The sequence below is a fragment of the Notamacropus eugenii genome, chromosome 1, assembly GCF_028372415.1.
Source record: "Notamacropus eugenii isolate mMacEug1 chromosome 1, mMacEug1.pri_v2, whole genome shotgun sequence".
Taxonomy (NCBI): domain Eukaryota; kingdom Metazoa; phylum Chordata; class Mammalia; order Diprotodontia; family Macropodidae; genus Notamacropus; species Notamacropus eugenii.
Genome location: NC_092872.1, coordinates 14,835,680 through 14,907,768, shown reverse-complemented (window position 1 = coordinate 14,907,768; position 72,089 = coordinate 14,835,680).

The window sequence follows — 72,089 nt, the reverse complement described above, 5'->3', positions numbered from 1 at the left end:
ATGGCCCGGTTAAACTTCCTATGTGAACATCGATCTACTTCCTAAAGAGGCAGTTTAGCATAATGGATACAGAATTGGTCTCAGAGTCAGGAAAACCTTGATTAAATTTTTGCCTCTGACACATATCGGCTGTGTGACCCTATGCAAGTTATTTTATCATGGTGTTCATTGCTCAGCTACTCTAGGCAAGTCTCCAAGTCTATAATTAGAAGAGAAGATGAAGATCTGCATCATCATCCGGGATATCTTTGTAGCAATGAAATCATAAGTTCAATCCCTATCCCCTCTACTCTCATTTTTAGATATCATAAACTTGTTTAAGTAGGTGATCCAAGGACTCTACTATTATGCTGATGGGAAGACTAGAAGTCCAAAATAGTCTAGACCCTTTGAATTTTCCAATATCCTCCCTTGGCCAAAGGGTCAGGGAAAGAAAGTCTGCATCAAGGCTAAAGTCAAGACCTTTCCCCCCAGCCTCCCTGAAGTTCATTCTTAAAGGTTGCAGCTAGAACCATATGGTAACTCAAATTTCTGTGATCTAATCCCAAAATCCAATGTGTAGACAATTCTTAGGTAGGGCCAAGTTTCCCCAGCCTATCCAAACATAATTCTTGTGCAAGTCAATGACATTTCAGCACTTAGTCTACAATCCGTAACTGATTGATTGAAATATGTTCTCACCTGCTTAAAGTACCAAGGTCAAAATGGGATCAGTGCCTTAACCCTACCTTATATACTCAAAACTTGTAACCACTAAGATCACAGTCTCTCATTTGAGAAAGTAGAAATGGCAATAAAGAAAACAGTGGCTTCAGTCTAATGTCATTCATCTTCACAGACACCGTTCCTTCTAAACTATAAAACTTTTGTTTCGTTTGTTAACCCTGAAACACGTTTCAAAGTTCTTTAACGTTATTCCCTATGCCTACCTGTGCACTGTAGTGAAGTATACATATATATGTAGCAATTTAATTTGGAAGGTGATAGCAAATTCTTCACAAAATTGCTCTATCTCCTCATCCTCCACTTCAGATATTGGCCCATAAGTTGCAACTCCTACCACGATGATCGTTTTGCAAATGTTCAGTGTGATCATAAGAAAAGATCAAGTATCCTATGAAATCATGTCTCTTGATGTCTTTGGAAGCATGATAAAGCCAACTCTACATGTTCCATTACTTGTCTCTAAGGATAGGAGTTTGTTGCAGGTTTGTTAATCATTGAGGAATGAGTTCTTCATTATAAATTATCAACATCTCTAGGGCTTTGGCCACAGAATGGAATCCCCTCAAGCCCTTAGGTTGCTCAAACAAGTTGAGGGAGCAAAAGAAATGATGGTGCTCCCCTTCCCTCAATCCAGGAGACAAGATAAAAGATGGTAGACTGACATTTCTCCTCTTTACTGGAAAGGGGAAATCCTTTGTTACATGGAATGGTGTTTCTTCTCTTCCTTCAGAAGGTAGAAGACCTAGCGTGATGCTTGTCCCAAAAGCAGGAGACTAGAAGTGATAGCATGGTGTTTCTCCTCTCACCATAGAAGGCAACAGACCAAGCAAGAACTAACATCCTAGTGAGGAGTACAACATGAAACTAACAAAAAAGAGAATGACGACAACAACCACAAGAAGATGACGACGAGGAGGAGGATATAATGCTTTCAATTTTGCAAAGTACTTCATATTTCTTGGTCTTTGGACAAAAATATCACATGTAGAGTATTAACAGTTACGATGGTATTATAGACTGTCTAAAAACTGTGATCCTTAGTGCTCTTTCCTCTCTTTTCTATCACTTTGCCAGCATCACTGTACAAATGGAAGAGACTGAAGACCATTTTTATATTTTTTCTCTGCTTCATAGGTTCCCAAAGCCAAAAGTTATATGCCCTAATAAACAACTTTCTGGTGATGTGCCTCTCTATATTTAGCCAGTCTATTCCTATCCCAGGCTTACCCTAAGAGTGAAAATGCCTTTTCTAGCATGTCAGGACCAGATGAGACTTGTGCTCCTTCATTATGACCAGGTAGAATTTATGCCAGGAATGTAGGGCTGGTTCAATATTAGGAACACTATCAGCATAATGAATATATCAATAATAGAACAACAGAAATCATATGGTTATCTCAACAGATGCAGAAATATAACACCCTTTCCTATTTTAAAAAAGCACACTAAGAAAACATAGGAATAAATGGAGTTTTCCTCAAAATGAGTATTATCTGTCTAAAACTATCAATAAATATTATCTGTAGTGGGGATAATTTATAAAAGTATTCCCAATAAGAAGCAAGGATGACCATTGTCACCACTATTACGCAATATTATATATATAAATATATGTGTTACATATCATATATATGTTATATATACTAATATTATACTTAAATGCTAGCTATGGCGATAAGAGAAGAAAAATAAATTGAAGGAATTAAAATAGGCAACGCAAAAACCAAATTATCCCTCTTTGTAGATGATATGATGGTATACCTAGAGAATCCTAGGAAATTAACTAAAAACTAATTGAAATAATTAACAGCTTTAGCAAAGTTACAGGATATAAAATAAACCCACAAAAAACATCAGTTTTTCTTTATATTACCAACAAAGTCCAGCAGCAAGAGGCAGAAAGAAAAATCTCATTTAAAATAACTGTAGACAAAATGTTTCTGGCACCTAGCTTGTCACAACTGGGTTTCCCTATTTGAAAATTCTCATCTCACAAGGAATCAGGGAAGGGACTCTTCACAATGACTTGGCCACATTGGAACACTTTTTTGCCTTCCATACCTGAGGAAATGTCTACCACCTCACTAATTGGCAAGTCAGAGTCTCTCTTACGTGACCTTGCTAAAAAACAACTCAGACTTGGACCTTCTTCCTAAGGACAGCATGGTTTATGCTAAGAATGTAAGGATTTTTGTAAGTCATTTGTACATATGGAAATACCAATGCATAAAATTCAAACAAGAAGCGAAGCTAATACCTGAGGCATTTTATAAACACATCACTCTTTGAAATACACAGTGCAAGGTGAAAATTGAAAGGTCTCTACTGATGTAACAGAACGCCTTGCTGAATTTATATTTCCCTCCATTTCTTAATCTTATCAAGCTTGTGTTTTGTGTGAAATATATTGTCATATATAAATATTAAACAAAAATAAAATGACTGTAGACAATATAAAATACTTGGGAGTCTACCTGCCAAGACAAACCCAGGAACTATATGAACAAAATTAGAAAACGCTTTTCACACAAATAAAGTCAGGTTTAAACAATTGAAAACATATTAATTGCTCATGGATAGGGTGAGCCAATTAATAAAAAAGACAATTCTATCTAAATTAACCTACTTATTCAATGCCGTGTCAATCAAACTACCAAGAAATTAATTTATAAAACTAGAAAAAATAATAACAAAATTCACCTGGAAGGACAAAAGGTCAAGACTCTCAAGGGAATCAATGAAAAAACAAAATGTGAAGAAAAGTAGCCTAGCCAAACCAAATCTCAAACTATATTATTAAGGAGTAATCATCACAACAATCTGGTACTAAGAAATATTGTGGTGAATCAGAGAAATAGATTAGTTACACAACTTATTGTGTATGACCATAGTAATTTAATGTTTGATAAACCCAGAGATCTAAGCTTTTGGTGCAAGAACTCACTATTTTACAAAAACTACTGGGAAAACTGGAAAACAACATGGCAGAAGCTAGCTATTAGACCAACATCTCATACTCTATACCAAGATAATGTCAAAATGAGTACAAGATTTAGAAATAAAGGGTGATAACATAAGCAAATTGGGAGAGCATAGAATAGTTTGTCTACCAGATCTATAGCTAAGAGAAAAATATAAGAACAAACAAAAGACAGAGAGCATTATAAGAGGTAAAATGGATAATTTTGATTATATTACATTAAAAATGGTTTGCACAAACAAAACCAATGCATCCAAAATTAAAAAGTGAGCAGAAAACTGGGGGGAAATTTTATAGCCAGTATCTCTAATAAAGGCCTTATTTCTCAAATATATAGAAAATTGATTCAAATTTATAGGAATACCTATCTGTCCTCCTCCCCCATGTTTCTATTCCTTGAAATCTAGCACTATATTAACTCATTTGCCCCAAAAGACAAGATTTCAAGGAAGAAACTTGGCCACTTCATTTACAACATGGTCCCCTAAGCAAGGAGTATATGGGACCAGTGATATGTATTCCAGATGCAGAAGGTCTATGTCCCTAAGCAGCATTTAAAGTGAAAGTGCCCTATTGTGGGGGCAAATAGTGGTACTCTCAAGGGAGGAAAAACTATCATTAAAAGTAGGATGCAGGGAATAGACGGAACACCAGTATAATAAACAGAGTTGTCTGCCTAGCAGTATAACCCAACTTGACCAGAGGGGACTTGGAGAATGCTAAGGTATAGAGGGATGCTCATGAAATTAACAGAAGGCTTTTCCACCAGCCATTAATGGTAGCTCAATAAAACTGTGCTAAGACAGAAGACTATCCAAACCTTGACATTTCAGTTTGTGGGCCTTAAAAGAAAGCAAGTTAATGATTTCTCTCCCACCTCTAAATATAGCTGGATGGGGAGTAGGTTAATGCACTCAAAGGTATCAAACACACAGCCCTACGTACTCATACAACCCAAATCAGATTAAAATGTAGTGCCTAGAGTTAATAGATTCATTTTTAAAAAGAAATGTGTGTTTCTAAGTCAATATGCAGCTCATGGGGATCCCTCTATGTGGTTTAATGGTCCTCATTTCTATTTTAATTTGACACCACTGTGTTAGATGATAAAATTCAGCCCAGGAAAAGTTAGTTGAATTACATCTTGGCTTATACAAAATCTCAGTGATCTTCCTCAAAGAAAATGAGCATTTTAAAAGTTTATTAGGTGTGAGGTTGATGTGTTTGTACTGTCTGAATGTTTATACTTGAGTTAATTTTGTTGCAGAAAGGTACTGTGTCTTCTTCCTGGCAAAATGAATATACACAGTACATTATGCATATATGCATATAAACATATATGCATATATGCATAAGAGTTTTATGAACCTCAAGTTACTATTTACAAATATCACTTCCTTACTTCCATTATCGTTATTGCATGTCTAATAATTTTAATTGTCTACTGATGACTGACATTACTATGAATGTGAAGTTTTTAATTCATAAAATGGGAGACAGAAGGTAGGAGGCAGCAGTGAGGTTATGAGAGTTCCACCTACCTAGATTCTGGCCTCTAGCACCACCAGGACTACAGAATTATTTACCTCGAATCTCAAATGCACCCAAGAGCTTCAATTGTCAACCACTGATAGGCAAATTCAGAGAATAAGTTACAAAATGAATCCCTATACTTTTCCCTTTTTTTATATTGTCAGTGAAGTGTTTAATTATGCAATTATTAACATATAGTAATCACAATAGAATTACATGTAAATACACCAACAAATGAATGAATGAATGGATTAAGGGGGCAAAATCATTTATTAAGTGATTAATAGATGCTAGAGACTATATTAAATGCTAAGAATACAAAAACAAGCAACCAGACAGTCTCTGTCCTGGAGGAGCTTACAGCCTAATGAGAGAAGACAACACATAAAGAGGAACTAGGGTTTAAGTAGTGAGATAGGGCAGAGGGGTACAAGCTTCCAAGCAGCACAGTTTAGGATGTCCTATAAGTAATGAACTCAATGTAAAAATTCATGAATTAGATCCAGGGCCCCAAAGTTGACGATCTGAATCCCAGTGAGAGGAGAACTGCAAGGAAAAGGCAATATGGCTTGGAAAAATCCAGCAATGGTATTCAGACTAAGGCTGGGCTAGAGAGGGAATACAAAGGAGTGATGGGGAGGGACTAGGGGAGGGAAGGATTGCTGGGCTGAACCTATAACTTCACCCAAATGAGCAAACACCTTTCATCTATGCTAAATTGGCAACTCTTCTCCAAATTGTAGCCTAAGAGAGTTGTCTGCCATGATGAGTTTAAGCTATTTTTACTCAGGGTCACTCAATCAAGCAACAGGGATCTATTAAGTGCCTACTATATCAAAGCACTGTGCTAAGCACTGGGGTTACAAATATAAAAGCTACAGCCCCCGTCCTCAAGGAACTCACATTCTCTAGGCAGACAGTATACACAGATATAAGGATAAACAGAATATATATCTTTATGTGCTCTGGCCTCACTTTCTTAAGACAGGCTTGTTATTTCTCCTCTCTCTCTCTCTCTCTCTCTCTCTCTCTCTCTCTCTCTCTCTCTCTCTCTCTCTCTCTCTCTCGGGGTTTTCCAGGTTATCCCAACATCTGCTCAAATCCCATCAAATGGGTTCCCCCCAATTTTGAGGGTCTTTCATTATCACCTCAGTTTCATTTAACCACTGAATGACAGATACCTCTGCCAAAGTGATATTTACTTCAGAGATAAAGCAATAATAAATTATAAACATTTCCTCCATATCTAGGATACATAATCCACACTTCATCACCTTAATCTCTGGGGGAGAAGATTAGGTTCACAATTAGCTCAGTTCCTACCCAGCATTGATCCCACCAAGCTAATATCCAAAACCAGCAATGCTGCCAATTTCTTCTGGGCTAAAGTCCCAGACCTTTGCTCCTCAGGGCATAGATTCTGAGCTAGCCACAACACCTGGCCTGGATTCTTAGACTCAGATTGAAGATTTGGTTCCCTGCACTTAGAACAGAAAGTGCAAAGACCAAACCTGTTTCTCAGGGTCCATGTGTACTTAGTGGGGGAGTCCCCTGTCCCTTCCCCTTATAGTGTGGTTCTCTCACTGGAAGCCACTAATGAAGGAGTCACCTTGCTCCCTCACATGAATGCAGTAAAGTCATGTCCAGTATTAATTTAAAGATACAACAGAACTAGCTACACAGTCAACGGGAAAAGATTCCTCCAAAACATGTGGCAGGCAAAATGGAACTAGCTACAGAATGTCCATGTATGCTCATGATTCTCCCAGAAGCAGATCCTTAATGCTGTCCACAAGGCTTATGCCACTTTAGCAAACTGATGGGGTCTGCACATGTGCTATATTCCCATTACATACACATAAATACTGGGTGATTTGGGGAGGGAAGGAACTAGTAACTAGGGAGACAAAGAAAGGCTCCCTCTTTCCCTTCCCCCTCATGTCACATCATTCAGGTACCTTCCACCACTTCCACCACTCTTTCATCTCATCTCCTTCACCTCAGGAGAGGTTACCCTTCTCCTTGACAAAGCAAATTCATCTGTGTTTACAAATATTGTAACCTTTTCCATTCTCTGGACAACTTAACCCTGTTTGCCTCAGTTTCCTCATTTGTAAAATGAGCTGGAGAAAGAGACAGCAAACCATTACAGTATCCTTGCCAAGAAAACTCCAAATGCCATCACAAAGAGTCAAACAAGACTGAAACAACTGAAATTGTTGTTATTTTGAATTTGAAAGTCAAATTTGAACTGAATGTTAAAGGAAATCACAGATTCTCAGAGAAGAATGTACATTACAGGCATGGGGCAGCAACCAATGCAAAGGCTCAGTGATAGAGATGGAATATCATGGAGTATATATAACAAATGCATGGGTAAGGTCATACTGGGCCTTAAAGGGCATGGAAGGGAAGCATAGGAAGAGTTTTAAATGGCAAATAGAGGAGTTGATGTTTGATCCCGGGGTAATATGGAGCCAATACCAGATGGCATGAGATGGAAACAGAATTTGAAGCTCAGTTTTCCCAACCCCAAGGCAGATTCTCTCTTTACTATTCCACGTGGCCTCTCTGAATGGCTGTGTTAGCATTATTGCACAACACCCACTGATTATACTACATTGACAAATGTGTCCAATGATGTCATACAAATTTACTGCAAGGGAGAGACACTTCCATCTTTGCCCCGGTGATTTTCTGTGGCCCTATCCTTCATGCCATGACAAGAAAATGTCATGAAGCCACCCTTCTCACTGCAGTCTCTCTATACTTCTACCTTGATACTTTAATGTGTCTATGGTCTCATCAATGTGGAAACTCCACCGACAGTTCAGATCATAACCCATCCACCCTTACTTATGCTGTATGATTTTTGCCTTAAGCTTTTCCATTAAATCCTCCAGAGTGGGCATCTACCTAAAGTGCTTTGGGGCCATCCTTTATAGCTTTTGATACTATGTAGGTACCAATAGAGCACACACTGTTCATCGGTTGCTCCTGACTCTCACTACATGACCAGCCTGCATGACCTCCTTTTTCCATCATGCATCTCTCATGATGTCTGCTTCACTGCTTTTGCTGCACAAGTCTTTGGTAAATGCTATGGACGATTCACTCCCACTATGTATCTTTCCACTGTCCTTTACTTGAGCTATAACTTCAATTCTTTAAGGACTGTGGTACTTTTTGATTCAGATCCATAAGCATCCCAAGAATACTGGTGTTAAGATGGCATTCCTTCTCAGGATAAGCTGAGGATCATTAAAAGCACAGTTGGAGTTTTCCAAATGCAATTCAACCAGCTTTCCTCCTTCAGCTTAGTTCAGGGTCCATCTGTGGAATCTGTCCAAGATATACGTACTGATGAACCAGTTTTACTGGCTGTCCATTCAACCATGTATCATAGGTATAGGCAAGTCTGCAATGATTAAAAATCAAAAAGTCCTATTAGCATTACTCAACTGTCCCTTGAGAAGCTTAATCACCAGCCTGGGTCTTTTGAGTTCAGAAGCAGACCCCAAGCTTTTTATCAAACTCATTCACTTGACAATCCATCAAACAACTCTTTCTCAGAGCCAGGAGATGTTCATTTATGTTGTTTTGTTTTTCCTAAGTTTGAGCAAAATAATTCAAAGAAATTTCCAAAAGATACATTTTTTGGTTCAAACTCACTTGCATTGTCTGCCTTTCACCTTTGGTTAATGTATTTATTCATAAAACAACACCAATACCGAGACTAAATAATCACGTCATAAATCTATGCCATCTTGCCCAAAATACTTCCTCCTCTCTGGTCATCAGGTTTTTCAATCTGCAAAATGAGTTTGTTGGACTAAATTGTCTCTAAGATCCCTCTAAGGGCAACTGGGTGGTGCAGTGGATAAATCACTGGAATAATTCAGAAAGACCTAAGTTCAAATACAGCCTCAGATAATTACTAGCTATATGACCTTGGGCAAATCACTTTACCACTATTTGCCTCAGTTTCTTCATCTGTAAAATGACCTAGAGAAGGAAATGCAAACTACTTCAGTATTTTTGCCCAAGAAAGAGGTGAGGGAGAGGTCACAAAGTCAAACACAACTGAAAAAAGCTAAACAGCAAAAACTTTATCAGTGACTTTGGAATAATAATATCATCTGCCTCACAAAGTTATTGTGATGATCAAATAAGATAATATTTGTAAAGAGCTTAGCACAGTGACTGACATGTCATAAGTGCAATATAAAGGTTAGCTATTAATATTATTCCAGCCCTAATAACTCATGATTTCTCTTAATCCTTCTGAGAGATTATAGGGGGAAATTTTTAAGGGCAAGACTTAATTTGGGATTATTTTTGTGAAGTTTAGATTCAGTCAAAGGGCTGCACTTGAGGACCTACAGGGCCACACATGGTCTCGAGGCTGCAGGTTCCCCATCCCTGTCCTAGTCAATCACCCACGCTTTGGCCTCACTTCACTCTTTAGTCTTGATCCTACAATTAACCAGATCTACCCTTCACTATCCTTCACCTTTCACTCCCAACAATTCTTGTCTTTCCCCAATTCAAATCCTACCAATCCCCAACCCTGGATCAGCAACACCATCAGCCAACCTCCCAAGTTACTGAAAGGCACTGGAGAAAGACACACCCTGGAGCCATCTATTACAAATTTATGTTATCTAACCTCAACTTGCCCCTCATTAATGCATTGAATTGATGAATTATTTAACTGAATTTTTGAATTTCATTATTTTGAATTTCTAATCATCATTCTATCAACTAGCATAGAATGTCAGAGCTGGAAAGATCTCTAAATCATCTAGTCCAGTGGTCTAGGAGTCAAACTCAAATAAACAGAGGCCACTAAACTATACATAAGGATCCCTGCCAGTGGTACATTGACTTAGAAAACCACATATAAGCATTATCTCTGTTCTATTGTATATTTATTTTGTTAAATATTTCCCAATTATATTTTAATCGGGTCAAGACCATACCTGGGATTGTTCCAGGTTGTATGTGGCTATAGGCAGTGTATTTAACACTTCGGACCTAGTTCAACATTTTCATATTATTTGCAAAGCAACTGAAGTTCATAAAAGTGAAGTGACTTCCCAAGGTCACAGCAAGTTAATGGGAGGGGTACAATTAGAAGCCAGGTCTCTAGAGTTCTAGTAGGGGTATCTTTCTACTAAAACATGGGGAATCAGGGTTAATTGAAAAAAATCTGGTTTGAAAGCAGCATGATATAACACGAAAACCATAGCATTGTATTTGAAGTCAGAAGATAATCTCAGCTATCTTGCTTACTAGTTGATTTGTGGACATGTAGGAAGGGGAGCAGTAATTACTAAGAGCCAGAATGGTTCCACTAAGAAAAGAGCATGCTGTAGCAATAAAGGTAATGGCGTACCATTGCACCATATGAAAAGATGAATGTGACCAATTTTAAGAATGGGAAGACTTGCATGAACTGATGCAGAATGAAATAAGCAGAATTTGGAGAATGATATAGACAATAATTATAGTAATATAAACAAAAACACTAAAAGACAAATGAAAATTGACTGACTATGGTGACTTCCCCATGATCTTACTCCTACTTAAAGGCAGGACTCTCACTGGCTGAGAGCTAGCTCAAGTCCTCGTTCCACTTCAAGCAAGTCACTTTGGTGCTGTGGTCCTCAGTTTCCCCAATCTGTAAAATGAAAAGGTTAGACTGGATGGTCTCCAAGATCTCTTTCCACTCTGACAACCTACAAATGTAAAATGAAGGTCCTACCCTCAAAGAGCTTACAAAATGTTGGGGGAGATAAAGCATAAAAACATAAAAAGTTAACCAACCACATGCGTTAAATGACTCTAAATACAAAGTGCTAAAAAGCCTCACTGCTCAATTTAGGTTAAGATTTTTCAAATAGTGTGCTATAAAATATTAGGGTTTTATAAAACTCACTTGATTTTGCAAAATAAGTTTTCATGAAAATAATTTTATGAAATTATTCATTTCAAAAATATTTTAAATATTCCCTACAAAGCTTAGGACCTCATACACTTCCACAGTATATTGGAGCAGAAAGATCTTTGGGATCTGGTCTGTCTAGTGCTCTCATTCATTCTGTGAAGGAGGGTACTGAGCAGTGAGATAACTTGCCCCAGGTCACACAGCTGGGCAGTGGTAGAGCCAGATTAACTTCAGCCCTTTGGGCTCTAATAAGTCCAGCACTTTTTGCTTTCTACTAACGTGAGTTTATTTCAGTCATTCTACTATTTGGCCTTATAGAGCTGCCTTCCTGTCCCTTTTCTATCCAGACTGTAAAGGAGGCAAAGTGCCCTACTGCTTTCCTTTCTCCCTCTATCTCCCACTTTCCCTAGCCCCACAGTCACCAAATGCTCCCATGCTGCCTTCTCACTCACCAACTTTGCTACTTTGTCATTTCTTCTATAGTACCAGATGGTTCAAAATTACCTAACCACCCTCCCCACCTTCCATCCTCACCTCTACTTCTACCCACCCACCGCCAACTGTAAATCTTACCTGATGTTAAAGAAGAAAGAAATCTGATTAAACTAAATTGTTCCAAAGTAGGAAAGATTGATAGTTCCCCTCAACATATTAAGCTTCTCAGGGACATTTGCATTTCTTAAAAGGATAATTATTCATTCAAAGGGGAAAAAAATCCCCTAATGGTAGAATTTCAGGTAATATGACAAATTGGAGGTAAGCAGCTCTTCCTAGGCTCCTAGAATAAGCTCCAATTGATTGGTGAGTTTCTCCACTAGATTACAAACAACTTAAAGGCAGATACCATGTCTCACATGTCTTTGTCTCTTTTGTAGTATAACCTACCACAGTGACATGAACATAATAAACAATAAATGTCTTCTGGTTACATGGATGGATGGATGGATGGATGGATGAGCTTCCATCAATCAACAAACATTTATTAAGTTCCTTCCATATGCCAAAAATTGTTCTAAATGTTGGCTGAATAATGAAAAATGAAACAGTTCCTCACCCTCAAGTAACTTATATTCAGTTGGAGGATACAAGAAATACATATATGTAAGTAAACACAATATGAAAGAAAGGAATTTGGGGAACAGAGAAGCACCAGTAGCAATAGAGATCAGGAAAGAGTTCATATGGAAAGAAGTACTTGGGCTGTCTTGAAAAAAACTAGGCATTTAAGAGGGTAAGATGAGGAAAGAATGAAATCTATGTATGGAGAACAGTCAATGCAAAGATATAGAGAGCAGAAGGAGTGGTATGTGTAAGGAGCAGGAAGATGGTCGGTTTGGCTGGACTATGGACTACATGAAGAGTGTTACACATATTAAACCTGGAAAGTTAGTTAGATGACCAAAAATGTTTACATTTGTTCCTAGACATAATAGGGAGACACGGTAGGGTGATATCGTTGGACTTACCATTTAGGAAAATTAGTTATTCAGTTGTGTAGAGGATACAAAGGAGAGCAGTGGGACTTAAGGCAAGAAGACCAATTTAGATGCTACTACAATAGTCTAGTTGAGAGGTGATATGGTCTTGATCTAGAAAAATGGCTATGTGAATAGAAGAAGTGAAATGGATTCAAGAGATGCCAAATAGCCACTATCTTTATCTACAGACATTAGCCCTCGATGGATTTTTTTAAAAATATCACAAGCAACTTTGAAAGACTTAAGATTGTGTGATCAACACAACTACCCAGCACAATTCCAAAGAACACGAGATAAAACATGCTTCCCACCACCTGATAGTGAGGTGATGAACTTAGAGTATAGAATACAGATTGAGACATAGCTTTTTTTATGTTAATGGTCCAATGCCGAAATTTGTTTTGTTTGACTATGTTTGTAAGAGGGTTTTTGTTTTTCTTGCTTTCTCAATTCAGGGGTAAGGCTCCCGGAGTTGGAGAGATGGGAGGAGATGGGAGGAAGAGAAAATGAATCTCGAATTAAACTTAATTTGACTAATGTGGAAATACGTTTAATATCATTGTACATGTATAGCCTATATCAGATTGCATGACATCTTGAGGAGGGGGGGGAGAAAAAATGTAGATCTCAAAACCTTATAAAAGCGAATTTTGAAAGCTATCTTTGCATGTAATTAGAAAAAATAAAATACTATTGAGTGGGAAAAAAACAATTTGAAAAGTAAGAAAATAAAAACTAAGTACTCCACAGAAGACAAAGACAGAAATGTCTCATATATACCAAAGCAGCAACAGTTATCATAGTAGCCAAAAAATGAAGGTCAAATAAATTTGTATCAACTGAGGAGTGGTTAAATTGATAACAATAATAACAATAGATCAGATTTGTATAGAGCGTACTACATTCCAGACACTGTGCTAAATGCTTTACAGTTGTTATCTCATTTGATCCTCACAACAATCTTGGGAGGTGGATACTATTGGTATCCCCATTTTACAACTGAAGAAACTGAGGCAGGCAGAGGTTAAATGACTTGTCCAGGGTTACACAGTTAATACACATCTGAGGCTGGGTTTAAATTCAGGTGTTTCTCAGTATGGGCTTTGCACTATCCACCAAGCCAGTTAGCTGCCAATTATTGTGATAAACCAATGTATTGGAATATTACTCTATTGTGAAGCATTATTAATATAAAAAGTTTAGAAAAACTTGGGAAAATTTATTGGAATTGATGAAAAGTGAAGTAGAACCATGAAAGTTATATAAATGGTAACTATCAAAAAACAAAAATAAAATAAACCTGAAACCAAGCTATATCAGTATAATGACCAAACTTAGCCCCAAAGAAGAGGTAAGAAAATGAACAACTCTAAGCATAGAACATGGAATATACTATCAGACTTGGCTGATGAGTTTAGTTTTACAGTCCTGGTTTTTCCCTTTCTTTTCAATTCTTTGTAATAAGGATGATTTTCTGGATGGGAGAAAGAATATATTCAGCAATGATGTAAAACCAGAAAAATAGACAGACAGACAGATAGACAGATAGATAGATAAATAATGAATGACTAACCATGTCACAAAAACAAGTATAAGAGAAGTATAGTAGAAAGTACATTGGATTTGGAGTCCGGTGACCTTGTTTCAAAACACAGTTCTGCTACACTTATAGGGTGTGTGATGATAGGAAAGTTCTATTATCTCTAGACTTCTGTTTCTTCACCTGTAACATGACAGAGTTAAACTAAATGTTCTCTAAGTTAACCTTCCAGCTCTAAATCCCATGGTCTTAAGAACTATTTGTGGATAATTGCCTGGAAGTTTGCATATAGATTATATAAGCTTCTTTGATATCAGAAACTGGTACCTCTTTGGCTACCTCCCTAGCTTTAAGGGCAACTGAGTCTATTTTTAAAATCAAGAAAACATATCTATTGACAACCCTGACAAAATAAAAATATCAAACATATAGTTATTTTTTTCCTTAATAAGCTACATGCACATCTGGAAATAAAATTATATATGTATGTATTTATTCATATACATATAATGTGTGTATAATTTATATTATATTCTTCCAGATGAATCAGAATGGATCTTCTTGTTTAAGTGAATTGTTCTAAACATGACATCATTAGTTTTATACAACAATACTTGTGATTGAGACTGAAAAACAATCCACTGGAAAAGGACAAAAAAGAAATTTTTAAAAAGTTCAAATTGTGTTTGCTTCAGTGGCAGAGATCAATTTTGTGTATTTTGTTATTGGAAAAAATGTATAATATTGTTCATCACTGGTGTGCTGTAATCAGGTTTCTCTGAATAGCAATGTTCCAAGGGAGGGGGTTGATGTTCATCTCTAATATGTCTGAAAATAATACAGCTGTTCTTGACGTTCAAAAGAAAACTTCTTATATCAAGATAGAATAACTCCTTTCAGGTTTATGAAATAGGAAAGGTGAATTTTAAACCCAACAGATGTAGGAGAATCTTCTTCTAAGTAGGTTCAGATTTCGGTCTGGGTTCAAATGTTTCAAAAGATCTATGGATAAAGCACTAAAGTTGAAAACTGTCTCAAATACATACTAAGTACATGATCCTTGTCAAGTTACTTAACCTCTCAGTCTCAGTTTTCTCATCTGTAAAAGGATAATAATAGCAACCATCTTTTAAAGTTGTTATGACAATCAAATGAGAAAATATATGTAAAGCACGTTGCAAACCTTTGAGTCCTATGTAAATGTTAGTATTTTTATCCTGGCAACAGTATTAAGGATGGACTAAATGGGAGAGAAAGTGGAGATTATAAGATATATGGACACATTATTACAATGTTTAGTCACCCACTACCTCTAGGCTTGGTTCTGGCCAAGATGTGCCACCTCCCTGGCCAACTCCTTGACAATTGCTAAGATATCCCATTCAGGGGGCGAAGTCAAGATGGTGGAGTAGAAGCATGGACCTGCTCAAGCTCTCCCTCAAAGCCCTTAAAATACCTGTAAAAATGACACAGTGACAAAATGACAGAGTGAAACATTTCCAGTCTAAGACAACCTGTAAGGCTGACAGGAAGGGTCTGTTGTACCAGGCCCAGAGTACGAGAGCATGAGCTGCAGGGCACAGACCTTACTAGAGCAGGCTTCAGGGTGCTGAATAATGGACAGTTGCTGTGGGTTTCCAGATTTCTCAACCCACAAATGCCAAAGACAGCTTCAAAGGTCAGTGAGAAAGCTCTCTCACCTGAGTGAGAGGGGAACTTGGTCCAATTCCAACCCCAGGGTGGTGGCAACCACTGCCACAGCAGCAACAGCTGTTTTTGGAGCTCTCAGCCTACAGACTACGGGGGAATCAAGCAGCTGATCTGGGTCTTAGTCCTGAGTGGTGGTTCTGGGGTGAAGAGGAGTCCTGGTGTGGCAGAGTTGAGGGCAGTTGTGGAGAGAGAATCCTACTCGCTGTTCCAGGGCAGAAAAGAGTGCTTGTGGCTGCCCACAGACCAGAGCACAGGGCAGGAGAGGAATAAACACCTCCCTTGATGATGCCACTTTGGAGGAACTGAAAACTTATAGGTCCCTAGAGATATCTCAAAGAACAGCTACACAAAACCTCTGAAGCCTGGGGTAGTGTACCCTCCACTTGACAAAGGGCTCAAAAGTCAAGTAACTGACCAGCAAAATTCCCTAAAAGGGGGAAAAATAAGACTATTGAAGGTTACTTTCTTGGTGAAAAGTATTTTCTTCCATCCTTTTGGATAGGAAGATCAAAGCATACAACTGTAGGAAGATAACAAGGTCAAGGTTCCTACATCCAAAGCCTCCAAAAAAAAATATGGAATGGTCTCAGGCTATGGAAGAGCTCAGAAAGGACTTTGAAAATCAAGTAAGAGAGGTGAAGGAAAAATTGGGAAGAAAAATGAGAACAATGCAAGAAAATCATGAAAAGTAAGTCAACAGCTTGCTAAAGGAGACACAAAAAAATGCTGAAGAAAATATCACCTTTAAAAAATAGACTAACCCAAATGACAAAAGAAATCCAAAAAGCCAATGAGGAGAAGAATGCCTTAAAAAGCAGAATTAGCCAAATGGAAAGGAGATCCAAAAGCTCACTGAAGAAAACAGTTCTTTAAAAATTAGAATGGAGTAGATAGAAGCTAATGGCTTTATGAGAAATCAAGAAATTACAAAATAAAACCAAAAGATTGAAAAAATAGAAGACAATGATATCCCATTCATTCCTTCCACTATGTTACTCTATCCCAAATCTTTTCCAGTTGTAGGATCATTATCACATCAGCTTTGTCATTGCTCCCCAAAATATCAAGTTACTCCCTTATGTTTCCACTCACCATAATCTCAAGCCAAAATATCACCCCTGGCTACCACATTCCTTTGTGTGTTGACTCTCTTCTTAGAATATAAGGTTCTTGAGGATAAGAACCATCTTTTCTTTTATATCTGTATCCCCATTGCTTAGAGCAAAATAAGTCCTTGATAAACATGTTTCTTCATTCATTCACTTATTCATTCAAGGACCAAGTGGCAGGTAATGATGGCCAGTGCTAGAATGGCAATGGTGGAATTGAAGAAGTAGAGACAAATTCAAGACAGAATTAACATGAACTTGTAACTGATGAAATGTGAGAAGTAAGAAAAAGAGAAGAGAATAGCCCAATGCATCGCAGTCACAAATCAACATAGAGATTAGAAAAAGGAGTCTACGTTTATCTTAGAATACTAAGCTTTTTGTTGTATTTGTTTCACTTTGGGATTGACAGTTAACAACAGGGTTAAGAGACTTTTCCAGGGTCACACTTGCAGTGTCTAAGCCCAAATCTGAACTAACATCTTCCTGACTCCAGGCTCAGCACTCTATCCACTGAGCCACCTAACTGCCTAACTACTAATTACTGACATAGCACTTGCTAAAATTTCAGAACTGAACAAAATTTCATAGACGTAAAATGCAAACCATAGATACAATCTGATTTCCAGTTGACTACTGATTTGTGCCTGTTTGCTCCAGTTCTCTAAGGAATCTAGTCTCATCAGCATGGGTACGCATTGTGGTGGGCAGTTCAGGGGAAATAGTTGATCTTGGAGTCAGGAAGACACAGGCTGAAACTCAGCTTTAGACGTTTACTAGCTTTGTGACCTTGGGAATGTCTGCCTCTATCTTCCTCAGTTTCCTCAACTTTAAAATGAGGATAATAGTAATACCTTCCTCACAACGGTAATTGTAAAGATTGAATGATATATTTGTTAAGTACTTATCACAGTACTTGGCCCATAGTTGTTGGGCTTGTCCCTTGTTTTTGAAGAAGACCATGACATCAGGGAAATGATGACATGGCTTGCAGTTAACTTTGATTTGAGTGAGGGAGGGCTGTGCAAGGTCATCAGCCTCACTACTTGGCACATAGTAGGTGCTTAATAAATGCTTATTTTCCTTTCCTTCAATATTGCAGATTGCAATCCAGCCAAACCTATATTTCCTGTATGACTCTTGTCTATACCCCTGTCTATAAATTCACTCTATATTAAGGACTACCTCCAATTCTCCTGGTCTTATATAGATACCAATTGTTCTTGCTACATGACTGACCTATCTTTTTTCCTCTCATACATTTATCTTATGACACTGGTTTTCCTACATAATTTCTGGTTCATAATGTCCCACAGTCTGCTCAAATCCACCATGTGCCTCTCCACTACCAACTTGAATCCTTTGGAGTATTCACAGCCATGCAGCCTTACAACTTATCCTGGAAGGAATTTGATAGTAAGTGAAAGCTCAAGAAAGGTATTCTGAAACAGGTTCAAGGAAATAAATAAGTAGGCCTGAGCTTGGTAAGATATGCATTCTTCTTCCCTTCACCTTGGTTTTAGCCTCAAGGTCAAAACACATGATGAACTGTCAGTCCTGCAATTTTTTATGTTTGCTGGTATTCCCTAGGGTAACATGTAAGGGCTAGGAGGATAAAGCCATGAAAATAGCTCAGTTTTCTTCTCATCCCTTCACCCTGTTTCTAAGTAACTGGCCTCCTGGAAATGTTTTGGAATAAATAGATTTCACCCTTGAAAAAGCCTCAACCTGCCCCCAATGTCTGGAACAACATCACTTTGTTGAACTTAACTCACTGACATCCTCTCCTGACATCCTCTCCCTCTAGCTTTCCCTACTAATTAGTACATACTTAAGGCTTTCTTTCTGTAAAGGCATTATATGCCCCATGTGTCAATGACAAGCCTTCTCTCCCTCGCTCAGAGCCTAATAGAATTTAAGAGTATTTTACCAAAATCCTAGAAAGCCTGAAGAGTTACAAGAAAACAGCAAAAATTTAAGAAGAGAAAATCAATTAGAGACAACCATGCGAGGATGAGTTAATCACTTGAAGGAGTAAGTGGGTAAGCAAGAAGACACTTGACTCAAGCCCATTAGCCAAGGCCTGCTCTCTTAAGGAGGGTCAGACACATTAAAAACACGATCATGTCATGACTTTCAACGACTCTCCTTTTAAATATATCAGGAAAACAACAAGAAAACATTGCCTCTAATTAAGTGATAACTTGTACACTCGTTTTTCCTCTGACGTCCCTTTTTTTCATTTTGTTAGGTGCCAAAGGGTTGGTTGTTCTCAGAGGTTTTCTAAGGATGAGGACTGATTTTAGTATAAATTATGAAATCTCACAGAGAGAAAGAGAGCCATTATTAATCATACTGGTGCCTGGAGCAAGAAATTGAGTAGCAGAAAGGGAAAACACAGAAGCAAGCAGCAATGCCCCATCAGGAGAAATAGGCCTCAATACACATCAGGCACATAGGTTGGATGTAATGAGGATTCTGCAGGAGGAGAAGAGATCTCATCTGGGTACAGGCACTGGTTAAAGGAAGCAGTATCTGGTAACTACCTATTTTAACAAAGTAGTTTTATTAAGTAGGAGCTGATATCTACAAAAAGGAGTACAAATGCTATTGGCCCCCTCTAAATTGTAACACCCAAGGACAAAAACTTGGTGGTATAGCCCTAGTAATAGCTTTGTGCACGCACTCATACATGTACATATGTGTAGCAATGTATCAAAGAGGCATCCTGCATTATCAGTCAACACCACATATTTTAAGGAAAAAAAGAAAACAAAACACAAAATTTCTATGGTGGCCAAGAAGGTGAATTTGTTAAGGGCTAGGTTAAGTAGGTTTTTTCAAGAACTGGCTTGAATGCAAAACTATAAAGTGTGATAATGTACCTAATGGTCTAAATGAAGTTGTGAGGATAATTCTTCTTTTTCTTCCCAATCCATCGCTTGTAGGAAATGTAACAAAACTCCAAGGTTATTTGGGACTAAAGCAGAAAGATCTGAAAAAGGGAGGTATATACCCTGGACAAATCCAGGAGAAAGGACCTCCAATATCCTATGATACATTGGGTGACAGCAAATGCCCAATTTAGCTAAAACCTGTGTATCTGGAAAAGATAAAGCAATGAGGATTTATTGCTTATATGCCTCATTAAGTTCAATAAATATGTTTTTGGAAAGTTGTATAAATTAACAGTTTGTGAACCAAAGCACGCATGCATTTATTGAATAATAAGTATTAAATTCCTACTATATGCTGATATCATATGGATCTCTTGGTAAAGGGACCAGTCACCCCCAAATTTATCTTTCGTGTAAAAACCAGATTTTCATCTATCAAGTTTACTTAAAGAAACATCCATCCAGCTGGGTCAGCACACATCTTAGCATGGCCAGGGGCAGCCAGAGAACTATTTATTTTGTGGATAATAAATGTTAAGGTGGCCCTTTTTGAAGCTTTTGTTTGAGGGCCCAGGTTTCAAGATAAGCGGCTATTTTTAAGTTCTCTCTGCTCTCAAATGCTAGAAGAGAAAGGAAGGAAAATAGCACAGATGTTACCTTAAAACAGAAGTTTCCCAGTACAAAATCAAAATGCAGAGGGAGACCTTAGAGACATCTAACAGGCTTACCTGCTTCAAGATGTCTCTTTCCTCAACTGGCTGGGGTTCTTAGGGTAGAAATTCGGGGAATGGATGGTAATTCCTATTGTCAGTCCCCCTATCCTATAGTATTATTATTAGGGCGTACTCCATGCCCTCTCACACAAACAAACACACACACACATACACACACACACACACACACACACACACACACACGTACTTCACCAATCTTAAGGATTTAAGGAAATAAGATGTAACTGTGTAAAGGTACAGAAGATAAAGTTCTGGGTGCATTGATTGACCCAAGGTAGGAAAAATATCCTTGGTCTTTTTGAAATCTTTAATTATGAAGCAAATGCTATATATAATATGGCCAGTGTTCATAAACTCATAGCTCAGGGGCTGGAAGGAACATTAAGGATGATTCAGATAAAACTCTGTGTTTTTGAGATGAAAAAACTGAGGTCCAAACAAAGGAAACTCAAGGTCACACAAGTAGTAAGTAACAGGGCCAAGCCTTATGTTTTGAGTCTTATGACTTCACGTTCATGACTTTTCTACCTCTATCAAGACGTCTCTCTCTAGACAGTCACCATATGTCAAGGTAGGGGAAACTCCATTAAGCTGCCATGTCTATGGGACAAAGTGAGCCTCCATCTACAGGTTCATTGTTACAATCAGATTTTCACAACATATAAGGAGTCAGTTTGTGGGATGTGCTTCAATCTGCGATGTATCCATTTTTGTGTAATTAACTCATTGAATGAAGAATATTCTACTACATAGAGACAGCATGGTGTAGTGGGTAGAGTGCTGGATATGGAGTCAGGAGATCCTAAGTTCAAAACTTACTAGCAGGTTGTCATGGGCAAATCACTTAACTTTGCTGACTTTCAGTTTCCTTATCTGTAAAACAGGGACAATAATACCTGTAGCATAAACTTCACTAGACTGTGGTGAGACACATATACCTAGTGTTAGAAGAGGCCTTAGAGATCATCTCATCTAACTCCCTCATTTTACAAATTGAAAAACTGAGGCACAGAGTAATTAAGTGGTTTTTTCCAAGGTCACACAAGTAGCAAGTGGTAGATTGGAACTCGGGTCCTATAACTCCAAGCTCAGTGCTCTTTCAACTTTGATACATTGCCTAGAGTATTTGGCAGACTTCAAAGGGCTGCATAAATATCAATTATTATAATTTCAAACAAAAATATGCAAAAATAGACTAAGTCAATTTGACTAATGAGGTTAAGATGCTTTACCCATCCAATGATGAAGCCAAGAGGAGTACTGAGCCATTCTAGGAAAGTAGCACAGAATTCTCTAAAATCTGGAAAGCCTGTGGAATGGTTTCCATCATAGGGCTAGAGAGTTCTCACAGTAATCCTTGTCCTTTGATCACAAATTTGGTTTAATTCTGCATTATTAGCTTGACTGGTCCCTGGTTCAGCCTATTTTAGTCCTTCTTAGAGATTTTCTGCTTCTTCTTAATGGGATTCTGCTTAGTCCTCTTTCTCGCTCACCAAGAAGCCAGAATATTTGGACCTCTAGCTTTCGGTACTGACTAGCTTTTGTCTTTCCTGCTGTCGTATTGTCATACCAGGAGACTGGCCCCATCTTGGTGGGTAAGACCCCAGATTGGCAGCCCCTGCCCCTAGCACAGACCTGGCCTGGTGGCTGGGATAAATCTCTAGGCAAACATTGAGCTCCATTAGCATGTCTCTCCATGGGAGAAAACATGGCAGCTCCCTCTGCTTCAACAACTGTGATGTGACCCCTGATGATGCCATGTGAAATAAGCTGTGAAACGAATAGAATCCAAACTCCCGGGAATGTAATTGAGGGTAATGCTTTACCAACTGGCAAGCAGGTTGCTTCTCAGAAGCCTCTGGCTAAAATGATAATGGAAATCAGGGGACTTGCAGGCTTGGACTTGACTGACCCACATTACCATGAGTAAATCTTAACAGGAAATTTAAAAGATCCTCACACTTTATGGTCACACTGGGTCTGTCTTGCCCTTGGAGGATTACCACATGACTTGTGACAGTGAGAAAGAATGGAAATGGAACAGGATTATTTTATTCTTTGTACTTGTATCCCCAGGTCCTGGCACAGCACGTACTTAAGAAATACTTGTTGAGGCTCAGATTCAATCTCCCTCAGATTGTATCTGGCCCACTTGTTAATATAAGCATCACAAGAGTCAATCCAATATGGAGAATCTTTAATAAACTTTGTTTTACTTTGGCTGAAAAAAGGGTTGAGTCCAATTCTTTTAAGCAGGACCTGGCGTTTTGGTATTTTGGGGATTCCCAGCACCCCAAACTTCAACATTTTGGTTCCCTGACCAGGATGAACTGCTAATCTCACATTCTTCTCCTGCCAAGACTGGAAGAACATAAACAGTTGGGGTTCTGACCTTCAATCAGACCCAGCACAGAACAAAAACCAGCTGATACTGGTCAACTATTCCCTCCACCATAGACACAGAGAGCTAGGAGAGCCTTTAGAAATAACTGAGTCCAGGGGGGCGGAGCCAAGATGGTAGAGTAGAAAGACACACCTACACATAGCTCCGAACCCACAACCCATAGAACATCTGTAAAAAGTAACTCATGGTGAATTATGGAGCAGCAGAGGCCACAGAACAGTGGAGCAAAGGAGATTTCTGTTCCAGAGGGACCTGCAAACCTCTCGCAAAAGGTCCATCGCACTGCGGATGCGGAGCTGAGCATAGCCCTGCTGCGGCCATGGCACCGAGAGGAGCAGATCCAAGCAGGCTTCAGGGACAGGATCTCCAGCGGCCACGTGGGTCCCTCCACCCACAGGTGACAGGGGTTGGTGAGAGGGTCTCTTTGGTGGGTCGAGAGGGGAGTGGGGTGCCCCCATAACTCAGGCCCCCTTGGAAGGCAACAGTGGAAGCGGGAGCCGAGGCTCCCCAAACAGGCAGGAGCCTGGATCCATTGTTGAAGGTCTCTGCATAAACCCCCTGAGGGAACTGAGCCCATGAGGCGGCCCTGCCCCCACCCGGGCAGCTGAACTTGATCTCACACTGAATAGCAGCCCTGCCCCCATTCAAAGCCCTGAGGCTGGGAGGCAGCATTTGAGTCTCAGAGCCCAAGCGCTGGCTGAGAGGATCTGGAGGCGAGGTGGGTGTGAGGAGAATATTCAGAGGCCAAGTCACTGGCTGGGAAAATGCCCAGAAAAGGGAAAAAAACCAAGACTATAGAAGGTTACTTTCTTGGTGAACAGGTTTCTCCTCCCCTACTTTCTGATGAGGAAGAGAGGTGCTCACCATCAGGGAAGGACACGGAAGTCAGTGCTTCTGTATCCCAGCCCACTCAATGGGATCAGACCATGGAAAAGCTCAAAATGAGCTCAGAAAATTTTGAAAATTATGTTAGAGGACTGGAGGAAAAACTGGAAAGAGTAACCAAAGACATGCAAGCAAAGTATGAACAGCAGATCAGCACCCTGCTAAAGGAGATCCAAAAAAATGCTGAAGAAAGTAACACCCTGAAAAATAGGCTAACTCAATTGGCAAAGGAGATTCAAGAAGCCAATGAGGAGAAGAATGCTTTCAAAAGCAGAATTAACCAAATGGAAAAGGAGATTCAAAAGCTCACTGAAGAAAATAGTTCTTTCAAAATTAGAATGGAACAGATGGAGGTTAATGACTTTATGAGAAACCAAGAAATCACAAAACAAAACCAAAAGAATGAAAAAATGGAAGAGAATGTGAAATATCTCATTGGAAAAACAACTGACCTGGAAAATAGATTCAGGAGAGACAATTTAAAAATTATAGGACTACCTGAAAGCCATGATCAAAAAAAGAGCCTAGACATCATCTTTCATGAAATTATCAAGGAAAACTGCCCTGAGATTCTAGAACCAGAGGGCAAAATAAGTATTCAAGGAATCCACAGAACACTGCCTGAAAGAGATCCAAAAAGAGAAACTCCTAGGAACATTGTGGCCAAATTCCAGAATTCCCAGGTCAAGGAGAAAACATTGCAAGCAGCTAGAAAGAAACAATTCAAGTATTGTGGAAATACAATCAGGATAGCACAAGATCTAGCAGCTTCTACATTAAAGGATCGAAGGGCATGGAATATGATATTCCAGAAGTCAAAGGAACTAGGACTAAAACCAAGAATCATCTACCCAGCAAAACTGAGTATAATACTTCAGGGGAAAAACTGGTCTTTCAATGAAATAGAGGACTTTCAAACATTCTTGATGAAAAGACCAGAGATGAAAAGAAAATTTGACTTTCAAACACAAGAATGAAGAGAAGCATGAAAAGGTGAACAGCAAAGAGAAGTCGTAAGGGACTTACTAAAGTTGAACTGTTTACATTCCTACATGGAAAGACAATATTTGTAACTCTTGAAACTTTTCAGTATCTGGATACTGGGTGGGATTACACACACACACACATGCACACGCACACGCACATACACATAGAGACAGAATGCACAGAGTGAATTGAAGAGGATGGGATCATATCTTAAAAAATGAAATCAAGCAGTGAGAGAGAAAGATATTGGGAGGAGAAAGGGAGAAATGGAATGGGGCAAATTATCTCTCATAAAAGAGGCAAGCAAAAGACTTATTAGTAGAGGGAAAAAGAGGGGAGGTGAGAGAAAAACATGAAGTTTACTCTCATCACATTGCACTAAAGGAAGGAATAAAATGCACACTCATTTTGGTATGAAAACCTATCTCACAATACAGGAAAGTGGGGGATAAGAGGATAAGCAGGGTGGGGGGGAATGATGGAAGGGAGAGCATGGGGCGGAGGGAGCAATTTGAGGTCAACACTCATGGGGAGGGACAGGATTAAAAGAGAATAGAAGTAATGGGGGATAGGATAGGATGGAGGGAAATATAGTTAGTCTTATACAACACAACTATTATGGAACTCATTTGCAAAACTACACAGATTTGGCCTATATTGAATTGCTGGCTGTCCAAAGGCAAGGGGTGGGGAGGGAGGGAGGTAAAGAAGTTGGAACTCAAAGTTTTAGGAACAACTGTCGAGTAATGTTCTTGCCACTAGGGAATAAGAAATACAGGTAAAGGGGTATGGAAAGTTATCTGGCCCTACAGGACAAAGGAGAAGTTGGAGACAAGGGCAGAGAGGGATGATAGAAGAGAGGGCAGATTGGTCATAGGGGCAATTAGAATGCTTGGTGTTTGGGGGGGGGAGGGGACAAAAGGGAGAAAATTTGGAACCCAAAATTTTGTTAAAATGAATGTTAAAAGTTAAATAAATTAATTAATAAAAAAGAAAGTAAGAAATAACTGAGTCCAGCCCCCTCATCTGAAAGAGAAGGAACCCATGACCCTGAGAAACAAAATGATTGGGCCCATGTTAACAAGTGAGTTATTCCAGGAGCCAAGAAGAGACAATTGGATTCTCCATCCAGTCCACTTAAAGTAAAATCCTTTTTATTCTCACAAACTTAAGAAAAATCAACATGAGTATTTCCCCATATAAAGAACTGGAGACGATTACACATGACACTGTGAGTCTCTGTTACATACAGCTTGTCTTGTTTTTTTAAAGTATGTTTCAAATTCAACATGTTCATTCCAATGTTGAAAAAAATGCTTGTTGACTGATATTGATTGATTGATTGAGTTGCTCTAAAGGTGAATAGTTTTTCATCTTGCAGTCACACCCTGGAATTAATATTCACAGGGAGGTGTGATGCTTTTCTTGAAGCAAGGATCTATGATTTTGCTAATGTACAAGCTCTTTCCCTCACATGAATCTTAGGATCCTCTGATCCCAGGTCTAGTGTTCTTGCAACTGCAACTCACTGCTTATTCTGGTTTTTCAGAGCTACCACTCCTCTAGAAAGCTCCAATTGCTTAGCCCAAACTGTGGTGGAGCCTGCAAGAAATTTCTTCTCTCTTTCCCCGCTCTTTGGAAAAAGTGTACTATGTTTAATTTTTCAAGAGATTAGCTGCAAAAAAAAAAAAGCAAACCAATAGAGAAACATACTTCTCCAAAACTTCAATGGAGTGAACTGTCCAATTTTGACATTCACTTCACCAATGGAGGTAGCAGCTCTTGTACACATTCTCACCCTCTAAGATTTGGGGGCATACCCATTCCATGGAACATGAGGCCACTTAAGGCAAGACTACTGGAGAAAGCAGAAAACTGGGAAAGAATTTTTACAAACAGTGTCTCTGATAAAGGCGTCATTTCTAAAATATATAGAGAACTGAGTCAAATGTGTAACAATACAAGTCCTTCCCCAATTGATAAATGGTTGAAGGATTTGAACAGGCAGTTTTCAGATGAAGGAATTAAAGCTATCTATAGCCACATGAAAAAAAGTGCTCCAAATCACTATTGATTAGAGAAATGCAAATCAGAACAACTCTGAGGTCTCACATCTCACCTATCAGATTGACTAACATGACAAAACAGAAAATGATAAATGCTGGAGAAGATATGGGAAAATTTGAACACTAATGCATTGTTGGTGGAGTTGTGAACTGATCCAACCATTCTGGAAAGCAATTTGCAATTATGCCCAAAGGGCTATAAAACTGCATATACCCTTTCATCCAGCAACACCACTTCTAGGTCTGTATCCCAAAGAGATAATAAAAATGGGAAAATGACCCACATGTACAAATATATTTATAGCAGCTCTTTTTGTGGTGGCAAAAAATTGGAAATTGAGGAATAGCCAACAATTGGGAAATGGCTGAACAAGTTGTGGTATATGAATGTAATGTATTGTGCTATAAGAAATAATGAGCAAGCAGACTTCAGAATAACCTGAAAAGACTTCTATGAACTCATACTGAGTGAAAGGAGCAGAACCAGGAGAACATTTTACCCAGTAGCAACCACGTTGTTCCATGACTGATTTTGATAGACTTAGCTCTTCTCAGAAATGCAAGGATCTAAGACAACTCCAAAAGACTCATGATGAAAAATGCTCCCCATCAGAGAAAGAACTTAGGAGTCTCAGTGCAGATGGAAACATACTATTTGCTCTCTTTTTCTTTTGTTGTTTTGTTTCTTCTTTCTCATGGTTCCTCTCGTTAGTTCTAATTCTTCTTTACATCATGACTAATGCGAAAATGTTTAATATAAATGCACAAGCAGAGCCTATATCAGATTGCATACCATCTCGGGGAGGGGGGAGGAAAGGAAGGGGAGAAAATTTGAAACTCAAACTCTTATGGAAGTCAATGTTGAAAACTGAAAATTAATTAATTAAAAAAAACCAAGATCGCAGACAAAACCATAAGAAATCGTACAAAATCTATGACCTAGTGATCTCTCACTCCTTTTACCTAAGAGTAAAGTGTTTCTTTAAACTCCACATGATTTATCACCCCAAGAACCATATCTCTCTGGCTAGGATGGCTTTTATAATATACTATTGGGCTCCACTCATCTCATTTTTCTTCCACAAGTTGAATATGACCAATGAATTGGTTCCCCAGTCATTTGAACAGATGAGGCAACTCTTTATATCATCAGCCCATTTGAGGATGCAATCACTAGAGAAGTTAGTGCTGTTTTGAGGGTCATAACAATTGGGTTCCTATCCTGGCTTGGATGTTTGCCAAGGACATGATTCTAGGTAAATGATATCCCTCTCTGAACTTTAGTTTCCTCATCTGTAAGAGGAGGATAAAAAGTCTTTGCACCACCTTACAGGGTTGTGGCAGGAAAGTGCTCTGTATATGTGAGTATTACATTTAGTTTCATTTTTAAGTGTTGTCTGTAAGGAAAATGTATCCTCTTCTCCCCATTATTCTCAGTTCTGTATCTTCATTGTTCGTTGTCTGAAAGACATTTTCCACCTCTACCCCCTACTCACAATAGTATTAAAGACAAGATAATTAGACCAATAGTGCAGAAGAATTCCACAGACACACTTGGGTTCATGCATGTGTCTGTGTATATATTGTCAGTTGATTCATTTAATTTTTCATTTTTTAATTAACAAGCATTTTTTGTTTCTCTCCCAGCTCATAATTGGAAAAAGAAAAACATAAACTTTGTAGCAAATATACATGGTTAAGTGAAACAAATACCCACATTGACTTTGTCCAAAAATATAGGTCTCATTTTTCATCTTGAGTCCATTACTGCAAATTTACTTCCATGTCATGGCAGCATCTTCCTGATGTCATGGTCTTCTTTGTGAATGAAAAACAAACAGCAACCACACCTTTCTATCAGGAGGTATATAGCATGATTCATCATAGGTCTTCTGGCATTATGGTTGATCTTTGCATTGATCAGAATTCTCAAGTTACTCATTTTTCTTTACAATGTTATTGTTGTTTAAACAGTTCTGGTTCTGCTCAAGTTGCTATGCATCAGTTTATACAAGTCTTCTCTGGTATCACTAAAACTGTCCCTTTTATCATTTTTCATATCACAACAGTATCCCATTAGATCCATCTACTGTCATTTATCATGCCACTGTCCAACTCGTGGGCAGCTTCTTTGTTTTCTAGCCCTTTGCCATTGCAAAGAAAAATGCTATAAATATTTTTGTTCACATGGTTCTTGTTTCTCTTCCTTTGATGTCTTTGATATATAGATCTACTAGTGGCATTTTCTACATCAAGAGATATGTAGAGTTTAGTGACTTTACAGGCATGGTTCCACATTACTTTCGAGAATGGCTCGACCATTCACAGCTACATCAACAATATGCCTGTTTTCCTCCAACTCCTCCAGTGTTTGTCGTTTTCATTTTTTAACAACTTTGCCAATCTGATGAGTGTGAGATGAGTGTGAAAAAGTTTTTAATTTACATTTCACTAATTATTAGTGATTTGGAGCATTTTTATGAGGTTGTTGACAACTTGGATTTCTTCCTTTGAAAACTGCTTGTTTGTGTCCTTTGACTTTATCAATTAGGGATACTGTTGATTTTTTAATAGAATTTTATAGTTATCTCTATTACATCACCAATATGATCATATAAAACTAGTCTACAATAACACTTATCCTCCGAGGGCATAGTGATTGTTCTCTGAGTAGAATAAGGTATTATTCAAGCCATGGCAAGCAATGAAATGAGTCAGACACATAAATGGATATTAATATTCTAATGAAACTACTAAACTAATTAATATACCTTTCCATTGGATTTTACATATGTTACAAAAATCATTTTGTCACAAGAAAATGAGGCACCTTCAATGGAGTTTCATCTTCTAACATGTGATAAATGCACTGCTAGACAGCTGCTGCTGGCAACTCTAAAACCATAGGAGACTTTGGTAGATTTTCATCAAAATTGAGGGATTTTTCAAACATGTGCCCAGTGTATTCCATTGAATTCAACAAATGTTTATTATACATCTCCTGTTGCTAGAACCTACACTCAACATTGGGGATGTGAATATATAAAAATGACAGAGTTGTTGCCCTCATGGAACTTCTTGTAGTCTAGCACCCATTATTTAAAATTAAACTCGTTGAAATAGATATGAACATTTTATTTGCATCATAGGGTAAACAAATTACTTTAAAATGTTTCCATATTTAACCAAAAATAAACCCTATTATAAGTCTAATCAAGCTTTTACATACCTCCTACCTGATTCAACTGCACCTGAATATTCCTTCAACACTGATTCTGATGCACACGAACACTGAAAGAGGAGTTGAGAATTAAGGGAAGCTAGATGGAGTTAGAATGTTGAGACTGGAGTCAGGAAAACATGAGTTCAAATCTGGCCTCAGACATTAATTAGCTATGGGACTTTGGACAAGTCACTTGACTTCTGTCTGCCTCAGTTGTAAAATAATAATTAATTATTCATTAATACTAACACCTGCCTCACAGGGTTGTTGTCAAGATCACATGCTATAATAATCATAAAGTGCTTAGCATAGTGCCTGGCACGTAATAAGAACTATATAAATATTGGCTATTACTATTTTTATTTAGAACACTTGATGAATATGTGTCTCATAATGATATTATGATGGTTCTGCCCAAGGCTTCAGATCTCCCAAATCCTAATTTTGGTGGTGACCTTAACACAAAGATTCTCTAGCCAAGTCTTTTAAATCCATTACATCAATTCATCCATCTGCATGATGGAGATAGTATTTACCCTTTCTCTTGGAGGGATTAAGCAAGGTTTAATGAAGGCTGATAAAATACTTTGAGGAAAACCTCATTCTCCATTTCATTACATATTGTATGAGTGTTTGAGAAAATCCAATTAGGTTTTAAGACCTTGATATGAAAAAAATCCATCACTCTTTTCTTTTGCAAAGAACAGTTTTTCTAAAGGAAATTACTTTCTACAAATAATCCAGATTGCCCTGTCATTTTTTATATTTTTGATATTCTAAATATCAGCAACTTTTAATGTGAACTTTTTATTGGAAATAATCAGTGTGGAGGTAGAATTGGAACTTCGTTATACCCCCCCAAATGCTTGCCATTTGAGGGGTCAGGAATAATTAAGGTCCAAGGGCATGTATTCATTTGTTCCTGTGAAGACCTATATGCAAACAGAAACAATACTTTTTCAAAATTTTTTAATTCGGAGGTAGTGACAATTTTGGTTCCTTCTGTACTACCTAGCAACCATCTGACTTTCTATGATTGTGTTACCATGGCAACAAAGAGATTTATCTTTTAGTTAATAAATAGGTGAAGAAAAAAATACCACCAGGCAGCTATTTATTGCACAGATTTATGGGGTCTCAGCCCATTGGGTAAGTTGGCAGCAGTGGGCACTGCTTGTCATCGACTTTGCCTCAATAAATCACAAACAGTTCCAAAGTCTCAGCATGAAAAGAAACTAATGCCACTTCCTGCCATATCCATTTTTCATGCTGTTTCACACTACCACAGACAACCTCTCAGACTCTGTGCAAAGGAAAGCATAAAAGTAGATGGATGTCTGTCTGGCTCAAGAGACTTTCAATACATATTAGAAGATAATTATAAATGCCAGACCAGTCAACCCACGAACCCCTCCACCACACCAGAATAAGTTTTCAGCTAAAAGGCAGGTGCAGAAGTAGGTAAAACTAAGTACCAAAAACCCCAGTACTTTGGTTCTTTTTTCCTAAACCAACCCAAGAGGCATTTGTTAAACACCTTGTTTGCCCAGGAAAGGTGGTTTGATGTAAGAAAAGAGGATAACGCCAAGAAACATGACAATCTGAGCTCAAGTCCCACTCCTGATCAGCACTGACTGTGGGCCCTTAGCCAAGTCACCAGAGTTCTCAGGACCTGAGCCTCTCTAGAGCTCTCTAGAGCAAACCATTTCAGAGCCTCCCAGGGTCATTTAAATCACAGGTCCCAACAGGAGGGTAAAGATGCAAGGAAGGCTCTGTGTCAGGTACTAATGATATAAAAGCAAGAAAAAAAAAGGACACATTCCCTCAAGGAGTTTAAAATCTGTGGGATAGTTGCTTTGTTTTTCAACTCAATCTGAAGTTAAATGTAAAATGAATGTAAACCTTTGTAATGAACTGCACAATTTCAAAAAGATTTTGGGGACATACATACATATATGTGTATATCTATACATATATCTATAAAACATTATTTTTTTATTTTTTTAATCCAGCCAGGAGTTGGTAGATGTGACAAGAGGCCTAAAGTCTACTAAAAACCATTCTACAGCTAAATCTACTCCAATCTACTCCATAATCTATTGTACAGTTATTGACTCCACAATCTGCTCCACAGCTACTCCATTTTTCAGCCTGTTTCACAACTTTACAGAAGGGCACAAGGCACCTCTTTATATGCTATCTGGAGAATTACTAATCAGGGAAAGATTCATAAACAAGGTGTTGCTTGGGCCAAAATGGCGATAGGAGATCAGCCAGCTACAGTAGAACCCCGGACTACTAGAGAACGCCATCAGTCAATCTTTTCTCCTCCCCTTCCTGAACCAGAGACAAGAAAGTGGAATTGCCTTTCTATAAAAGTGACTATAAATTCTGTTCAATCAGTCAAGCATTTATAAGCTCTTATTAAATGCCAGAGAGCTGTGCAAATTACCAGGGATACAAAGACCAAAAAAATGCAATCCTTGCCCTCTGGGAGTTTCTATGTACAATAATAGATATTGACAGGCAAATGGGTTTATATGATGCCCACTATATCCCAGGCACTGTGCTAAGCACTTTACAATTATCTCATTTGATCCTTACAACAACCTTTAAATAATATAGGTGTTATTATTGTCTCCACTTTACAGTTGGGGAAATTGAGGAAAAAAGAGAGCAAGTGACTTACCCAGGGTCACACAGCAGTAAATGTTGGAGGTCACACTTGAATTCAAGTCTTCCTAAATTCAGTCACCTCTCCCTACTCCACCGTCACCCCTTTCTTTCCCTACTCTGCACAGTATGGAGCTCCCTAGCAGCCTGTACAAATAAAAGCATGAATAAAACATTAATAAATGCTTTTTTGGAGGCCAAGTAAAAGTAGACCCCTTACCTAACTTAATTCTGCTTCTGACTCTAACTTCGTTAACTTACATCCTGGACTCTATATCAGCCTGGGAGAAAATGGCAAGAAATAAAATAAACAGTATTTATTTTACATAGTGCTTTAAGTTTTATAAAATGCGGTACATATTATTTCATTTGATCAAGGAATCAAAACAGGAGGAACCTTGAAGTTGTTAACATATTTACTCATGACGGATAAGATTTTGTAATTCTTTCTTAAGAGTTATGGGGATAATTTGGCAGTATGGATAGAGTATCCTTTGTTTCTTTTTTTTTTATCTTGGCCTTCTCCCCCCATCTGACTTTACTATTTCTAACAATGGCAACATCTTTCCCCAGATTTACCCATATTCCAAACTTTGGGGTTATCTTTGAGTCTCCTGTCTCTGTTGTCCCTCATATCTAATCAGTTGACAAATCTACTGCCACCGTCCTCCCAAAGGCCCTCTTTAACACCATGAGCACCGACTCCAGATAGGTCTTTCCCCCTCCTTTCTTTCACCCTCCAAGCCTTCCTTCAACACTGCTGCCAGACCAACATTTCTGATGCACAATACTAATCACATCGCTCTTCGGCTGCCTACCAAGTCAAGTTTAAATTCTTAAATCCAGCCTTGAAGGCCCTCTACCATAAAGAACGCTTTCTTTCCAGTGTTATCTCACACTTTTCTCCTTTTTGCATGCTGTGATCTAAACCAACTAAACTAAAATGGAAATTCTAGCTATTCCTTAAAGCCCAATTCAGGTGCCACTTCTTCTCTAAAGCCTTTCTTTATCAGGAATAGATATCATATTCAGACCATCATACTGTTCAGGCGTCTTGCAAAAAAGGTAGTCTGTATTGTTCTTTTGTGTAAAAAAAATAGGATAATATTTGCATTAGTTAATTTGTTCCACAGACACAACCAGTGGCTCAACAGACAGAGCACTAATCCTGGAGTTAGGAAGACCTGAGTTCAAACCCAGCTTTGGACATTTCCTAGCTGTGTGACCCTGGTAAGTCACAATCTCTGACCGCCTGACAAAATGATTCACTGGATCCGTTGGAGAAGGAAATAGCAAACCATTCCAATATCTTTGCAAGAAAACCTCAAGTGGGGTCATTAAGGGTTGCACATGACTAAAAAAACAATAAAATTTGCTTCATGTGCACATAACAATTAATATGTATATTAATAATAACAAGAGCAAGTACACAACTACTAATTGAGTTTCCATTAAATATTAAAGATTAATAATAAGATAAGTCCTTGTTCTACACCATTTCTATTTGTACTCCATCAAAAAGTATGAGAAGATAAAAATTAATAGTAATAATAATATGATATGACTTGGAGTCAGGAAAGCCTAGGTTCAAAGACCTGACTCTTAACATTTGTTGGCAATAAGACCTTGAGTAAATTCCTTATTCCTTCACTACCCCAGGCAACTCTCCAAGTGGTTAAGTTAGGAAGGTATACATAGAATGCCCTAAAAAGCAGAATTGGACAAATGGAAAAGGAGGTCCAAAAGCTCACTGAAGAAAACAATTCCTTATAAATTAGAATGGAGAAAATTGAAGCTAATGACTTTATGAGAAATCAAGAATTCTAAAAACAGAACCAAAAGAAAGAAAAATAGAAGACAATATAAAATATCTCATTGGAAAAAACACTGACCTGGAAACTAGATCCAGGAGAGATAATTTTAAAATTATTGGACTACTTGAAAGCCATGATCAAAAAAAAGTCTAGACATCATCTTTCAAGAAATTATCAAAGAAAACTGCTATGATAGGCTAGAACCAGAGGATAAAATAGAAATGAGAAGAATCCACCAATCACCTCTTGAAAGAGACCCCAAAAGGAAAACTCCTAGGAATATTATAGCTAAATTCCAGAGATCCCAGGTCAAAGAGAAAATATTGCAAGCAGCCAGAAAGAAACAATTTGAGTACTGTGGAAATATAATCAGGATAACACAAGATCTAACAGCTTCTACATTAAGGGAATGAAGGACTTGGAATATGATATTCCAGAGAACAGAGGAGCTAGGATTAAAACCAAGAATCGCCTGTTCACCAAAACTGAATATAATCCTTCAGGGGAAAAAATAGACATTCAATGAAATAGAGGAATTTCAAGCATTCTTGATGAAAAGACCAGAGTTGAATAGAAAATTTGACTTTCAAATACAAAAATCAAGAGAAGCATGAAAAGGTAAACAGGAAATAGAAATCATAAGAGACATTAAAATTGAACTATTTAAATTCCTACTTGAAAAGATGACATTTATAACTCCTGAGACCTTTCTCAGTATTAGGGTAGCTGGAGGAAATAGACAGACAGATAGACAGTTAGATAGATAGATAAAGAGAGATAAAGAGGGAGAGAGAGAGAGAGGCAGGCAGATAAATAGATAGATAGATAGATAGATAGATAGATAGATAGATAGATAGATAGATAGATAGATAGATGGATGGATAGATGGATAGATGGATGGATAGATGGATGGATGGATGGATGGATGGATGGATGGATGGATGGATGGATGGATGGATGGATGGAAGGAAGGATGGATGGATGGATGGCACAGGGTGAGTTGAATATGAAGGGATGATATCTAATAAAATTAAGGGGTGAGAGAGGAATATATTAGGAGAAGGAGAAAGAGAGAGATAGAATGTGGTAAATTATCTCACATAAAAGAGGCAAGGAAAAGGTTTCACAGTGGAGGGGAAGAGGAGCAAGGTGAGAAGGAATGAGTAAAACTTATTCCCATCAGATTTGGCTTAAGGGGGAATAACGTACACACTCAATTGGGTAACTTTCCCTGCAGGAAAGTAAAGGGGAAGGGGATGAGTGGGATGATAGAAGGGAGGGCAGATGGGAAGAGTTAGTAGTCAGAAGCAAACACTTTTGAAAAGGGCAAGGTCAAAGGAGAAAATAGAATAAGTGGGGGGTGGATAAGATGGAGGGAAATATAGTTAGTGTTTCACAACATGATAATTATGGAAGTATTTTGCATAATTACACATTGAATCCTATATTAAATTGTTTGTCTTCTCGATGAGGGTAGGTGGGGAGGGAAGAAGGGAGAGAATTTGGAACTAAAAGTTTTAAAAACAAATGCTAAAAATTATTTTTGCATATATCCAGGAAATAAGATATACAGGCAAAGGGGTATAGAAATCTATCTTGCCCTACAAGAAAGTAAGGGGGAAGGGAATAAGAGTGGGGGTGATAGAAGAGAGGGCAGACTGGGGGAAGGAGTATTCCAAATGCATGAAATCGCAGGGTGAGGGGAAGGGAGAGATGGAAAGAAAATTTGGAACTCAAAATCTTGTGGAAATGAATGTTGAAAACTAAAAAAAAATTAATAAAAAAATTTGTAAAAAGTCAAAAAAAAAGAATAACAATTCTTCTGCATGGACACACACCCACACATGTGCACTGACACACATACACAAACACATGATGAGTTAGAAGTATTCTTATACCTTCTGCTGGCTCAGTCCTATTCTAGCATTGGTCTCTTAGGTTGGACTCTACTCTTTTCTCTTCTGAATCCTTTTGGACATTTGATCTGCAATTAAACATTTTGAAAGGTTTCTCCCTGAATACCATATGCTACAGACTTTGTTACCAGCAGTCCAAAGAATGCTTAAGCCTGTCACTGTCCAGTTAAGATTTTGGCATCACTTAACCTAAAATGAGACAGGTGCACGGCACTCTGCCGACATTGTCCACCTCTATTTTGCTAAATTCCTGCCTTGGCATTTAGACAAAACACTCAATTGCTCTGAACGCAGCCTTAGAGATTGAATTTGCTCACTAGATTGAATATAGAAAACAGACAGAAAATACACTGAATATCGAAAATAGATTGAGAAACAGATTCAAAATAGTCCATTTGTTTTCATTAATTTTGCATGGTAACCGAAACTGATTCTGTAATACCTATTTTAGACTATTCATGGCTTAGGTATCAAGAGGGTAGTGATTACCATCAGGGCTCAGTGGAGTGTCCTGTGGCACCACCTTTCTGATACTGTTGAAGACAAGCCCCCATTGGTGAGTTTCTAGTTAACAATTAGCTAGTAGACACAATTAGGTCTTAGCAAAGACTAAACTAAAATAACATAGTAAAAATAGTAGCTACAAAACTTTCTCCTCATAAACCTGAGGGACAAATAAATGTGGAGCCTATAGGAAGGGCAAACTCAAACCAAAGTACAGTGTAGCTAGGTAGCAAGACATACACAGGTAAGTGTGCCTATGTGTACAGCAAAGATAGCTCCAGGGCCTGGAAGTCTTATTTTTTTCCTCCCCATGGGTATAACATCTCAACTGGGTCAATTAATTAGATAAATTTATTCTTCATAGGACATAATTGTTTGTGCTGGGTGACTAGACTTACTCCATATAAGGCAACTGTAGTATCCCTCATTTCCAACTTTAAGATCAATTTCAATCCTCAGGTAGGTAACTGTTATACTATTTCAGAAAGAACAAGAATCCTAGTATTATCAGAAGTCTCCCAAATCCTGCTCTCCTAGGGCCTCAGCTATGAGACCTACTACCTTCTAAGTGAAGAGCAGAAGGTAGGATTATTTTCACAAACAACTTTTCTTGATTCATAGCTAGTTCCTCTCAGTGAGAGATCTCATTCTAACTTATGATAACCATCTGGTACTTTTCCCAAATTTTCATCTCTGCAGGCACAGATGCAGCCCTTTGACCGAATCCAAACTTCACAGAACAATTCCAAGGGATCACAGAAAAGGGCCACACTTGAGGATCTAGACCGCCACATGTGGCCTCAAGGCCAAGGATTCCCCATCCCTGGACTAGGTGATCTTTCAGGTTCTTGAAGTTCTATGATTCTATAATGTTCTTGAAGTCTATATGATTCTATAATGAATAAGAGCTCAAATAAGGGAGAGATATAGGGAACAAATCAACATCTTTTTAAGTAATGTATATAAAACGGCTGAGTCAACTGGGATGGTGCATCAAATTGATTACTTAGAAATTTGTGGAGCTTTCACAAAGGAAAATACTATGATAAGGTATCATTTTTCATGGTTCATCTCTGTTAGCAAGTTTTTTGATACATAGATGGTTCTTAACGTGAAATCTGTTTTTTCAGATTAATATAACAATACTAAAAGTACAACTTAGTCCTTTATTTAAATTCAAATGCAAACATTTATTAAACTTTGATTATGTGCAAGGCCCTAATCCTAGACACTGTGGATATAAAGAAATATGTATATAACATGAACCCTGCCTTCAAGGACTTTAAATTTTATTGGAAGGGTGAAAAACATGCAAAGAAAAGTAAAAGTAGAAGGCTGAATGAGATCAGGAGGGAGGAGTGTTGCAAAACAAAGCTCTAGGCCACACACGCTAGAAAAATTTGACCTGAGATAGAACACTCTTTTTTTAATTAATTTATTTGTTTTCAGTTTTCAACAATCACTTTCATAAGTTTTAAATTTTCTCCCCCTGACAGCATGCAGTCTTCTATGGGTTCTACACATACATTCTTATTAAACACATTTTTACATTAGTCATATTGCATAGAAGAATTAAAACGAATAGGAGAAACCAGAGCTAGAACTCTCTTCCACCTGGCCAGTTCTCTTATTAACACAGTTTCTTTATAAATGGTTTGTATTCACATTTTTTGTCTGATTTTGGATTATTTTCAACTTGAAATTTCTCTTTGATTTAAACTAAAGCCCCAGGTTGCTGAAGAGGTGAATTGGTTTTCTTGGATAAGTAACCATGATTGGCAGATAACACTGTGTAGTACCAATTCTCCATCATGGTTGAAGCAAGAGAGCTGCTTACTGCTCATTGGTGAAAGGCCTAGAATTCCTTGAGACATAGTCAAAAGCAGCCATCACGGCAGAAGGTCCAGGTTGCTTGGAGGAAGAGCACCACAAAGAGGAATGGGAGGCAGCCAATTCAGAATGGAAGTAGCAGCCATCCTTGGGACCTACTTGCCCATTTCTGAGAGTAAACTAAGTGAGGTGCAGGATAAAGATGTCAGCTACTGTGATGGGACAGGGACCCTTGGAGCAGAACAAGTGGAAAGAAGGAGGCCTTTGGCCAGAGTAAGTAAGAAGAAGGAGTGGCATGTGTCTGCAATAGCAAATTAAAACCAGGAGTCCATGTAGAATGCTGACAACCCTGCAGCCAGCACAAGGAATCCCTGCACCTGAAAAAATGTCCACAGCTCTCCATGCTAGCTATTGAGATAAAGCACCAAGGAGACAGAGGAATAGGTGACTTTCTCCTCATCCTGCCTCCACCACACTTGACAGGCAGACAGACAGACAGACAAGCAGAGAGACCGAGAGAGAGAGAATAGATTTCCTACCACATGAGTTTCATCGGTTGTTAATTCCCCAACAAGAATCTATAGGATGTTACTTACACCCATTTTATGCTCTGGTAGGTGAGGCAAATTGCAAATGATTCCAGGTATTTTTCTGTGAGTTATCTTGCTATTTATTCTATCTGGACTTAATATTCTTGCTCTTTTATTTGTGATCTGACCTGATCTGAGAATAGAGAATTAATGAGATGGGGACTCAAGATATGACTTGTATATCTGATTACCCAAAACAAACCATGCTGAATGTAAAGGTAGCTGGGAGCCACAGTTGATTGTAGGGTGGTTTATACAATAAAGAAAGTATTTTATAGATATAGAGAGAGGTGATATAGCTAATATAGCTAGCTAGATGACATATTCAAATACAGAACCAGAAGGACCATTCTGGAGACAAATGTAAATACACAGGCCAAGTTGCTAATATTAAGGAAGTAACCATTCTGGGGTCTAATTACATTGAGTTGACTCTAGAATCCACAACTCAGGTTTGCTGTACCTGAGGCACCTATATAGCACAAATTTTACACAAAGGCCTAACCTTCAAATGCCACTTCCAGAGTCAAAGTTTTCATGTAAAAAGTGTGGGCCCCATTATTTTAGTCTATAACCCCCAAAATCATTACTTTACATTGCAATTTAAAGTAGGATTTAGGTGTAGAAGTCAACCTAATTTTCCCCAGGTGTGTTAAAAAAAATTAGACTAGAACGGCCATAATTTTCAATTGTCCTCCTGTCACGTAGAAGAATGTACAGTCTTCCATGCGTGAAAGAGATGTGTAGAATCAAGTGTGAACAGAATAGTGTCCCCCTATGAGAGGCAGGAAAGAAACAGCTCATTAAGTCAGAGAAATGGAAACTCCTGAGTCTTCATAGGAATGAAGCCATAATCAGAGAGTTGTAGAGGCCTGTTAGAGAAATCTCAGCATCCTCTGAGGAAATGATGTACAGTTTTTATGGATGCTCTGCATTGGAAGGAATCTCGGAAATTATGTGAGCCAACCAACAGCCAAACAGGAATCTTTTACATCACCCGTAACAAGTTCTATTAGAGTTCCATGTTAATGGAACTTCCAGTCTTTTGAGATGGCTAATAATTCTAATATTAATTAATAAGTCCTTATTTTCATTGAACAGATATCTGTCTTTGAAACTGATACCCATTTTTCTTAGCTCTTTCCTCTTCAGCCAAACAAAATAAGTTGAATTGTAACATGGTATGGCGGAAAGAGCACTAATATCCCTCTTCCATGTAATAGCCCTTCAAATATTCAAAGATAATCATCAAGTCCTCCACCTAGGTCTTCCCTGCTCTAAATTAAATATGTTCATTCAACTGTACCTCTTGTTAATTGATTTCCATTCTTCCCCACCCCATCTACTCACCTTCTTCTGTAACAAGAAATCAACAAGCATTTACCAAATGCCTACTATGTGTCAGGCGCTATATATACAAAGATTTTTAAAAATGAAAGTTCCTGTCCTTAAGGAGCTTATATTTTTACCTATGTATATGCTCCAATTTGTCAAAGTTCCTTTTATTTTCATTCATTATCTTCATTTATTTTTTCACTCAGTTATCAAATGAGTCTTATTTAGAGGGTCATAGTGCTTTGCTGTTGCAATTAGTCTAAGTTTCAACTCTACATTACCACAGCATGTCCATTGAATGGGTGCATCTCACTCAAAGTGAGTATGTGATAAGACCTTAGCCTGAAAGGACCAGGGTCTCACATTGTATCCTGAGCCATCTCCAGTTGTACTGATGAATGTTGGGCCACTGGACCCAGATGGGTCAGGAGAAGAAAGTGAGCTTGGTGACTTTGCACAGCCCTCCCTCACTCAAATCAGTCACCTGAAAGTCATGTCATCACCCTGATGTCATGGTCCTCTTTGAGAATGAAGGACAAACACAACAAAAACCATATTAGGGTAGATAATAGAATTTTTTATCTCTAGTTTTGGCTTTCTTTTTCAAAATTGCTGTTAAGGATGAAAAGCTAAGTATCATACAGACTTGTCCCTCATAATGACCTACAATTTTACATCACCTCCTGCTATTCAAACCTGACAAAACTTGCAAGCAAAAGAACTTAAAGAACTTGAGGAACAACCCATATTAGGAAAAATGCATAGATGTACTGGCCCTTGGGGAAAAATGGTGGTAATCAGTTTAAGTAATACCAGTACAGATGCTGAGATCTGTGTGTCAAATGAAGGCAATTAGAAAATAATCTGCCTAAGATTTTAAAAATCAAGCTGTAATTGGATTCTCCAAAGCAATTAGTTCTGCATTAATTCAACACAGTTAAGGATTATCAGAAGCGAACCTTGAAAAGCCCCTGTCATGTATGTTCACTCTATTTGGTAAGGTTATAAAATACTTGTGGCCAGTGAAGAAAAATCTACTCCTGTATGTAAGTTTAGCTAGTCCAGGATTAAAGGAAGTATAAGCGTTCAGAAATGAGGTCAAATTTAACCTGATTTCATTATGACATGGAAAAATTCCTTGGGATGAATTGCCTCATTAAGGTATTTCCAATTCCCTATCATTAGATCCTCTTCAATATCATTTTTCAAAGATGCAAACAGTTGTAAAATATTTGACAACTGAGTAAGTTATGAATAAAAATACAGTAACTGCTGCTTTGCAGACTTATTAATCAGATGTTCTATCAAGTATTTTGCATAATGGCATTGCCATGCAGATCTTCCCTCCGTCCCCATCCTGGGGAGGGAGGCAAAGAAGGGAAATAAAGCAAACAGATCTGAGGACAAAGATCTCCTCAGAAATTCAAAACTGCAGCCTAATGTAAGGTACAAGTTTTCATACTTTGCAATTAGCCCATGACCCCATTAAAGAGATCACTCATGCATTTGATGAATTGTCTCTTTAAATGCCTTGATGTTTTCCATGCTCCTGGCTAAAGGATGATTGTTCCTGACAGTAGAGCAGGGAAAGAGAGAATGTTTCACTAAGGGTTGAAGCACTAGGGAATACTTCCCTAACTGTAATTTAAAATCTTTATTAAAATAAAAAAGGATACGGAAAAAAATAACATGAAAATATATGAACATTTTTAAAGGGGGAATTGTGCAAGGAGAGCCCTGCGGAGAGAACATGCAGAACCCTCCTTGTCTGCTAGCTTATGAGAACAATTAATCAGATATATGGGTTTTGCTGGAAGTCATTTGTCTTCAGTTCAAATGCTGCGGTTTCGTTGTTGATCACCGGGGAACCCTTTTCTCATATTTCTTTGCAAGCTAAGAGTGATGGGGTAGCAAACTTAGTCAGCATGAACAACTTCAATTAGTATAGTCTCCTTGGATTCCCCTTTATTATTTGAAAGGGAGATTAAGTAGAGGTGGGGGAGGAGAAGATGGATATTTTTCACTCATGGTTCTAATTCCATGAGAAACTTTTTTCTGCCTGGAGGATTCTGTCAAACATGAAAGGACACGGAGGTCTAAATGTGCATGGCTGTTTGTATGATGTGGGCTAGGTCCTAGACTTGGGACTTCACTAACATATAGAACTCCAGGATGAGGGAACTGCCTTTGACTAGCCTGGCCTTCACTGGCTGCCTTATTTTGATTTCCCATTATAGTGTGCTTCCCCCAAAAAATTGTTTTTAACTTATTTTGCATATATCTTGTATCATTATTTGTTTGTGATTTTAAAACATCAATTTGCCAACCATATGGAGAATGTATTAGAGAGGAAAGAGACTACTGGAGACAGGGAGATCAATTATAAGGTTATCAAAATAGTGTAGATAAAAGGTAACCAGTGCCTAACTTGAGGTTGTAGCTATGCCAGTGGAGAGAAAGTGATGAATGGGAGAGATTTTGTAGATTAAGAAGCAACAAAACTTGTCAACTGAAGGACTAAAGGATGATTCAAAGACTGGGAACCTAGAAATTAGACAGTAGAATCCTCTACAAAAATAGAGAAGTTATAGATTAGAATATGTTTAAGAGAGAAAATACTAATTCCATTTGGGACATGTCGAGATTGAGGTACCAATGAGACATCCATGGAGGAATGTCCAGCAGTTGTTTGGTGATGCAAGACTGCTTTAACATTAATTTAAAATTTATTAATCAAAATGGTATCTACCTATATTTGAAGAATAGTAATACACATAGGTGAACAACACTATATTTTTAAGTCTGAAGAAATTCCTTGTTTTTCTAGTATGATGAATCATTTTATAAGAAAGTATGTGATATAATATTGTGACATAGTGATATTTATTGTTGTCATTTAGTTGTGTTCAACTCTTCCTGACCCCGTGGACCATGCCAGGCCCTTCTATCCTCCATTATCTCTTAAAGTCCATCCAAGCTCCTGTTCGTTCCTTCCACGACACCATCTATCCATCCCATCCTCTGCCATCTCCTTCTCCTTTTACTTTCAATCTTTCCCAACATCAGGGTCTTTCCCAATGAGTCCCATCTTCTCATTATGTGACCAAAGTATTTAAGCTTCAGACATAGTGATATAAGAAAGTGATATAACAGAAAGAGCTCTGGACTTGGTTCCAGATAAATGTGGGTTCAAATCCTACCTCAAATTCTTACTAAATGTATGAGTATAGGCAAGTCACTTAGTCTTTAAGGCTTTGACTCCTCATCTGTAACATGAAAATAGTAAATAAGTGTGGAAAGTTGATCAGTCTGATTAACTTAGAGAGATTCTGATCATAGCTCCTTATGGAAGATAAGGATACTCCCAATAGTACTTGTAGAGCCTTTACACCTCATTGAGCGGATGGGACTTTCGCTTGAGTTGTTCATGATTAATTAGGGACAAACTGAGTAATTCCCTCAATGACACCTGTAATAGCACCATCATGTGATCAGCAAATGTTAAAGCCCTGTATGAATGTCAGATATTGTTCACGGTGCATCTTTTATTGGGGTGGAAATAAAGTTCTAAATAGTGATGCTTGGTGCCCATATGAAATTGCATACTCCTAATAGCAACTCTGCTGCCCTAAGAGGTCTGTGGCTCACCAGGATAGAACCATTTTGCCAGTGTATGGTACAAATATGTAGCATGGAGGTTCAGAAATAATAAGTAGCAGTGTCTGTGCTGGCTTCCTTAATCCTTGAGGTTACTTGTTTAAGGAAAATCAACTTGAATATTCCATGATGGTCCCTAATCATGAACAAGGATGCACCAAGATGTAGTATACTTCTTTCCATTGCCAGCTGATGAACCCTGTGGAACCTGCTTCATATTAAAAAAAAGGAAATGCACCATATATCTTCACTCCTGTCCCTATTACCTTCCTCTGGAGCACTCCTACATCATTTGTGTTTTTCTCCTGCCATATAAACTGTGTAAGAGAGAAAATGGGTGGAGTTGGGGGTATGATAATGAGTGAAGCCAATCTCTGAGTGACAAGACACTTTTTGAAGTTTTCTTGTTGACTTTCATCTACACTTTAGGGAGATTTATAGATCTCTTTCCCTTTTACAGACATTAATAGAGTGGGAAAACATTAAAACTAAAACTAGGGGGAAAGTATTGCTTTGCTAACATTTATTAGAAAATTCAAGATGAAATCATTTATTTCAGAATAACAAGTTTTGTTTTCCAAGGCTCAGTAATACTGCTTGAAATAATTCCATGATTTTTTTCTTTCTGATTAAGAGCAACTGTTCTGCATGTGTTGCAGCAATAACTCAACTGAATAGATTTCCTTTTCATACCAGCCACTCTGCCTGTTTCTTTTGTAAATGGGGAGTATAAACTGATTAGTCTCTGATGTCCAAAAGTCCCCAATTGAAAGCACTTAGAAGAGTATTTTATCATTTTCCAAGTCTTTAAGGACAAAATATTTAAATAAAATCATGTTCATTATAGATCCAACTTTGGACAAACGATCGTGGAAAAAATTAATTCAAAAATTTAAGAATTTAAATTTGACTTTTCACTTTAACAAGTCTGATTTCTTTATTACCTTATTTTTGTCCAGGTTCACATGGGCTCCAACCTGCTTCCCAGCCTCATCATTCGCTTTATTTCTCACACTCATTGGTTCAGTCCAATTGACCTTCTTGTTATATCTTTCATCTCTGTAACTTTGCACCAACTGTACTCGATGTCTAGAACACACTACTTCCTCATCTCTGTATCTTGAAATCCATAATTAGTTTCCAGTTCAATTCAAGCACCACTTTTCAAGAATCTCCACTAAAGCACCATTTGAAGCCTTCTCTAATTCACTCTTCCCCTAGCTCTTAGTGCCTTTCCCTCCAAACAACAATAACTCCACAGAAACAGACAAAAAACTTGTATTTATTTTATATAAGAGACTGCGTGATCTGGTGGATAGAAAGGAGAGCTGATGTTGGAGCCGGAATGAGCCCAGGAACATGAGTCTTCCTGACATCAGGCCTGACATTCTATCTACCGTGCCAGCTGGGTGGCACATTTCAGCAAAATAAATGATTTGATTATTTAAGCGATGGTAAACTTTTAATTATCTAACATTCCTACTGAAAAGGAAGGAAAATTTTTCACTTGAAACAACGTCCTATACCTAATTTGGTTAATTTGTATTCTAGTTGTAACATTTATAGACTATAATTTAGAAATATTTCAATTTTCATTTGAAAGTGAATTCCAAATACTAAATCCCTCAGCATGACTTGGTGGATAGGGCACTGGAAGATCGGGGTTCAAATCCCACTTCATATATGTACAATCCATAGGAACCTAGACAAGTTAGTTCACCTCTGTTTGCCTGTTTCCTCATCTATAAAATAAGGATAATAATAGCACTTCCCCCTCAGGATTGTTGTGAGATTCAAATGAGACAAAAATTGTAAAGCACTTAATACAGAGACTAACACATCATAAGTGCTATATAAAAGATAGCTCTTATTATTACTGAGCCTATTTGGGCTTCATTTTCCTCCTCTAAAATGAATGGGTTGGTCCCTAAGGTCTCTTCCAGCTCTAAATCTATGATTCATCGAGCTTGAGTGGTTAGAATATAGATCCAAAGTTTCAAATTTTTGTTTGGTCAAACCAAAGGAAAGATTCAATTCAGTCATTTTCAAGTCTCTGATGGAACATCAGATATTTAAAAGTTTACCATTACTTACCATCAATTAAACAATCAACAACCTAGATCAGCCTAAGCTAGAAATCAGTCTTCCAAGTAAATTGGTTTAGCCAAGATGTCTGGCTTGCTATGGACAAATTCCCGGTGAAATCTTTCTTCTGTGTTCCTTTCCCTGCAATCTCCCACTGAGTCCTGCCCTTCTTGACTAGCCCCTATCTCCTAGGCTCTAGTCCTTTCCTGATCCTCCCTCCTTGTATTGGAGTTTACTTTCTACATGCCAGCCCCTTGGGCCCTTCTTTATTTCCTAATGTAGTCTCTCAATTATTAATCTATTGTTTACTTATTATTTAATTTATTATTAATTATTAATGAGAATATGCCAATTCATTTCTTTCTTACTAGGAGCAGCACTCGGCCTCTGATCTTTAATATATGGTCTAATAATGAGGCATCAGGGATTGAGAGCTGGCTTTGGGGTGAGGAGGATCTGGGTTCAAGTCTCACCTCTGGCACATAGTAGTTGAGTGACCCCTTAGGTGAGTCACTGGCATTGCTCTAGAAATTGTTTTAAGCCTATAAATTGCAGAGAAAATGCCAACTTTCAATGGCAGGGGGTTTCTTCATCAGGGACTTCCCTGTATGAAAACAATCACAGCTCTAATATCTATCCATAACTTATGTAATGTTATACAGTAATGGACAAGGTACAGGATGTATAAACAGGTTCCATTCCAAGTGTGGTGAAATTGAAAAAGAACTTGACCCAGACTCATAAGAAACAGGAACTGGTCAAAATAGTTTCCAAAGAATTCAGCAGTTCAATTCATAAAGCTTTTTTTCAATACCTGTTCTGCCCAAGGCACTGTGATAAGTGCTAGGGATTAAAAGAAAAAATGAAAAATGGTCCCTGCCCTCAAGGAACTTAACCTTCTACTGGAGGATGCAAAGCATATGAAAACATGTAAGCACAAAATCACTTCAGGATGTAACTTCCTCTTAACTAACATCTAGGATGAGCTGTCGTTGTAGTTTGGAATTACACTTTGAACTGACCGAAAAAGAGCAATATGATGGGTGAGTCTTCTATGCACATGCATGTACAAATGGACAAACAGCTTTTGTTTCTTTCCCTTCTTTCCCAATAGAAGTAATCTGTACCATACCATAGCAGGGCTCAAGGTCAGCTCAGATGTGTAGAGGGCAATAGATAACATTGGTTGAGCTGTAACACTACTGGACTTCTGGAAATCAAATAATCATTTGGCTCTTTGTCGTATTCTCCATTATTTATAATACTTTGCCTGAAGTGATACTGAGAGCAACCATTATTCCAAAAGAAAATCTCATTGCAAAGAAGAAATGAATCCAATCGATTAAATGTAGAAAGGCATTATTTTTCTTCCAGATACTGAATTTAGCTAAATTAGAATCTGACTTCTCAGAAACTACAATTTTAATGGGTGGAAAAGTCTTAAGGGATAGACTCTAATTTCCCTAACTCTAGATAATATTTTGCATCAAGGGTCCAGCAAACCATTAAGTGTGGTAAGGCTTTTGAATGTCTGAATGAATATGAAGAGGAGCAAGTCCACCAAAGTAATGACTTAACAGAAATGAGACCAGATCATTCAGATAAGATACTGGAAACCTAGATAATTTACCACCAAGAAAGAATAATTAGAATCATGCTCCCACAAGTCCACATCACCTCTCTTATATGCAACAAAAGGGAGGAAGGGAGAGACTCTGATGGTATACCTAATACTGTAGGTACCCAAAACTCATATTTTTAAGTAATTGAGGGTTATAGTTTTCTAACATAATGAATTTTATCCCAATTTAAAAATAAATGAGGGGGATTTATTTGCAAAAAAACCCAGAATCATTACTACTTTAAATTGTTACAGGTAATTTGTCAACTGTAGAATGGCTTATTCTTATAAATTTGAGTTGGTTCCTTACATATCTTGGAACAAGACCTTTATCAGAGAATCTTTCTACCAAGATTTTTCCCAGTTAATTGTTTCCCTTTTGATCTTGCTTTATAGAATTTGTTTTTATAAAACCATTTTTAAATAAAATTTAATTTTAGAAATTATTGTAGACCAGAATGGAATGAGACCAAGGCAAGGCATCTTCAAAGCTGCCAGTAATTCAAGGTGAATGAGGGTCTGAGTCAAGGTCAAAAATATAAAACAAAGAGAGAATTGGGATGAAGGGGAAAGTCAGCACCATAATGTACTAATTTTGAACCCAGTGCAAAAATATAAAATTCATACACACACTTCTTCAGTTGGTGTGCTTGGGATAGTAGATACATATATCTTACATATTTTTCTCTGAGACCCTCAAATTTGAGTGTCCAAAGTATTTTCCTCTCTTACCTAGCTGAAGTTAATAGTTTTAGGGTGAGAGGTCAGGAAAAAAGGACACTTATGGTTTTTAAAATGCTTGGAAGTATTTATTGATTTTTAGTTTAACATAGTTATAATAAGAATATGGATTTGGAGGTAGAGTTAAAAGTGGTCATGTGACTGATGGAATTTAAAATCCTCTCCACCATGTTTTCCTCCTCAGCGTCCTGGATCTACTAGTATGAATATATCTTTTTAAGAAACAATGCTACTCCATCACCTCCTTTATTAAATCCGTTCTTTTTAAGCAAGTTATGTTTCCAGTTGGGGGGAGCTAGGTGGCACTGTGGATAGAGAACCAGGCCTGGAGTCAGAAAGACTCATCTTCTTGAGTTCAAATCTGGCATCAGACCCTTACTATGTGACCCAGGAGCAAGTCGCTTAACCCCATTTGCCTCAACTTTCTCATCTATAAAATGAACGTAGAGAAGAAAACAGCAAACCAATCCAGTATCTTTGCCAAGAAAACTCCAAAGGGAGTCACAAAGAGTCAGACACAACTGAAAATGATTGAAGTGAATCTTTCCAGTGCCATATTCCATTCATGAGTCTCATTTAACCAAATTTCAATGATATTGATGAAATTAAATTTACCTCATTTCATTAAGATCGTCCTATTACCCCATACTTTCTGCATTTATATATAGGCATCTGAGATCATGCTTGGAAATCGTTGATTAAAATGATTGGCCTCTCCTGCTAGTCTTTCAATGTTGAACTTGGTGGAGATATTTGGGCAGATTTCTATTTCCTCTCCATCTTACTTTAAAGCACTCAGCTGATTTCCAAGATTCCAATCACAACCAGTTTATCCTCTACCACATCCCTGACCATAACCATGATTACTATTATTTTAAGCCATTTCCTGGAAACTAAATACCATCATTGGGCCCCATCTTGTTATTGTTGTCCTTTGTCTTCGAAGAGGACCAAAATGACATCACCAATGTAAAGTGAAATTTCAGTGTGTCCAAATGTGACTGATCAGATCAATACAAGCTCAGAATGCTCTACCACAGGTTGGGCACAGATAATCTGGGTGAATATTTGGGGTGGATATCCCAAATTTGCGCATCCTGCATTTACTTTGTGCTGTCTCAATTCTGCTTTGCTCATAGAGCCCAGCACCTTTTCTTATGTGGGCACGCCATGCTGAGTAGTCCTGTGCCAATGTCTCCCATGTTGCACAGTCAAATCCAAAATTCTTGAGAGAGACCTTGAGAGTGTCCTTTTATCATTTCTTTTGGCCATTGTGTGATTGCCTGCCCCATGCAAGTTCTCCATAAAATAGTCTTTTTGACAAGTGAACATTTTGCATTTGAACAATGTGACCAGCCCATCAGAGTTGCACTCTCTGGAGCATAGTTTGAATACTTGGCAGTTCAGCTCAAGCAAGAACTTCAGTGTCTGGTACCTTATCCTGCCAGGTGATCCTCAGAATCTTTCTAAGACAGTTCAAATGGAAACAATTCAGTTTTCTGGCATGGTGCTGGTAGACTGTCCGTGTTTCACAAGCATATAACAATGAGGTCAGCACAATGGCTCTGTAGACCTTCAGTTTGCTAGTCAGCTTCATACCTCTCCTTTCCCAAACTTTTCTTCAGAGCCTCCCAAAGACTGAGCTAGCTCTGGTAATGCATGCATCAACCTTATTGTCAATGTGTATACATCCCTGGAAAGTACACTACCAAGGTAAGCGAACTTATCCACAGCATTCAAAACTTCTCCATTTGTTGTAACTGATGGTTCCATGTATGGATGGTGTGGTGGTGGCTGATGGAACACCTGGGTGTTTTTGGTATTAATTATTAGGCCAAAATTAACACAAGCAGTAGAGAATTGATCCATACATTGTTGCATCTCAGCTTCAAAGGCTGCATTGAGTGCACAATCATCTGCAAACAGAAACTCATGCACCAACACTCCCTCCACTTTGGTCTTGGCTTGTAGCCTTTTCAAATTGAAGAACTTGCCATCAGTGTGGTAGTTGAACTTGATGCTGTGTTCATCCTCATTGAAAGCATTTGTCAACATGGCTGAAAACATCATGCTAAAAAGCATGGGAGCAAGCACACAGCCCTGTTTCACTCCATTGATGACTGGGAAGGCACGAGAGATTTATCTGTTATCCAGAACCCGGGCAAATGTGCTATCATGAAATTGACATACAATATTGATGAACTTCTCTGGCCAACCAAATTTTGACATAATTTTCCATAAGCCTTCATGACTAACAGTGTCAAAGGCCTTGGTCAGATCCACAAACGTGTACACACCTCTGCTCCGCTCCTGGCATTTCTCCTGGAGTTCCTGGGCAGCAAACACCACCTCGACTGTTCCTCGGCCCTTTCTGAAGCCACACTGGCTCTCAGGTATGTGACCATCTTCCAGGTGAAGGATCAGCCTATTAAGGAGGACTCTAGCAAGAATTTTGCCAGCAATGACTTAGAGAGGGATCCCCCTGTGATTGTTGCAGGAAAATCTATTCCCTTTACCCTTATAGAGATGGACAATGGAGGCATCCTTGAACTCCTGAGGGAGTTCACCTTCTTATCCATCTGTCATATTCTGAAATCTGCCTTTTTGTTCTGAATTTCCTAACTTTAACCACTAGTAGTGATGAAAACACATCCTGTGTCCTATCCAGTTGAGATGGGGCTGCCAAGAAGCCTCCCCTCTCCTTGTTAGTAATGACCTTCCTTTTAAGACCTCACTTTATTTAGTACCTCTTTAATATATATGTCATATACTGATGAATTAATTTTCTAAATTTGTATTTTATCCTCCAACTAAAAAGTGAGGTATATGAGAGGGAATGTACCTTTTTTAAAACTTTGTATCTCTCCCCTACCCCATAACTAGCACAGTGTTTTGTATGTCGAGTGTTTAATAAATATTTGTGTAATAAATAAGGTTAGCTCCATTGATATAATATGCACATTGTGCATATGCACACTGGTATACCTACCTCACCCTCTGCAGAGCCCCAAATTAAATCAGAATACTTAAATTAAATTGCATCATAGTGGAAACTCTTTCTTTGGTCATGAGATAGACTAGATGGCTATTGACATTCCAATTCTGAAATTTAACAGTTATACTTCTGAGATTTTATATTTCCTCCTTACTTCAATCTGTTAGAAGTCTGTTTTTCCTTCAAAACTCAGCTCAAGTGTCAGCTTTTCCATGAAATCTTTCCTATTCCTCTCAGCTTTAAGTGCCTCCTCCCTCAAAAAAAAAATTACCCTAAATCGATTTCATATATACTTATAGGTGCACATATTGTCTTCTCAAAAATAATGAAAACTCCTTGAGAATGGGGGCCATTTCATTTTTGCCTTACACAGCAAGTGCTTAATAAATGCCTATTGATTGATTGCTGCGACCTTCTAAAAAATGTCATTCACACAAAAGCTGATCCTGCTCTACATTCAAAGGGGGAAAACATCTCAGGCTCACTTAACAAACAGTAGGTGAAGAGATAACAAGCAAATGAGGACAGCTTTGAGACATTGGATTCTGTCCATGACTTTTGCTTCTTTAGACCTGGATATGAGCACCATGGAACTGTCATGACTTGGTTAAGTGAGGTAACAATTTATGAAGTTTAAAAATCATTCCTATCCTCATTAACATCAACTAACAAAAGATTTTGCAAAGGAAGTACACAAAAAGAATGACTCAAATAACTGTTACTCTTTCATTAAAATGATTTAATAGATCCACAAATGTCATGGCATTAGCATTTTATGCAAAGTCATAAAGTAGTAGCCAGTAGAAAAGATCAACAGCCTTCACAAGTTAGCACTTTTTGACTATCTTTATGAGACTAGCCATCACTTTATGGAGTACATGACAGCATCACTGAGATAAATATTACCAGCTCACCATCTTCATGGAGGGCAGGAGGCTATTTTTAAAAGGGAGCCACCAAGGATAAAATAGCCAAATTCATCTTTCATTTGTGTAAGCTTCAGTAATCTGTCTAGTTTGAGTAAATAATCCTAATTTTTCTCCAAAGAATAGCAGACCTTTCTAGCTCTGCCCTTGTCTGAGGATGTCCATCTGTTCTGTTGACCTTCCTAGCCTGAACCAAGTTTTCAAAGATCCATTTCTTTGCTCTCTGGAACAAACTTTTCATAGTCATACATGGCAGGTGGTATAAATGAAGCCATCCATTTCAGTGTGGACTAATAAGTAGGAAATCAATGAGTCAACTTTGACTTAATCAATGGAGAATTTATGGGACTGACTTTTGAGGAAGATTTTGAGCTAAACCCGGGGATACTTAACCTTTTGCATATCATGGACCCCTTTGTCAATCTGATGAGTTCTATGGACCCCTCATCAAAATAACATCTTTAAGTACTTAAAATACATAGAATTATAAAAGAAACCAATTACATTGAAATACAATTATCAAAATATTTTTTAAATATTCTCTTCCCCCCCCACCTCATCCTCTGCTTAGTAAATTTTCCTCCCTTTGAAGAAGTCCCCAGGTCAGTCTCATGCTCACTCCCTCACTCCATTCCCAGCTCTATTCCTGACTCTCTGGACTTTTCCATATACAAGGGTACCTTCTCTCCCCCTCCTTTTTCAGCTCCCTTTTATTAAGAGTCTTCTTCCATTTGGATGTAAAAAAGGACTGCTTTTATTTTCCATTCCCACCACTTAACACAAGGCCTGGCACATAGTAAGTACTTAATAAATGTTTTTCGTTGCTTATAGTTTACAAACCACAGGTCGAGAACACCTCATCTAAAAGCCAAGAACCCAGACAACTCCTCAGTGTGGCCAGAACACCTTCTGGAGGTCTGATCCAACTAACTAAAGCCCTGAAAGCTATAGCCAGACTATCTCTGAGTCTTTGGCTTATGACCAGCTTAGCCAGACAAACGGATATTTTAATTATGGTTTGCTCTTGCTGGGACAACAGCTCTGTGCTTCACTACTGTGGCTACATAAGAGGTCTTTTGGTGTCTCTGCCAAAGCATAGTTGTCACAGTAAAGAGTTCTAAGTTGGTGCTAAGTACAGAAGAGCCAAATACAAGGTTTCTCTGAGAAAGGATAGCCAAGGAGTCTTTACTGAGGAAATGGAACTGAGGGTCAAACACAGAAAAAATCGGAAATGCATGGGAAGCGGCTATGGACCTCTTAAGGCTGGTCAACAAAATGCACAGACCCAGTATCCCACTGCTGTTCTGATACACTAGAAAAACCCACCTTTGGTCAGGCCTCAATTCTTTCCCGGTAGCTACACTGGCACCTAGGCCCAGTCAACTCATTATGGAAGTCTAGAACATTTCTATTTGTGACTCTTAAGTCAAACAACATTAACAAGAATTTATTAAAATTTTCTAAGCATGAGTCCAGAATTACAGAAAAGTTTTAAAATAACTTATAGTCAATAACTTTTGCAACATAGAAGCTTAATAAAGTATTGCTGTTCAAATGGAATCTATTTCCTGACTGGGAAGAGTTGGGAGAGACAAAGCAAGGCTGAAATGACAAAAGAACTACACAAAGCAGGCTACAATCCCAGGCTGAATTGCTACATATAGACTTTAACTCCCTCCCTTTTAAATTACTTTGTATCATTTTATACATACTTAGTATTTACTTGTCTTCCTCCTATTGTCAGGTAGAATATAAGCTCCTTGAGGACAGGGACTGTTTGGTTTTTATCTTTGTGTCCCCAGACTATGAGTGCTTTGTACAGAGCAAATGTTTGATAAATATTTGTTGAATTGAACTGATATCATTTGAATTCATTGCTATAAAATAGAAAGGAATGTGAAGTGGGGTAATCAGGGAAGTCCAACTGGAAGAGGTGAGGCAATGGGCTATGATGTGAGGACATTGGATTGAGAATCCAGAGAACTGGTTCAGTGTTACAGGTCATGTCTCTCTCTGTCCTTCAGCTCCTCCACTATAAAATGAGGGAGGAAGGAAGGTGGACTTGGCAGTCTCTCAGGTTCCTTCCAGATGTGACATTTGTGGTACAACTTGAGCTGGATCTTAAAGGAAATGCAGATTTTCAGGTGGTTAAGAGAAGATCTCTGATCCAGGTGAAGGAAACAGGAGGAGCAAAGGTTAAGAGGAATCTGGTGTGTTTGTGTTGAGAGTAGATGAAAAGAGAGAAGGTTAAGTAAACAACTGGTCTCCAAGGGAGGTTTCAGGGAGCAGAATCCTTGAGGAGGGGAAGCTAAATAAGTAAGATGGCATCAGCAGATGGAAGGCCTTGAGGGTCAGAAGTTCTCCTGGATGCCTAAACAATGAAAATCAAAGCAGACTATTCGTTGGAATCACCTGCTTCAAAAGGGGACAGGAGCTCCTTTAAGCACGGTGAATACACAACATAACAATTGTATAAAATCATATAAATTGAGAATCCGTGTCATTTTTAAACTTTTCTAACCTTTACAATAACATGTTTATATCAAGATTTCAAGTTGCTAGCTTGAGGAATTAAATTCTCTTTCCAAATATATATTTTGGAGTAAGTGATTCCACTTTCGGGGCCTCAGGCCTCTAAAAAGAAGACATGGTCTCTTCCAGGTCTAACAGCATGCCTCTTTCAGAGTCAGGACGACTGAAAAGTACCATGATGTACTGGATGAAAGAGCCTGCCTCAGGGTCAGAAACACCTGTCTTGCATTTCTGACCCTGACATATCGTGACTGTGGGACCCTGAGCAAGTTACTCAACCTCTCAGGGCCCCAGGGAACTCATTAGGATCATCTGCTGCAGAGCAGTTTTTGGTCTGCATTGGAAGAGACCATGTCTTCATTAGGAGTTCACAGTTAAATCACAGGTCCCCCCTCTATTTTTGGAGAAAGCTAATATGGGAGTTCCTTTTGCACGCATCTTTGTTACAAGGGTTTTGTTTGTCTTTCTTTTTTGAATGGGTGGGGAAGTAAGAGGAAGGAAATTGAAAAAAATATTTTTTTAACTTAAGAAATGTCACTGAAAGAAAAGTCTTTACCAAAAAAAAATCAGCTCTCTCCTTCATAGCATTACTGTAAATTTCGTTACGCATTTACCTCATTACAACCTTGTGTGTTTGTGCATACTTTGTGTAAGTATGATTACTCTTATTTTACAAACAGGAAAACAAAATTCTAAGACACTAATGACTTAATATAAAACAAATAAAAGCCCGAGGCCATCTCTGAATTTAATTCTCCTGGCTCAAACAATGTGGTGGGGTTGTTACTCCTTCTGCACTAGGAGTAAGGACATCTGAGTCTGAACTCTAGCTCAATTAGCTACGTGACTGTGGTCAAGTAACTTCATCTTTCTACCGGAAAGGAATTATAGTATTTATACTACTTCTCCTACAAGTTATGAAAAATAAAAGCTAACATTTATATAATACTTCCTACATGCCAAGCAACTAGATGGCACAGTGGATAGAGTACCTGCCAGGAAGACGCCTCTTTGTGAGTTCAAATCCATCCTCAGACGCTACTATCTGTATGACCCTGGGCAAGTCATTTACACTGCTTGCCTCGGTTTCCTCATCTGCAAAATGAACTGGAGAAGGAAATGACAAACCACTCCAGTGTCTTTGCCCAAAAAAAAACTCAAATGGGGTCACAGCAAGTGGGACACAACTGAAAAATGATTTAACAACAACATCTATAAGTCAGGCAATACGCATCCTCACAACAACCCTGGCAGGTAGGTACTATTATTATCCCCACAAGTTGCCCAAGATCACAGAGTTGGTAAGTGTCTGAGGCCACATTTGAACTCAGGTCTTCTTGAATCCAGGCCCTGCACTGCATCCTCTAGCCACCTAGCTTTTTCCATCATCATGGAAGGAAACACTCTGTAAAGTGAATCATTATGATTTTTGTTACTTAAAGTACGCTTTACCCGCACTAAGAAATATTCTTCTTGTCAAAAGGCCATACCAATTTCCTGTTCATGTTCCTGAGGGTTTTACTTAATTTAAAGGACATGATTTTATTATACTGAAAACTCAACAAAGAATTAACTGGGCACAAATCCAAAGTTATTACTGTTCACTTGAACTGAAGGATTGTTGAGTTGTCATGGCCATTCATATCAGAGGTAGGGTAATTACTTCATTAATTTCATCAATGTAGACATCCAAACTGGATAACTTGAGCAAAATATATATATATATATATATATATATATATATATATATATATATATATATATATATATATATATATATATATATATATATATATATATACATATATATATGTATGTATGTATGTATGTATGTATGTATACTGAATCATTCAGCTTGACTCCATTTATAATTCTGCTAAATTAACAACTTACATCTCAGCTAAAAAAGGCATCATAGTGGCTTTAGAAATGGGGGAGAGAATTGTTTTTCTTAGAAAACAAAGGGCCTTCTTGTGTCATTCATATCTCTCTGACCTCTGTTTGTATGAATCATTGCAGCCACAGAGCTTGACAGTTGTTCGTTATTCCTAGGGACAACCTAACAAGCAGCCTTGAGTTGTATCTCTCAGTGGAAAATCATCTCCAGACTCATTTTCTATGGTCCATGACCTTATTGAATTCTTTTTGGATTTGAATAAGGATTTGAATCCTTATTGGATTCTTTTTACCACTTTTCTTCACCCTGGAAAAATAACACTCAGGAACACAAAATATATTTCTGAGTTGTTGTTTGTTCCTAATTGAGTTCTAAAATCATTTTTCCAAGATTAAGTGGTATCTTTAAGACATATAAAAAGGAAAAAAAATGTCATCCAAGAACTCTGGAAGGATGGGCTGATAGCATACCGACAATTTCTTGGTATTCAAAGCTCAGGAAAACCAAAATAATCCATACAGGTTCCAAGACCAGTTATCCAAAGAACAAATTTAATGTAACATGACATAATGAAAAAAAAGGCCCTGCCTTTAGAGCCAACTTCTGAGGTCCTGGACATAGAGTGGTGAATTTGGAATCAGAAGCCTGGGTTCAAATCTGGGTTCAAATCTGGGTTCCACTGTAGGTGACCTTGGGGAAGTTCCCTTAATCTCCCCAGGACTCAGTTTTCTTATCTATAAAATGAGGGAGTTGGGGTAAATGACCTCCAATATCCTTTCCACCTCTAACTCTTCAGTCCTGCCATCTTGGCTTTGCTTCACAGGCTCCCTACCTGACCCGAAGCAAGTTACTTTTCCTGGCAAGGTCTAAGGTCCCTCTTGGCACTAAATTCTTTGGACTATATTGTGATAATGCTTTGGATTTTATTATATTGCTATTGATGCTGAATTTTGGAGTCAGGTCTGGCTTCAGATTCAAGCTCTGCCACCTTAGCTTAGCACACCTATGACCACAGCCGTTAACCTCTCTGGGTCTTGGATTCTTCATCTTTCAAATGAGCAGGTTGGAAACGATGGTTTCTAAGGTCCCTTCCAGTTCCAAACCTATGATCCTATAAATGTATGATTGTATGAAATAAATATACCTGTACAGCTTTCAAGGGGGAAATGTACACATTGGTACTTGTACATGAGAAAATATCCACGAGGTAGATAAATCGTACAATGGATAGAGGTCTAGACCTAGAGTTGGGAAAAATTAAGCCTCATACACTTATTTGCTGTGTGATCCTAAGGAAACCATTTAAGCTCTGTGTGCCTCCATTTCTTCATCTGTAAAATAGGTATAATTTAATAACAGCACCTACCTCCCAGGGTTGTCCTAAGCATTAAAAGGGATATTTGTAAAATGTTTTTTTAAATCTTAAAGCCCTACATAAATGCTAATTATTGTTACTAGTTGGCTTGCCATGCCTATTTTATTCATCTGCACTTCAAGAATTTGTATTTTTTGTTGTTATTATACATACTACTTCCTCCATGTCACAACCTTTCTACAACTTAAGAGAGGATCTTTAAGAGCTTCCATGGCCAAAAAATGTCATCACCCTCTGGCCAACCTGATGACCAGCCTCTCAGAATGTAGCACAACTTTAACCTTAGACCCATTCGTTCTGTATGTATCTTGTTTGTACATATTTATTTGCATGTGATCTCCTGGATTGGATGGTGAGTTCCTCAAGGACAAGGACTATCTTTTACTTTTCTTTGTATGTCCAGCTCTTAGCACAATGCCTGGCACATAATAGGTACTTAATAAATGTTTATTGACTAATTGGTTCAGAAAACAGATATAAAACACATACTTACTATCCTAGATAATATAAAAATTTGCTGAAAAAAATCATAAAAATCATAGAAACAGTAATAGTGAAGTGAGGCTAAAAGATCTTGTTTTATTAAATATGCAAAACAATTACTAAAATGAAGTCCTCAATAGAAAGAATTGTAGTGTTGGAAAATTAGGAAGTATCTTTTATGTACATCCTCTTTTGCAATGAGTGTGTGTGTGTGTGTGTGTGTGTGTGTGTGTGTGTGTGTGTGTGTGTAGACAGGGAAAGAAACTTGACCTATTTACACTCCAAGACACTAATTTGCTTCTTGTCATCATCCTTTGGGGAGTTTTCAGGGCGTTTTTTCAATTGTCTCCTAGGGAACAAGAGGCAAATATTTTACCCGTTAATGTCCATGCTCTCAATCCTCAGTTGACTTAATGATGAAGTAGAGCTTGGTTTATGACTGCTAGCTCCACCCAGGACCTAGATAATCCATACTCAGTGGGTTTCAGAACCCATCAAAGACCTGCTAACTAAAGGGATGGATAAATAATGAGGATGAGTCTTGGCAGTGGGGATCAGATTCATTGAAACTAAGCAGCTCTAACATACCTGCTTTCTGCTGGGCCAGCCATTTGCATTTATGCGTACATAGCATCTTTCCACAAGTCAATGCAAAACAAACTTTTTAAAATACAAATCAAACTTTTAGCATCACAGTTGAAATAAAGGCAGGCAGTATGATAGAGCTGGGGAAGGACTAGACCTCTAGTCCAGAGATTTATGTGTTCGATATGTCCTAGCTCAGACATTTCCTGCCTGTGTCACCCAGGACAAGTCTCTGAGTCTCGACTTCATCTGTCATGTGGCAATAGTTTGTCAAATGGGGAGAATCACTGTCCTGCTTTCCTCGCAAAAGTGTATATAAATGCTTTGTAATTGGAAAGAGCTATGAACATCTAGAGTACTGACAAAGTAAAATATATTAAAACTAATAACGTACTCCATGATTTAGGTTTGTCTGCCAGAAGCACTTTTTATTGAATTTATTCTACATCTAAACCATTTGTGGCTTAGAGAGAGAGCTGTTCAAATTGGCATACTCTTCTTTTCCTCTCCAAGAAAATTTCAGATAACATTTATAGGAGTCTTAAAAAAGAAAAAGATCACAATATGTTAAAATACAGCACAATTCCATAATAGCTACTACTAAGATCCTCTCTGGGCCACTCCCATAAAGGAGAGTAAAGAGTTTCTTCCAGAGAAGATGCTGTCCTTAGCTAGGTCACAGCATCAGTCACTGTGAGTAGCGAGGTGATCTTATCTAGACAAGAGTTAAGGCTGGTTATCACCGACTCCCTTTCAAAGGAAGATCTTCACTTTTGTTCTTCCCACTTTCCTGAAGGGGAAAATCTGAGAAGGATTTTAGGCTGGAGAAATAGTATTGTTTAATATTCTAGAGTAACTAAAAATGAGTTTTAAAGAAAACGTGTCCATAGTACAAGAAGGTTTAGAAAATATTTTTTATTTCTTGGACAAAGTGTTTTTTTTTTCCAATTAGAACTAGTATTCCCATTTTAGATAGCTCTAATTGTTAGGAAGCATTTCTTTTTTTATTTCCTATTTCCAGAAACAAAGCTTTTCTAATTGTGCCACCAATATCAGGCTATAATCTACTACTACTGGTTCTTCTCGGATATTTCTTTTCTAAGTATGGATTTACAATTTGCAAGGATAACATGCTACCCTCCATAGATAATGCTGCTATCACTTTAGCGGAAGGGCACACATAGACTTATTTTTCAAGTAGTAGACATAAATTTGAGCTGACTTTTTCTCAATTCACTCTTCAATCACCTGAGACTCACAATTCACATATGTAACATGAGTCATCTTGAGCTAGGGATGTGTCTAAAGCCATAGAACTGCAAAGAGAATGTTCAAAGTGCTTGCAAAGCTCCTCACCCTCAGAATAATAAGGAGAATAAAGAGGTCCTGGGTTCTAGATATGGATCTTTCATTAGCTAGCTTTAACTAATGAGTTGAAACTCACTTATGGGAGGCAGCAAGATAGAGTGAGTGAAAAAACCACTGAACTCGGAGTGCTCAACTTGGAAGTCCCACGATCTTCATTTGAATACTAGCTCCACCATTTATGCCCATGTGGCACTGGACAAGTGATTTGCTGTCTCTAGGCCTTGAATTTCCCATTTGTAAAATGAGAGGATTGGACTACAGCAGAGTTTTTAACAGTGGATTCATGAACTTTTAAAAAATGTATATTTTGATAGCTACTTCAATAAAATTAGTTTCCTTTGAAATTCTATAGATTTCAATTTATGCATTTAAAAAACATTATTATGAGAAGGGATCTAAAGGTTTAACTTGACTTCAGTGGGGTCCGTGACACAAAACAAGGTTAAGATCCCTGTTCTAGAAGATCTTCAACTTCGAAAATCTTGAAAGTCCCATCTGACTCTGGCATTCCATACTTCAGCCAAAGGGAAATTAAACATACCTGATTAGCATAATGTTCCATCAGCACTAAAAAGCATATCCCTCATCATCTGGACACTCATCAAGTTGAAGTGAAATTTCCTAAAGAAAACTTGATGTTTTTCTTTTCTCAGTGATAACAATAACAATAACAACAGTGTTACATTATTATTGTTATGTTGGCATGAAATTTTTAAAGCCAAACCAAGTATACACAGCCTCTATCCCCAAATTACATTCACTCATTTAAAAAAATGCTGCTTGCAGAAGGTTACTCATCTTCAAATGGGCCAAAAGGGCCTTGCTCAAATTCAGAAAAACATTAAATTTCTCTCATAACAAACTAAAATAGCAACACTTTTAGAAAAAGATTTATTAGTAATGCAAGTGTGAACTTATGACGTAAGGACAGTTAAAATAATAAAACTCCATCAAGGGTATTTATAAAATATGTTGTTATTGTTCAGTCATATCCGATACTTTGTGCCCTCATTTGGAGTTTCCTTGGCAAAGATACTGGAGTGGTTTGCCATTTCTTTGTCCTGCTCATTTTACAGATGAGGAAACTGAGGCAATGGAGTTAAGTGACTTCCCAGGGTCACACAGCTAGTGAGTATCCGAGGTGGGATTTGAACTCAGATTTTCCTGACTCCAGACCCAGTACTCTATCCACTGCATGACCTAGCTGCCCTGGCACTGAAAATGAGCCTTAACAAGTTAGAAAGACAGACAAGTCAGCCAGTCTACTACAGACTAGTTATTTATTCTGCTCATCAAACCCAGAGGCAATAGTCATAGTGGTCTTAAAGTAGGCTTTAAACAACTTTCCAATAGTGGGCTGGGCACAATGGGAACAGTTTTTATTTTAGGACTATAGAATATGTATTTAATTCATTATTGTGATGGGTAAAATCTGAAATGATTCCCACAATTCCTACATTATCTATAGAATGTCAGTTCTTTAGGGTAGGGACAGTGAATTCTAGCTCAGTGATTGTCATTTGGTAAAAGTTTAAGATCACAGAATTGTTGATTTAGATATGCAATGAGAGGAAAGGAACAAGCATTTATTAAGCACCACATGTTTTACAAATATTATCTGCTTTGATCCTCACAACAGCCCTGGGAAGTAAGATGATCCCCATTTTGCATTTGAGACAACTGAGATTAAATGATTTGTCCAGGATTACACTGCTAACTCAGGTCTTCCTCACTGCAGTCCTAGCTCTCCATCCCCCGTACCACATAGCTGCCCTAGATATCATCTAGTATAAGATCTCATTTTACAGAAGAGGGAACTGAAATCCTAAGAGGATAAGTGACTTACTCAGTCACACAAGGACTCCAAATGCAGCAATCCTCCCACTGTATCATGTTGCCTTTCCTTGCTTAAAAAAATGCTTGTGGAATGAATGAATATATAAGTAAATACTCAAACACAGGACAAAATTTGTGTTTCTGGAATCGGTGGCATTGTCCCAATCCAATAACAACTCTCAATGTCTTCTCTGGACAAGGTATTGGGGATATAAAGCAAAATGGAAAACAATTCCTACTTCAAGGAGTTTGCCTTCTACTGGGAGGGAATAGAACTTGTAAATACATAAGTATATCCATGACAACGTAAGGAAGAGATCATAAAAACCAGGAGGGTCAGGAAAGGTTAACACCATGATGTGAGCCTTGAAGGGAGCTTGAGTTTCTTAGCAGCAAGAGTGAGGTAGGGGAAGAGTGGTACTATAGCAACACATCTTGACTCCAAAGCAGTAGAAAAAGTCACAGAAAAGTATTCAGCTACTTCAGGCATAGGAAGGCCAATAGTTTTCCAGTGGCACCATATTGGATTAGTCTTATGTGCTCTCCAATTTTGAGTCTTGACTTCTCAGTAACTAGGCTCCCTGCCTTGCAGATAAAATCTTCTCTCTGACATGAATGTCCATGAAACTGAATGTAAAGAAAAGTAAATAGGAAGTTTGCAGGGTCCAAATTTCTCTGATGTCTGCATGTATCTCTAAGATATTATCGTAATCATTAAAATGTACCAGGGCTTATTCTAACATTGCCCCCAGGAGCTCAGTTACAAGCAAAATTAAATGGAAGAAAAAGTCATTTTGAAATCCTCTTGAACAGTCTCAGACTGACCAAATTCATTAAAATTTTGCACTACAGTGAGTTATTATAGAAAGGTCCAAAGTAGAACTGAAGAAAATAAGAGAGATGAATGAAAATAAGTATAGTGGGCAACAAATAGCCCAGTAAAAATACATACAATAGAGATCACCTCAGAATCGTTGCTTTGCCCCATGGTGGGATATTCAGAGGGTATGAGCGCTCTCCCCAGCATGGACATCTTTCCCTTTCTACAGCTTTGAAACCTCAGGTTATCCCAAAATGTACTCCCTCCCCTCCAAAGGTTTTCAATCTTTTTTGTGTCATGCATTTCTTTGGCAGTCATTTGAAGTCTATGGACTCCTCAGCAAATATTTGAAATGCTTAAGATAAATATGTAGGATTACAAGGGAAGCCAGTAATACTGAAACACAATTGTCAGAGTATTTAAAAAATCAAGTTGATGGATCCCAGGTTAAGAACTCCACATTAATACATCCAATCGAATTGTTCTTAGCCTTTGATCCAGCAATACCGCTACTAAGTGTGTATCCCAAAGAAATCACAAAAAAGGTATAGGACCAACAAGTACAAAAATATTTATAACCACTCTTTTTGTGGTGGCAAGGAACTGGACATTGAGGGGATGTTCATCATTTGGGGAATGGCTGAACAAGTTATTATATATGGATGTAATGGAATACTTTTGTGCTATAAGAAATGATGAGCAAGCAGATTTCAGAAAAACCTGGAAAGACTTATATGAACTGATGCTGAGTGAAGTAAGCAGAACCGGGAAAACAGTGTACACATTAACCACAACCTTACATGATGATAAACTATGATCAACTTTGCTCTCTCATCAACATGACCCAAGACGATTTCAAAAGACTCATGATATAAAATACTATCCACATCCAGAGAAAGAAATGATTGAGTCTCAGTGCAGATCAAAACATACTATTTCACTTTCTTTAGATTATTTCTTTTTGTTCTGTTTCTTCTTTCATTACATGACTAATGTGGAAATATGTTTTACATTATTGCACATGTATAGCCAACATCAGATTACTTGCCATGTTGGGGAAGGAGGATAGAAGAGAGGGAGAGAGAGAGAAAATTTTGGAACTCAAAATCTTATAAAAAAATGAATGTTGAAAATTGTCTTTACATGTAATTGGAAAAACATTAAATACCATTTTAAAAAAAGAATCCAGGTTAAACTCCCCTTCACCACTATATTTCAGGTAATCTCCACCTCTGTCACTTGCCCCAGATCCAAAAGTTGTACTTTACATCTCTGATTACACTTTTAGAAATGCCTCTCCTTCAGGAATCTCTTTTTCTTTTGGGTGTCAAGTTTTCTTTGAAATTCACGGAAGTAGCAGTAATAGGATTTGTATGCCTTGTCTCTATTTATTTGGGGGATGGAGAAAGGAATGAAGGATCCAAATGGAAACGAGGCTTGTTTTGGAATGTGAGTAAAATTTTTAAAATATAGGTCCATTATAAAACTCCTAGAATATCATTTCCTCCCTATGCATCAAGAGGCATGCCTTCCCAACCCCAGCAAAGTCTCACCCATATCACCAGCATTATATCTCATCCCTGTCTTTTTTTTTGTAAGGGGAGAGGGAAGGACTTGGGATTACTTCAGAAAGGGTACACAAATCAGAATGTGACATATTGAAGATCCAGGCAGAACAGATGTAAGAAATAACTTTGTTTCTAAACCCAGATTAGATAAAATAAGAGCATAAAGGGAAAAAACTGAAGAATCTAAAGAAATTAAAAATCTACACAACACCAACCCCAGGAGTGTTACCCAATGATGAAAGAGATGACTTTTAAAAAATATCAATGTCTCTAATGATTTTTAAAGGATACGCACAATCTTATAATGGAATTTCAACCTTTCTGAGTCTAATGGTACAAATGCAATGAATTATATCACAGATACTTAAGCTGGGTTCATATGGATAGATTTCAGGAGGACTGAATTTGGAGGGGAAAATGCATCTATTTTCACTGTCCTCTAACTTAAATTTAATATTTTATTAAATTACTAATGAGCAATAAAACATTATCCTAATAAGGGGTCCATAAGCTATACCAGAATACCTAACATATTCATGACGCACACAGAAAAAGGTTAGGAATTCCTAAATAATACCAAATTGGAGTAATTTTTTAAAAAACTAGTATCTGCTGCAAAACAGCATTATGAACAAATTCACTCTTTCAAAATATTTGACAGAAGATTTTAAAAATATTTCAGGACCTGCATATAACAGCTCAACACAACTGGGACAATTGGCATGGTAAAGACCACAAGGAGAAACATAGAACGACCTAGGAATGAATGCTTCTGAGGACAAGTAACAAACAACTGCATGCCAGATGTGGGTTGAGATAACTATTAAAGACCTGACAAAAGAGATTAGAATACCATATCAATGTCTAATTCTTCCGCACAATAGAAATTTGAATACCATATTATCTATTTAAAAGTAATGAAAAAGACTGAAATTCAGAAAACAAAAGGATATTGGAAATTCTAGATAACACTAAACAACAATTTGAAGAAAAACTAAAGGATTATAGTCATAAAAATAGTCAAGGTAACAAAGAATAAAATAAATGACTCAACAGCAAGCAAAAACTACACCATAAAGGGTCAAGAAGCAGGCAAATTAGAAGAGAGAACGACTCCCAGAGAAGAAAGATACAAAAATTTTCCATTCATCTATAAGATTAAGAAAAAGTCCTGCCAGGCCTAGAGGCCTGAGGACTACCCGAGTCTTTCTTACCTCACCTCCCGAGGTCTTCGGCTGGCCACGCCGGGTGCGCATATGACAGAAAGGACGTTCCAGAGTCAAACAAGGGTTGAGCTTTATTTCAGGGTCTCGGTTACAAGTGCAGGGGATTCTTCCTTAGGAGGGAGAGAGAGAGGGATCTCCCAAGGAGGCAAAGATCTTACAATAAGAGATTGGAAGTAGAAGTATAAGTGAGGAGAGAGGGGGAGGGGAGAGAAGAGAGAGGAAAATGGGGAGCCTAGTAAGCTCACACGTGGCCTTCCACCCAAGAGGCTTTTTCGGGCTTTCCTGGACCTACTTAAGCCCTCTGTCGCGTAGTTTACATATCAATATCGAGCCTGTTAAGAGACAACAGGTGTGTCCAATCCGGGACAGCCTCAAGAGCAGGGAGGCTCCACCCATCACGTATCTCCCGGGAAGAGGCGGAAATACCCGAGCTAGCCGAGCTAGCTCGGTCTGACCTTCTCGATTCCCTGCTGTTTTCCTGGGGGGCCTTGTAAGAACTCTAAGATTTAGAAGCTCCCACCTTTACCCGCCCGAGACCGTCCACACGGAATTGAACTTCCAACCTTCACAAAGTCCAACACAACAAAAACATTAGTTGAATCAAACTTGAAACAGAAAGTTCAAAAATTTAATATAATTTGTGTTAGAATGATTCCATCAAGGGAAATATCTGAAATTAACAGTAGTTCCAGTTAAGAGCCAATGTTTCACAAAGTGGTACATGAGTTACGAGCAAAGCACTTTACCAGCTATCTGATGGAAAACCTGACCCACTTTTCTAAAAAAAAAGTACTATGTTTATCAGCAAACTGTGAGAGTGCCAAGGACCCTTTCCAAATGCAAGCCACTGTGCACTTTTATACATTATCCAAAGCATTCACACTTTGTTGCATTCAAAAATCTATAAGCATTTGTTTTTTTAAAAAGCAGTGAGTTCTTGTTTGTCTCAAAAACTAAAAGGTTATACCAAACATCACCAGGGATGTAAAGAGCAACTCATTATTCATTTAGTGATTATTGAGCAACCTACCAAAAAGCACAATAACATTTATGCAGACTTTATCGACTAACTCAAAGCCTTTGACTCAGTTCGTACTCATGACTTGGTCAGGTAACGCAAATATATGAAACAAATTCAAGCATTCTGAGTTTTGATTTCTACACGGAAAAAGATTCTGTATTTAAAACATGCCCCCAGCACACTAACTCAAAATAATTGACATGAAGCATGGCATCTTACAGGAAGGAAATTTAAATTAGGTGACAGTCATGACTCAATAGATGAAGTACTGGTCCTGGAATTAGAAAGACCTGAGTTCAAATCCAACCTCAGATACTTACTAGATATGTGACTCTGGGCAAGTCATTTAACATCTGTTTGCATCAGCTTTCTCGTCTGTAAAATGGGAATAATAAAAGCACCTACCTTGAAAATAAATAATAATTGTAAAATACTTGACACTATGCCTGGTATATAAATATTATCTATTATTATTGCCATTGAATCTGCCATGGTTCTGCTTAGATTTAAAACCATTGTCATTACTCCTAAATGAATTGAGCATAGCTTTAAAGTGAAAAAGTGTCATACCAAAAGATCGTATTAGTCATTCAATGTACCGGGATGACACGCAGTCATATAGCTCAGTTGAAGAGTGTATTCAAACATTACTGCATCTAATAGAAATATCTCCAACAGCATCAAATTGAAGATGATAAAGTTCTTCATGTGTGCCAAGGAAAAATAGAAACTAAAGCCTTGAAAACAGAGATCAAATTGAGACAATAAGTAGTGATATTTAGAAATAATCTTCTCTGGGCAAGACATACTGAACATAAGGCTATCAGAGAGAAAGCTGAAGCTGTGTATGTTAAAAGGCAGATCAGCATCCTGAAGTCAAAACTTAACAGGAAGAACATGTTTAGGTCAATTAAGACCTTTGTAATACTGATCTAAATGTATATGTTAGCATGTTAAAATGACCTAAAAGGTCTTCAAACAAAAATCTATATAATGTTAAGTGAATGAGGCATTCATCATCTGAAAGCAACATTTGCCCATCAAAAGGAGGGAAAAGATTGATAGATGCTCACAGATTATAAAATAAACAGGTTAAAATTTTTCATAGACACTTCTGGAACAAATAGACTTTACTTCACAAGTAATAAAGGATGACAACAGGAACATGCCACCGAAATAGTTTAATAGAATCAAAAGTAGTTTATCTCCATACAGAGCCTATAAAGCAAGCAATAGCCAACAGTGTAATAGAATTGTACTCCCTGGGTGATTTCCACACAGTCTCAATACTAATCTGTCAGCAAAGAAGATATAACTGAGTCAGGCAGATTTGTTTTATAAAAACTGAAGGCACATCAGGGTCAGATCATTACCACCAGAAATTACAAGAGAAAAAAATTATACTTAAGGATCCTACACTTATTGATCAATCAAATTATGTAATGAAATGGGATAAACCATACAACATAGGTTAAAATGTATGCTGAAAAAATTAGTATCTGACTCCTAGAAGAACATGAACTATAGAAGTACACCAGAAGCTCAACAGACAATAAATCTCCATGCTACAAATACAAACCTCAAAAAGTCTCAGAGTTATCATCAGCATCATTAGGGGAAAAAGTGTTGCCCAGAACCATACAGATATAACATGGATCCTGTTTTGTAAGAACAATGTTTTTAGTTGACATCACCTTATCAGATACTCATAATCTCCAACCCATATGTAATGAAAAGCTTTTGAAATATAGAGACCTAGCAGAAGAAATTAAAACTATGTGGGAAACAGACAAGGTATATGTCATCCTTGCTCTGTCTGCTGCTACAATGACCCCAAAAATATTTGTAGGGAGTCCACAGAAGATGAGCTAATACTCTTACGTATGTACAAAAAGCTGTCATTTTGTTCACTTGTGCAATGGTCTGCAGAGTATTAAATATTAAAGTATAATAACAGGAGTCATTTGCCCTAAGTTCATTTTTACGTAAGCCCCATCAAAAAAAAAGATGAGAATGAGACAGTAATAAAAATAATAACACATATTCAGCAATTTAAAGTCTGCAAAACCCTTTGCATACATTATCTCATTTGCTCTTCACAACAACTCTGTGAGAGAGGTAATAGTAACAGGTAAATTTATATAACACTTACTATGTGCCAGGCACTGTGCTAAGCCCTCTACAATAATTAGATCCTCACAACCACTCTGTGAGATACATGCTGTTAGGTAGATATTATTTCTATTTTATAGAAAAGAAAACTGAATCTCAGAGAATGATTTGCCAAGTAGCACGTCATCCTGATGGTGGGTTATATCAGGCATAAATAAGATACACCAAGACATGAGGAGAGACCCAAACAGCCGCACCACCTAAAACCAATCAAGAGTGAGCACAGCCACACACAACGCAAAACTACATCAGCAACGCATTCATTTGTGCACTGTTGAGTCACATTGCCTAATCTGTTCAACTCAATATACAATATGAAAAATGTTTTCCTCTTACAACCTCTGTGACACCGGAAAAGGTGTTAAATTTGCCTTTTTGTTAAAATAATTCACAAATAGATCCTATATACAATTAAGTCTGCTTAACAGGAAAGCATTCCTCATTCATTAAAACAATACCACCTCCCATTTGATAGTTTCACTTCTAGAGTGCTTTCATTGATATTATCCAATTAGATTCCTGCAGGTATTGTTTTTTTAATAAGGGGGGGATGTTACCAAAGCCAATACAATTTCTACAGCAATTAAATTGATTGCACGGTAGTGTTTTAATAAACAATCTACACTTAAATTTTCTATATTTCCCCTGCTCTTATTTCTCTGTCTCCATAGTGAGTTTGATGCTTCAGATAGGTTCTCCTGACTCTAGCTCTTAAAATCTGGGCTATTAGAATGTTGTTTATCTCTAGAATCATAGTTCTTTTCTCTTCCTCTTAACAAGACCCCATCAAATCCCTTTGTAGTCACGTTCAGTCCCAAATCTCTTGGTATAATATTTCCCAGAACCAACAGAGTGGGTTAATATGAGATGCTATGCAAAGGGCTCCTTTCCTTCCACCAAAATCGGTCCCACATTATACTTGTCTCATCACACATCACTTCCTATAACTGATAACTGAGAATTCTTGTCCTTTCTCACAAAGCATAGTCAAGCACAGGAAGGAGCTCACCAAGGGGCTAAGCACAAATTTGGCAATGGATTGATTCTCTTGCCTTCCACCTCTCCTTTCTAAGGTGGCTCCCTTTCTTCTCTTTTATTATCACTTGTGTTGGACTCTTTGTGACCCCATTTGGGGTTTTTAAGGTTTCTCCCTTTTTCCCTCTATTGGTTCGTATGATGACAATGGGATGGACAAAATGGTTCCCCCGGGGGGCCATCATGGAGGGGATAATCATTCAATTCATTCAGTAAACATTTATGAAGCTCCTACTGTGTGCAAAGAACCCTGTAAGGTGCTGAAGAAGATGCAGAAGTTTAGAAAAGATGCCATACCTGGCCTCATGGATCTCAGAGTCAGTCAGCAAGAATTTATTAAGCACTTACTAAGTTCCAGGCTCTGTGTTAAGAGCTGAGGACCCAACAAAAGACAACAATCTCTTCCTTTAAGGAGCTTATGTTCTATAGAGGAGACAATATGTAAATTATGTACATATAACACATATACAGAATAAATGGAAGGTCATCTTAGTAGCAAGGCAGGGGCCAAGGTGGGGGTGAGAGTGGACTCACAAAAGAGGCCTCTTGCTGAAGATGGGCTTTGAGGTGAGCCTTGGAAAAAATCCAGGGTAGTCAAGATGTGGAGGAGAAGAGGAAGAGCATTCTAGGCTTGGTGGATAGCCAGTACAAAAACACAGAGTTGTCCTGTCTGAGAAACAGCACGTAGGACAGTGTAACTGTATCTTATTGCTTATGGAGGAGAGTAAAGTGTAAGAAGACTGGAAAGGTAGGAAAGAAGCAGGCTATGAAGGGTCATAAGTGCCACTGGAGGAGTTTGTACTTGATCCTGCAATGGATGCATCTTACTGAATAGAAGAGACAACATGATCCGACCTCTGTTTTAGGAAAACCACTTTGATCACTGAGTGTGAGATGAAGTAGAATAAAGAAAAACTTGAGGCAAGGAGACAAACTAGAAGCCTACTGTAATAGCCCAACAGGGGAAGGAGAGGTGGAGAATAAGACACATACACAAATAACCTTGACATATAATAAGTTCATCTGCAACTAGAGAAATGCAAAGCAAAATGCTACATCAGGAGAGGTGCAAGGTCATTACTGACATTGAGGTTCAGGAGATGGGAAGAAAGAACTAGGAAGGTTTAATGGCAGAAGTGGCAACTCAGTTGGCCTTTAAAGGATGAGTTGGCAAAGACAGAAGAGTTAACAAGTAGAGTATCAAGAATATTCCAGCCATAAGGTGATTCGCCTCTCCATCCATCCATCACTTCTGCTGGGAG